Here is a 72,089-nt window from a genome sequence, read left to right on the forward strand (position 1 = left end):
TATTATGTTTCTTCTTGATATTACTGTTATTTACTTTATGCCGTTGTTCTAGAACCTACTGCCCCTTCAAAGTCTCACTTTCGAACTTCTCCATTGATCCTAAAGTTGTCCCAATTCTTTGTCTTTAGAAGATTCCACTTCCAAGTTTCCTTTATGTTCTTGGAGAATGCAATAAATAAAGAATTTCAACACTTACCAAAAAATCATGTTGACGGTGACAAATTAAATAAGGAATTAAGCATGTATGGTAATTTCAATAATCCTTATTACTAGGAGTGGATTTTTCTATTGGAACTGCTTTCGAGAGTGGCATTTCTCAGCTCATATGAACCATGGAATTTATTTGAGAGAAGCCAGATTGTGGTTAGCGTTGATGGGTGTGCGTGTATATAGATAAATAGATATTTGCGGATACTGCAGCCTACATGCTGAAAGGTGACATCATTTGGAAAGTCAACAGCCTGTGAACCAAGTCAGAGACTCTTATGCTGTTTCCAAACTGTTTAAACATTAGGATAAGAACTTTGAGGTTTCTTGCTTTGTGAAAGTGTAATATTTGCCCAGCGTGAGTTGAAAGCTGTCTAAGCATGATAGCTACTATGAGTGCTTGCTGCTAACTTTTTACTTATGGTAATTTCCTAATAACCAATTGATTTCTGTTGCTAATATGGCAATTTGTTAAAGCTCTCGAGACAAGAAAAGATTAAAAGAAGAGGGACGAGCCCATGTGGCTATCCGAAGATCACATTTATGAACAGTGGGGTGGCCAGCAGAAGAATTTTCTGAAGTGCAGAAACGATGCTTCACTTTCAAGCCAAGGATTGTGGACATGCCACAGAGTACTAACAACTGTCTGAGGGCATCAGGGCTTTTCATTAAGCAGAATTGATGTGCTTAATTTTAAAACCAGCACTTCTGTCATTCATGCACAGTGAGCTCCATTTACACGTAGAAGATTATTAAGGGCAGCTACTCATACTTAGCATCCATAAATTGGCATCCATTTTCAACACCCGATTAAAACAAACCAACAAACAACTAATGGCCTGATGCTAAGAGGAGTTGTCTGAGGCCTGGTCTACACACACCAGAATGAGGTGTTTGCATGCTGTGGTGTTAGAAGGGACTGCTTCCCTCACTGAGGGTGAGTGAGGAGAGGGCGAGGAGAGGAAATCACAGTGTTAATGTTTTCCTGTGTAAAAACTTCATGCAAGTAAAATAAATCTCTAGAAAATAAAAAGTAGCAGGGAAAGGACTGGTATAGAGGCCTGGTATATAGTTGTCTATTGTAGAAGATGCATTCTTTTTTTTAACATTAGGGGCATTCAAAAGTGGTATTCCTGCATTGCAATGTGATGCGGTACAGTCCTTTCCCAGTGCTATTTTTCGACAAAAGAGGTGCTGGAACTCACCCCGAACGCTTCCCTTGTTCTCTTATTATGGCAATGGCGCCCATCTGAGAGGTGCCAGAACTGAGTTCTGGTGAGTTCTGGTTGCAGAAAAGCCCTAGTCCTTTCTATCATGTCAGCATTCTACCTCTACCACTTTCATTTGCTGCCTGAAGCAGTGGCTGCGAGATTGTCAGTGAGGCAATTGATCCCACATTCTTGGCAGATACAGGTAGGTATCTTGGCAGAGTTTGAGTTCCAACAGATATCAAATCCCCACTCAGCCATTATGCTCACTGGCTGATCTTGGGCTAGTCACTATCTTATCCTATTTCACAGGGCAGTTGTTGAGATAAAATAGGGTGGGGAAGAACTAAATAGACCACTCTGAATGTATTGAAAGAATGACAAGATATACATGTAATAAGTAAGTAAGCCATTGCTTTCCCCAGTGCCTCTTCAGCCCACCCACAGGCTGTTTATACTACCAGGCTCTTACAAGAGGCAGTAACATAATCCATCCAACCACTGTGATAATGTTGTGATAACATCCCATATCAGTTTCACTCTGCGGTTTTAGAAGATCTGCAAGCAGCCAAAAAGAAAAGAAGAAAACCCTGTTGCCATAATGACCTCTTTCCTTTCAGTTCAGACTCCATTCTCTAAAGGGTTGAAGAAACCACAGTACTTCTTTCTTTCTTTCTTGTAGTGCACTGAAGGAAGTATTTACGACACAACCTCTCTCTCTTTTTTTCCTTTTCAGAACTCTGTGTGTGCAGAGGAGCACGTATTTGGGTGGCTGCACTGTGTCTTTAATTACTGTGATTAGACATGGTAACAGATCAATTGTGCATGCTGTGATTACGAGGCCAAACAGACCTCAACGTGCACAGAACCACTGCGGAATGAAAAACAGTGTGGCCCTAAAGCAAGTCACTAGGATGCTCGTGCAATATAAAAAGTAGAAAAAAGTCACAGCATTACTTTGACACTGAGCGCGGAAATACACAGTTATCAATCCAGCAGCTCACCCTCTCCTTCCCATGCTTTCTTTCTGGACTTTAGTAGGCTATTCTCCTTTACTTGCTTGCTTGCTCTTGTCTACCCCTTGTTCTCACAAGGAGATCATAGAGAGATGGCGAAGGACCTCAGAAGTCATGTAGTCTAGCTCAATGCAGGTTGGCACGATGAAGGCCTCTGTGCAGGCAGGTCAGACTCTTCTTACCAGTCTGTTATTTTGTGGGTAACATACCTGCATTATGGTGCTGACCCATGTTTTCCAAATTAACAGAGTTGCTCATTATGCTGGGAGATCGGTGATTGATTGCCTGGCCTTTTCCTGACCTTTCCCAACAAACAAGCACACTCGAGACCAGACACAACATGCCATCACTAAGTAGGGCAATGCCTCTCGCCTAGGAGGTGGATCGGATCTGCCAACAAATCTCAATAGGGACTCAGTTGGAAGCGTGGGGAGCATTTTCATCAGTAACCCACCCGAACCATGAGAACAATGGCTGAAGGGCACGGATGGAGCAGGTTGATGGCCTGGTGAGAGGCTCCCTGGAGGGCATTTATGCACAGTGAATTCAAGGAGGGGTGGCAAACTGTTGTGGGCATGTATGCTCCTTATCTTCAGCTCCAAAAGAAGCTCCTCTCAGAAGTCATCACAGCTGAGGGGGTGCTGCTGGTGCTGGTAATCTGATCAAGGGAGTGGCAGCGATGTCTAGGATGCTGATCAGATGCTATCGCTTGTCCTTTACAAGCGCTTTTGCAGGAAGGGCACTTGCACAACACTGAGGGGGATGTCATTTGTGTGGAATCAGCAGCAGCCTCCCCGTAGCAGGCGTTCTGAGGGCAAAGGCAGAGAGATGTCCTACGTGGGGAGGAAGTGGTTTCAACACACGTTCTCTGTCCTGAAAACAAATGCCTCGGAATGTGGCGAGCTTGTGTTGAAACCACGTCCGCCACATTTCAGAATATATGCTTGTGTCGTTACACTGAGTGCCCTGGGAGCAGATTCAGCCATACCCAGATAGTAAAAAAAGAAAAGAAAAAAAGGTTTGAATGGGAAGGCAGCTGTGTCCTACTTGCCAGTCTCAGTCAGGATGCAGCTTGAGCTGTCGTGTGCATGCCGCTGTTCACACTCTTGAAGCTGAAGTGCAAGCTGCTACAGGAGGCTGAGACCATGGGGGATCTCGTTATGAGAAAGCTGGAGAATGTCCGTAATTCAAAGTAAATTAACACATGATGAAAAGTAGTCATCATTTAGGCTTGCTTTTAAGATGGGTTTTTTAAGGCACTGTTCAAAAATCAGCAGGCAATTAATATAAAACAGAAGGGATGCATGAACGTACATGCAAAGACTCAAATAGTCCTATTTAGGCTTGGGTCTTTGGAATTAAATAAACATGCAAAGGGGGTACTAGCTTTGCCTCACCATCACTGCCACTACTGCCCATGGATTGGAAGGCAACAGTCTGCAGCAGAGAATGTGCAGTAGCTCCCCCAAATGCAATGCAGAATTCTGAATTTTCACCGAGATAATATGTTGCAGGTACAGTTCTACTCTATCAGTTCTTGGTCTCATTTTTAAGAGTTCCAAAGTCTGAAAAAGCACCTATTTTTTTTAACAATGATACCTCAAAATTATAACCATCAGGCTTTAGCACCTGAAGTGGTCTTCGACTCCCATCACGCCATCCGTGACACTTATAAATAGAGGCTTTTATTGGTGAAATATGTATGTATCTCACAGCAGAGTGGCTGTATGGCATGCCGTATATCTATCAGTAGGATTTAGTGTTCAGTTTCTGAAACACTAGAGCACAATATGGAAGGAGGTGGGGGGTGTTGAAGAAAAGCATATTTAAAAATAAACCTAGATCTTAACACAATCAAATGTGATTTATAGCAAGTCTCTGTTTCTCTCTTTTCAAATTTAAGCACCGGCGCTGGGAGCTGTTCTTTAAGTTGCCACTATAAATCAAGGAGGACAGGCAAAACCCTTCCAAGACAAGGGAATACACTTATTGAATTTCACTTGCTCAGATTTCAAATTGACACTATTTACATACAAGACATGATTTATTCGTTGCAGATTTCCCCCATTTAATGTGTTGTTACTTTTCAAGCCTGGAACATATCACTGTAAATAAGAGCACTTGTACACTCAGGTGTTAGGAGATAGGCCTGCTGCATGCAACACTCGGGATAACAGAGCCCTGAAATGTGAGCAGGCCATAAAAGATACAGAATGTACTTGAGAGGAGTTAACAGTGTCAAAGGAAATCATCCCTCCAAATGCTTAAGTCATATGAACAAGATCATACACTAAGAACTGTGGAGAAAGCAAATTCTACTGCTGCACCACAGCGGAAACTGTGAAGTTAGAGGCAGGTCCTAGGTATGCCCTGAGACCTCCACCTTACTAAAACTAAGCAGGTTTTGGGTCTGGTCATTGCCTGAATGGGACCCCTCCCCCCTTGGAACCACATGTGTACCACCTTGTGTTTCAGGGTGGCAAGAAAGGAGGGATATAAATGTAATGAAATAAAATATACTTTGCTGTGGACCACACTACAATGACCCTCCAATGTGCCATGCTCTGCAGTTAACAACTACAGTGGTACCTTTGGTTACGAACTTAATTCGTTCCGGAGGTCTGTTCTTAAGCTGAAACGGTTCTTATCCTGAGGCGCGCTTTCGCTAATGGAGCCTCTTGCGCGCGATTTCCATTCGCCTCCTGGGGCAAAGTTCGCAACCAGGAGCAGCTACTTCCGGGTTAGTAGAGCTCGTAACCTGAAGCGTTCGTAACCAGAAGTGTTCGTAACCGGAGGTACCACTGTACAAACACAGGTGTGAAATTTGTTCCATACTAGCTACTAGTTTGCTCCAAAGGAAAGCAGTAATATATGCTGCTTAAAAAAAAAAAAAAAAGGTTGGTAAAAATTGGTGAGTTCTTGGCAGTCTTTTTATTTTGTTCGTTTTGCTTTGGACTTCTACAGTGACTGGCATTCCATAGAAGGGGATTAACCGCACTGTACTAGACACAGTTGAATTCAAGGCTTGTATCAGAGGCAGATTTAGGGCAGAGAAAGTGGCTCCCCCACCCCCGCACTCTGAACTGAAGAATGTGCTGCAGTGTATTGCAACTACTGTATGATGTAGTACACATGCAGAAAAGAAGGCGCACTGAATTTTGGCCTCACACAAAGTGCTGCTGAAATTTGAAAGACCCAAGCCTGCCCCTGCTTGTTTCCTAACACTATGGGGTTGGGGGTTTGCTTGTTTATTTGTTTGCTCTTGTACTGAGAGTTGTCAGATTTGTTTCCAGTGAAACAGAATTGCTGTCAAGAGCAATTGTTGCTGCTGGTCTAAGCTTGAAAGCATAGGAGCCAACTCCTAGGGTCTGAGGTCCCTTTGCCTCCCTCCCTCCCTCATAAAATATTTGAGGCGGCTGCTCCCCCCCCCCCAGTTGATTGGCATTGCCATTCAAATGGTGTGTGTGCTGCATCTTGTGATTGATTGTGCAGAGCGGGGCTTACCTGAGCCCCCTCAATATTTATTCAAGTTGGCACTCCTGCTGGAAAGCCAAGAAAAGTCCAGGAATATAATCAGGAGTACAGATGATGCTGTAAGGAAGAGAGTTCCTGTGCATGTGCAGAATGCAGTTCTATCTACTAGACTAGAAACACAATCAAGGTGAGCTCAGAGCCTCCAAGTGTCCCTATTTTCTAGGGACGGTCCTGGATTTACAGAAGGTGTCCTGGTTTGATCCTGGAATGCTCTGCATTTCCTTAGGACGCCTCTATTTCCATCGGGGAAATGTTGGCGGGTATGTCTTAGCCTGATAACAGTCGCGCACCTTTGTTTTGAGAACTTGTGAGCCAGCCACCTCTTTGCACTTGAGCCCCGCAGAGTCACAGAGAAGAACCTAACAACCACCAAACACTTTGTCCTTCTTAAGTCCTGCGTTTAAAGTGAACTGGGGCACTTTTTGTCCTAACAAACACACGTGGAACGATTCGTTGCAGCAGCAGTGGTGGTGACCCCATTATCTTGATTTCCAGAACGGGACAGGCCAGGACTGGAAAAGCGAAAATAAGTCAAAGCCCAGGTCCACCCAGGTGAATGAATGGAGCCAGCCGCGGCCAGCGTTTGCGAGCTTCCTTTGTGGCTCCCGCCCCTCGTTCCAAGCCGGAGAGAGGGCACGTAACAATCCCAGATCCCAGTCTCTCCCTGCACGTCCGGCACTGCCCGGGAGCTTTTTCGTGCGCTGCGTTGGATCCCGCGTGTTCCCAGCGCGTGTCCTCGAGGGATGGCTGGGGGAGGAGGCGGCGGCGAGAGAGAGGAAGCGAGGAGGGCGGGAAGGAGGGAGGCGCTGGGCGGGGGAGGAGGCGCCGCTCGCTCCCCGTGGTACGTGTGCACGCTCTCGAGCGGCATGTCCTCGCTCCTCGTATCCGGCGGTGGGTGGCGCGAGTATGGCATTTCCCGCGTGGAGCTTGGGCCCGGCCAGAAGCTGCATGCCGCCGCCGCCGCCGCCGCCGTGGTGAGGCGATGCCGCCCCTCCGCCCGGGAGCGGGACCTGGTCTTGTGCGCAAATCATGGCCTCCGGCGGGGAAGCGGCCGAGCAGCAGCCCCCGGCGGCCGCCCAGCTCCGCGGAGACTCAGTAGAAAGCATGAGGAGGATTTTCATCCGCCACCCGCCCGGGAGCCGCGAGGAGGGGGGCGGAGAGGAGCAGCCCGCCGGACCGGCGGCAGGCCCCCTCGGAGGCTTCCTGTGCCCCGCCGCGAGCTCGGCGGAGGCCCCGGGCGTCGAAGGCGCTTTGCCCTCCGCCGGCTCTCCGCCTCCCAGCAAAGCTCCTCTCCGGGAGCCCCGCAGAGATGCGCAGAGGCTAGTCTTACACTACGTGGTGCCTTGCATGAACGCCTATGGCTTGTGCATAGTCGACCACTTCCTGGGGCACAGGATGGCCGAGAAAATCTTCCAAGAGGTCCTGGCTTTGCACCTGAGTGACAAATTCCAGGACGGCGCCCTGGCGAGCCAGAAGGCAGGCGGCGGCAGCCGAGCCATTCGCGGGGACGAGATTTTGTGGGTTGAGGGTAGTGAGCCGGGCTGTGAAAATATAGGCTCCCTCCTGAAAAGAATGGATAAGCTCATCATGTACGCAGATGGCAAGCTGGGGCGCTACAAAATTAGAGGAAGACACAAGGTTAGTAGCTTGCAAGCATCGAGGACCCTCGGGGTCCGCCTCGACCGAATATATAACTCCGAGCTCCTCTGGAGTTTCTGATCTCCCTCTCTGCCATTTCTTGCACTCTTCCGAGTCTTAACCACGCAATTCCTGGCCGCTCTGCTACAAGCTGCAACTCGGACTTGGTATTTGGTCCCTCGAACCAGATCCTAACCGTAGTTCGATCGCTTTGTGAAACAATTTTTAAACCGGGTAGCCTTCACACCGTGGCAGCCCACGTGGGATTTCCTATATCCACGAACTGGAGAAGTAGTAGCGGGTGCGTGTGTGTGGCGGAGGGGGGGGGGGAAAGAGAGACACCTCACTACGCTTAAAGACACAATTTCCTTTTTTTTTGCTTTTCCCGCCTTCATCTAAAAGTTCCCGAGAGTTATTAACCAGGATTTGTGAGCTACAGTTTCAAGGAGAGCAAATTTTCTGAAACACTCGTGCGTGTATGTACATACAGTATATATAACCCCGAACATCTTACTTTAACGACTCTAACGTTTATATTGTTAATTGCTGAAACGATATCTTGGCAGGCTATGAAAGTGGGCATATTTTCCTAGCTTTTAGGAGAAAAGGAATGAGATTTAGAATCCAGGTGGTGACAAGTCAGTGAGTGCTTTTTAAACACATAATCTGTAACGAGAGGCTTTTGAAAGCAGGGAACTGGTACTCCGCACGCATGATTTTGTTTGCAAAGCGAATTCCAGCTCTCCAATATGTTTTGTCAGCAGATGATCAGGTGTGAAAAGTGGGGAGGATGTCTTGTGGGAGAGGGCGAGAAAGAAAAGATGGAGATAAGCATTTGTAAACTCGCTCCCCATCCCTATAGCATTAAGTTGCCAAGAGAAACTCAACTGGCATTTAACGCGCTTATACCCTCCCCCCCCCCTCCGTTTGTTTACATTGGCTTGTAGTATGTGACCGTAGTAAAAGCGTACATGCTAGGGGAGAATTCCTCAATGGCGGAGACCACACCCACTCCGAGTTGTAGGCGGCGCATGACAAACCATAAGCCGCGCCTCCTCCAAACACGCGGCTTTTCCTCTCCGCCCTCTTCCCCCCACGCCTTGATTCAAGCCGTGAACCCTACGCGGGTTGGACGCTCCCCGCGAAGCCCCGCCTCGTCTCCCTCTTGATTGGCTGCCCTCACGTTCCACAGGGCTGCGGGTAGGCGCGGGGAGAGATTGTCCCCGGGACGGGGCTCCACCCACGTGGCGCTCGCCGCAGAAGTAGGAACACATTCTGCACGTAGCAGACGTATTAATCAGAGAGGGGCCATCTGCTGCCTCGGTGAAATAAATTGAAAGGAGTTTGCAGGACTCGGCACCCAATTTTTTTTAAAAAAAAAATTAGGGGGAGTGATCACAACAGCAATTGCGGGGGGGTTCACACACTGGTCTCCCGGCCTTAAAGCTGGTAGAAAAGAGCTTCATCAGCTTCATTTTTCAGCAACTGCCTATCTGCCAAGGTGCTGCTCCCCCCCACCCCGGTATTGGGTGGAGGTCAGTTCGCGGAAGGCGTGCGGCCACCGTCCGTTCACTTCATTAGCAGGCTTTGTGTCGCCCAGGGGTTGGGAGAACCCGAGAAGGTGACTGCTGACTGCGCTGAAGACAAAAGTACGACTTTAGCCAAACTTTTGGGCACGCCGGTTTCTCTGACTAGCCGGACCCTGATTTGCTCTGCTCGCTTCTTTCTCCCAAGAGTTAGGCAGTTGTGTTAGAATCGCTGATAGAAACCAGGTCTCCTGGCGCTCTCTCCGCTGCTTGGCTTGCGGCTCTTGACTTTCTACTACAAAGGGGCGAAATCAGTCGGGTTCATTAAAATGCCACTGGGACATATCATGAGATTAGACCTAGAGAGAATTGCCTTGGACTACATAGTGCCTTGTTTGCATGACATTGGTTTTTGCTACCTGGACAATTTTTTGGGCGACTTGGTAGGAGACTGTGTCCTGGAACGTGTGAAGCAGATGCATTATAGCGGGGAGCTGCAGGATGGCCAGCTAGCCGGCAAGCGCAAAGGCATCTCCAAAAGACACTTGAGGGGAGACCAGATAAAGTGGATCGCAGGCACTGAGGAGGGATGCGAGGCCATCAACTTTCTCTTGTCACTGATAGACAGACTGGTTATGTACTGTGGAAGTAGACTTGGCAAATACTATGTGAAAGAGAGGTCCAAGGTAAGAAATTCAAATGGGGAAAATAGCTACTAACACTTTTAATGTAATGGGGACTTTTAATTAGGGAACCATTCTTGAATGTTTGGGTTATAAAGGGGTCAATATCCTTATTTGCTTTCATACTGATGCTGAGTTTAATCTTTCCATCATGAACTGCAAAACACAGGTAACCGATGCCAGGGATGGTTTTTATGATCCAACACCCCAAGTTAAAATCCTAAAAAAGTTTATTGTGAATATGCTGCTTTGGAATCAACTGGATTTACTAACTGGTTTAATAATTTTTCATTTTTTCAGTGCAGCATGTGAATGACTATACCGGTAATTCACACTGGGGCAGCCAACTTGGTTTAAGTGAGATTATAACAGTGTAATTGGCCCTCTTGTCTCCTAGAAGTGGAAATGCAGGGTGCTGAATTTGTAAGGAATTTGTTTTTTAAAAAAATATTGCTTATAAGAATTGCAATATAGCATTGATTATATATCTGTAGAAGAGTTTCCTAGAACTATACTGGCAATTCAAAATGATTTTGAATGGTGCCAAAAGTTTGTATAAATCCATTGCCTAATTAGATTATCCTTGCTTTCCTGTCACTTTCCACTAAGCTCCAGGTTGGGTTCTTGTGGTGGTCATATGCTGAGTGCTTGTCAGGCTCCTGAGCAGCTTACCGGTAGCTTGTCTTTAAAAGGTAAAGGGACCCCTGACCATCAGGTCCAGTCGTGTCCGACTCTGGGGTTGCGGCGCTAATCTCGCTCTATAGGCCAAGGGAGCCGGCGTTTGTCCACAGACAGCTTCCGGGTCATGTGGCCAGCATGACAAAGCCGCTTCTGGCGAACCAGAGCAGCGCACGGAAACACCGTTTACCTTCCCGCTGGAGCGGTCCCTATTTATCTACTTGCACTTTGATGTGCTAGTTAATCCCTAATTTATGCACATGTGTACCAGCAGAGGACACTGCACAGCTGAGTAAATAAACAAAATCCACAGCAATTAATAAATTAATTTATGCTGAAAAGTGACCGAAGTGTGGGCCCATGCATAAACTCCTTTAGGTTTGCATTGATCAAACTGATTGCACAGCTTCAACATTCTGTTAGCAATCAGTTTCATACAATTTAAGCCTTTGCATGTCAGAAGTAAATCCTATTGAGCTCAGTGGAATTTCAACTTACTCCCTGGTTAATGGAGTTAGGATTGCAGCTGTGGAATGAGAAACAACAAAAATCCTGATTAAATGGCCATGAGAAGACATTCTGTAACAGTAGTTAGATTGGTTTCCTTCTTCCTTAGTTTCAGACTTCATTGGAAGCACCAGGTAAATTATTTCATTGCTTTTGCTTCCTTCCCTACCACTCAAGAGGTAAAGAAGTAAAATAATGTCATGCATATGTTCAGTTGAACAAAAGCAGTTTTGACAAAAGGCAGCACATTAGCTAGTTTTTTTAAAAGTTATTTGGGACTTTCTTCCTCACTTCTGTGTTGTTTATTATTCCAGCATCCTTCATACTAATGAATGAAGTTTTACCAGAACTCAACTTTAGATAGTGACTAAGCCTACAGAATAGTCTTAATTATTTACAGTGCAATCCTATGCCTGTCAGAAGTAAGTCTCATTGATTCAAATGAGGCATACTCCCAGGTAAGTGGGTATGGGATTAAAGTCTTTGGGTTGTGTGCAACTAACTTTGAATCAGAGTAGACCCAGTGATCTGTTGCTGTTAACATCAGTGGGTCTACTCCGAGTCAAAGTTAGTTGACTACAACCCCATCATTCACAAATAGGACTTGCAACAAAATACTGCAGTGTGGACTGGGTCTATTCAGAGTTCCAGACAACAATGGCCTTTTGCAAGACACTCCATTCCTCCTGGTTTTGTCTTCCCAGCCAGCCCATTGTACTGTGGCCACCGAGCATGCTCAGTGAGCTATTTGGGGTTTTTCCCTCTTACTTTTTTGGGGGGGATATTTTACGTTTTTGTGTTTCAGCAAACCTTGGGACTCTGCTGAACCTCTTATGTATTGATGCATTTTGGCTACAGTCTAATGAGTTTGCTATTAGCATATAGAATTCTTAGTTTTGCTTATGTTTATCACAGAAGTAGAAGTTAAACTGAGTTTAAAGCAGGGATCGGCAAGCTTACCGAACGATGGGCCAGTCCAGGCTCCATCCGTCAGAAGATGGGCCGGAGCGTGTGTGCATGCACGCTCTTCCAGGTCAGAGGAGTCCCCATGCGCGTGCGCACATGCTATTTCCGGCGCTCCTCCAACCCAGATGTGTGCCAGAAATAGTGTGTGTCTCCATCCCGCACATGTGCACACACGCTATTTCTGGCGCACATCCGGGTCGGAGGAGCGCTCGTGCGCATGCGCACAGGTGCCATCAACCCGGAAGTCGGTCCCTGTGCCGTGTTGCGCCGGTAAGAGCAGGCGGCAGGGGTCACCATGGGCAGGATAGACAAGCCCATGGGCCTTAGGTTGCCGATCCCTGTTTTAAAGATATCAACCATCACTCTGACTGCTTGTAAGACTAGCCACAATATACGTAAAGCTGTCTTAAGGTGGTGATTGTAAGCATGCTTACTAGGGAATAAATCCCAGCTGAATTAATTGGGACATGTAAGCAAAGATGCTTAGAACAATGGAGCACGGGAGATGGAACATCATGGGGGAATGAATATGGAAGAGAAATCATAACATACATTGCAGCCATGGGAAGTTATATACAGTGGTACCTCTGGTTGTGAACGGGATCTGTTCCAGAGCCCTGTTCGCAACCTGAAAGGTCTGCAACCTGAAATGCCGTGTCTGCGCATGTGTGTGACGCAATTTGGCGCTTCTGTGCATGCGCGTGATGTCATTTTGCGCTTCTGTGCATGTACAAATTGCCGAACCCGGAAGTAACCCGTTCCAGTACTTCTGGGTTTGGCGCGTGCAACCTGAAGCAATCGTAACCAGAGGTACGACTGTTAGAAGCTGATTTAAGCCTCAGTCTTGAAAATAATCTATAGCCACAATGATTTACACACTTACCTGGAGCCAAGTCCCATTTAACTCAGTTGGACCACTTCTGAGAAGATATGCATAGGATTGCACTGTAAGTTTATTTACTTAATTGTATTTATATTCCACCACCTTCTCCAAGGAGCTCATGTTGACACACATGGTCCAACCCTTCCTCCTCTAATCCTTGTCAGATCCATGTGAGGTGGGTTAGGCTGAGAGGCAGTGACTGGCCCAAGGTCACCCAGTGAGCTTCATGGCTGAGTGGGAATTTGAACCCTGGTCTCCTGGGTCTTAGCATGACACTCTAACCACTATAACACACAGGCTCTCAGTTTAAGATTGTTGCTTTAGGCTGTAAGCTGATAACAATGTAAGTCCCATTGAACTCAAATGAAGAAGGGCTATAGCTGTACCTAGGGGTTGATGAAACTCCTACAGGGTCACAAGCCCCTGTGTGTGCGTGTGTGTGTGTGTACATACAGTATTCAACTGTCTGGTGTTTGAGTCCTAGCACACCACCTGGAGTGCCCCTCCCCAGCTCAGCACCTGCTTTTCCTGAAGGAGGAATCTGCTAGGATCTCCAGCATAAAAAGCTGCTGCTGCAGGAGGGACAGAATAATGCTAATATAGTCTTTGTTGCCTTGCCGAAGTTTTCTCACGTCAACTTGGTTTATAAAGTCTGGACTGACTCTGCTTCTGGATAGGGAGCAGTGCAAGCCTAGTCGTGCCTACTCTGAAGTATGTCCCACTTGGAATATAGGAAGTGGCCTTATACCTCAGCCCATCTAGCTCACTATTATCTGAATAACAACAGCGCTCCAAGATTTCAGGCAGGAGTCTCTCCCAGCACTACCTGGAGACATAGCTGTCAGCTTTCCCTTTTTTGCGGGGAAATTCCTTTATTCCAGCGTCATTTACCACTGCAAAAACAGGGAAGGTTGACAGCTACGGCTGTTTCCCACTGCAAAAAAAGGGAAGGTTGACAGCTATGCCTGGAGATGCAGACATGCATTAGTTTTCAGTAAGCTTGATGTAAACTTTCCCAGTTACATTATGTGTCCGCGTTTTGCATGTCACACAAAGTCTTAGCAGAAGTAGAAGTGAAGAGGAAATCCCAGTCCAGGTTGAAGGGAAGTCCTCTTGGCTGCTTGAAATCTTGACAAATCAAAGTGAGGTGTTTATATAAAACTAGGACTAGCAACTAATCCTTATGGTACCGTAAATGTCTGCTACTCCCAAGTATTCAGGCCAAAGAAATACTTGCATGCAGGCATCATTTCAATCAGCAATTACATATGAAAGGCAGACAGCTCAAAACATTGTGCTGCTGAAAGTAAACACTACTGTAGTTCAGGGCTGCAGCTAAAATGCACAGTAGCTCACAAGGTGATGATTTCCACAAGCAAACTATCTAAAGTAAAATTTAGCACGACCGCAAATGTTTAATCTCCTGTTCTCACCAGTGACACAGTGGTCCTGCCTCCCAACGTGTGCTCCATGCTATCTATATCACAGTTAGGTTTTCATTCCCACCCCCTCCCGGGCACTACCATGCAATTTGTCATTGTTACTTTAAAGTTTCAAAAACTCTGGACAATAATCCAAACCAGGCTTGGGTATTCCTCCCTGTCTCTCCCATTTCCTTCTCATGCTTTCTTTCTTTCTTTCTTTCTTTCTTTCTTTCTTTCTTTTCTATACCACTCTTCATCCAGGGAACTCTGGGCACTTTACAATATAAAAACAAAAATACATAACATAGTAACAAAAAACAATAACACACACACACGTTTAAAGGGTCATAGATGGTTTAATTCAGGCATAGGCAAATTCGGCCCTCAATATATTTTGGGACTACAACTCCCATCATCCCTAGCTAACAGGACCAGTGGTTAGGGATGGTGGGAATTGTAGTCCCAAAACAGCTGGAGGGCCGAGTTTGCCTATGCCTGGTTTAATTATATGAAGAAGGGCTTCAGATGAGGATTGCAGGGTCTGGGTCAGTTCATATCGGTTACTCTAACCATAGTTTGTCATGATATTCATATTGGAGAAATGATGGTTTATGTATTGTTTTATTTATTTATGACAGAGTCTGATCTTTGCCAAATGGCCCCTGGGTAAGAATATATATCATTAAAACACAATACAACAATAAAAAATAATCCACAGCTACTGCAAAAATATTTGCTTGTCATTGGAGTGTTAATAGTATTGGTGTCGATGCTAAGCACCCAATTATGATTTGAAGTCATGGTTTGCAAACCATGGTTTGTCGGTTGATGCAATAGCTAAACATACTTGTCATGGCTCAATGGTGGAGCATCTGCTTTGCATGCACAAGGTCCCAGGTTCGGTCTCTGGTTAAAGGATTTCAGGTTGCAGGGCTGGGGAAGATTTTGAAGAGCTGCTGCCAGGCATAGTAAACAATATTGAATTTGATGAGCCAGTGTTCCAAAACAGTACATGTCTCTTTTATGTGTTATGTGTCCATTATCCCATCATTGCCATCAGTTTCAGTGGAGCTGCTTTGGAAAACTAGTTGGTTGATTCATAGTGGTTTATGTTCATGTCCACAAGTGTGTCTAAGGCTTGACCTGATAAGAAAACAATATTATTCAAGACTGTAGCTTACTCCTTATCATTGTTGAGTATAGCTTGGTGAGCTATATCTGTGCCTTTTCTAATTCCTAAGGCTTACTAACCCATTTTATAAACCTTTGCATTGCTCTTTTGGCATATTACAGAAGGAAAAACCTCACTGCGCCTGTGGTACTGCAACGGTCTTTGACACTGTACTGTGCAGCTGTTGCAGTACCCCAGCACATGTGTGTAGGTCCAAAGCTTGTCTCCAGTGATGTTTCTCCATTGATAGAAGGCACTTTGATCCAGCAGAGGCTTCCCTCAGCCGTAGGAGAAGGCTGGTGATTTTCTCCAATTCCCCTAATCCCTGCATCTGTTCCAAAAACATGGGATGCTTCAGAACAGCGTGGGAGGTGGTGCTAGGGATTGCAGGGGAGCAGGGAATCGGCAAAAGTCACCTCCTTCTCTTTTCCACAGACGGAAGTCTTCACTGAATGCATACCCTGGAAATAGGCACTTAAGCACTGGTTGGTGTTACTTGTTTATTGCAAGTTTTTGTTTTCTTGGTTTTTTTTTTTTTGGTACTGCCTTTCAAGTCCTAGAGCTAAATGATCAGTGCATATTTCTGTGGACATAAAGATATTTTGTTCAAAATCCGAGGTCAAAGCTTCCTGTAAATGGAAAGCGCTTCCACCAAAATGAGATAATGAGGATATAAAAAGGTAGAAAGTTTCCACCTCAGAGAATTTTGAGCAGCAATTTGTCTTCACACAAAAAAAGCCACAGATTTTTTTACTCAAAAACGGATTGAGTTTGTTGGCACGGAGTGGTGCCTTTGTGTGAGTGACAAAAAAAAAAGTGAGTGGGCTGCCATGACTGAAAACCAGGGTGTAAACTGTTGCCAAAGTGCCATATCACTTTGTATGTCTTGTGCTCATTTTTAATCTAGGTATTTTTACCTTAGGACAGAATTGTTAAGTTGTTCATTGGGCCTCTTCATGTGACTTTACAATTTTTGTATACATTTTTAATCTGTTTATTTCTATCATTTTGTTCCCTGCTTGGGGATCGAACATATTCAACGAAGAGCAGGCTATGAATACTGTCCAGTAAATAAATAAAGGTGATTCTCTCAAACAAGCAATCCTTCAGTGCATATCTGAAGGGGTACTGGCTGCTTCAAATGCCCTGCCGAACATTTGAATGAATTCTCAAGTGGCATCTGTGTTACAAAGGCCTGCTTTGTTGGCAGCGCAGATGGACTTGAGGTGAGCATGATGCACACATTCTTGTTCAGATCTGTATCGGCATGTACCTGAAATGACTCTTGCATGTGAGAAACACCTAATGCTGCGTTAAGTCCTGAAAGATCCCATAGCCTCTTTGTGGTAGGCCACTTCTGGTACTGCTCTTAATATTGTCTTAAAATGGTTCCTCTGCTATCAAGGCACAGGGCTGGATCTGAGAAACCTGGCTGCCTAGCATGGCGTGATGAAGCAGCACAGCCTCTGCCGCTTGTACAGCCAAGGTGAAAGGTTGGAGGGGAGGCAAAACCTTGCTCCACACTACGCTGCAGTAATTTTGTCTGCCTGCACTTCCAGCTGGTAGAGTAGGAAGGTCCACAGTGGAGAAGTGATGCTGGCATAAATCCATAGAGGTGATTTAAGTTAAGTCAGAGGAGGATCTTCCCCCATCACATTGTGGGTGTGGACTGCTGTTAGTTGCACTTGGGTCCCATTGAAATCAGTGGGACTTCACTTGCACATGACTACCTTTTCATGTTTGATAGTATCTAAGTGCGACTAAAGTGCATCTAAAGCTATGGTTTTCCCAGTAGTGATGTATGGAAGTGATGTATGGAGGTGAGAGCTGGACCATAAAGAAGGCTGATCGCCGAAGAATTGATGCTTTTGAATTATGGTGCTGGAGGAGACTCTTGAGAGTCCCATGCACTGCAAGAAGATCAAACCTATCCATTCTTAAGGAATTCAGCCCTGAGTGCTCACTGGAAGGACAGATACTGAAGTTGAGGCTCCAGTACTTTGGCCACCTCATGAGAAGAGAAGACTCCCTGGAAAAGACCCTAATGTTGGGAAAGACTGAGGGCACAAGGAGAAGGGGACGACAGAGGACGAGATGGTTGGACAGTGTTCTCGAAGCTACTAATTTGAGTCTGACTAAACTGCGGGAGGCAGTGGAAGACAGGAGTGCCTGGTGTGCTCTGGTCCATGGGGTCATGAAGAGTCGGACATGACTAAACGACTAAACAACAACAACAAGTGCGACTAGCTTAGCCTGGTTCCAATACATAATGACTCTGTCTCACCGTTGCAGCTGTATTTATCTCAGTTCAGGAAGTCAGGAACTACTATTACTATACATGAAGTCACATAAAAAACATGAGTTCCAGAAGTGCAAACTTATTCCTGTTCTGGGCCTGAAGCATAAGAAGCAGCATGATTTATTACTGGGTTGTTGAAGAGCACCGCCTTTGGAACTATAATTGTTTATTATAGGTTACAAAGGATTTTGATGATACTTGCATAGCAGCATGCTTTGCAATTAGTTTACAATGGAACGTCTGATGAAGACTGCCATCCTGGAGAAATATGCATAATTTGTCTTTTTTTTCTAATGAAATGCACATGTTCCTGCATAATGGCTGGGCTCAAATCTGTTCTCCTGGCTAACTGCCAGGATGCCCAGTGTTCATCAGACTGGGTCGAGAGCCACTGGAATTGTAAATACAACAGACAAGTCATTTTATGATATCGGACAGAGGAATTTAGCTTTGGCAGAGATCCTGGAGCAGTTGCCATAGCTGTGTGTCAGAGCTGATATTTAGATCTATGTTTATCAAGCAAGATTAGTTAGCCTGGTTGATTAAATACAGGAATAGGGTTTTTGTCTTCTTCTTCTTCTTCTTCCTCCTCCTCCTCCTCCTCCAAATAGTTGAGGCATTAAAACTCTCTGCGCTTTGATACACCTTTATTTTTTCTCACTCCAACTGCATTCTCAGTTCTTTTATGCAACAGCATTCCTTTTATGCAACTTGTATTCCACATACGGCTTTCCAAAGTAGGTCTTGGGTTTCTATAAGATGATTTAGAAGGCAGGGCTGGCCTTACCATTAGGGGCAGATGCTGATGAGTGGTGCTGGAGGACTGGGTTGTATGTGCCACATGGCCTGCCTTGTCCTCCTAAGCTAGCCTGTTGCCTTCGGGTGCGGTGGAGGATGCTGTCCCATTGCCAATGCCGTAGTAAGATTCTGCTGGTCCCATTGGTTTCTATACATAGTGTGGGAGGAAGGCACCTTTGGAAAGCAAAATGCCTTTAGCCAGTTTTGAAAGACTGTTGGATTTGGATACAGGAGACCTATATTCAGAATTTTGAACTGCTATGAAGTTGTGTTCAGCACAGTGCCAGTATGCATGGTATCTAATGTACATTGCATAAGCAGGTTTCCTGCTCCATAGGCTTAATTTGGACAGATAAAAAGAAAATGGGAAGAGAAGGCAGGACAGTGAGAATAGCTCAGTTGGTAGAGCATGAGACACTTGTGGGTTTGAGCCCCACATTGGCAAGAGATTCCTGCATTGCAGGGGGTTGGGCTAGATGACCCTTGTGGCCCCTTCCAATTCTACAATTCTACGACTCTAAGGGTAGCAGAAAAATAAATGCAAATCCACTTAGATGTACCCAGGCTTGGGGCTAAAAGGACTAAGCCACAGGTTTCACAGAAAAGACGAGTTTTGAATAGAAAGAGAGAGGTTGATTCTATATTAATGACCTGGGAGTGAATTTCCATCATAAGAATGAGTCTTGGACAAATGTGCTCCTCTCAGCTTGGCCTTTCTCACAGGTTATTGTGGAAGATGTATTCAGTTACAATTGTACAAGGATCTGTACATTTGCAATAGAAATTATGAATAGATATAATCCACATACGTAGTCTGTATACTAATTTTAAGGATAATTTGTTCTCTTTAAATTTTGTTCCATGGGCACACAACTACTTGGAGGGCACACAATGAAGTTATTGTTGTTATTTTTTATTGAATTTAATTAGTATCCATACAATCAGATTTGGTTAATGAAGAATTCTGTTCCAGAAACATTCGTGTGAACCATGATGGTACATGACCTTGTCACCCACTTATGTGAATGAATGAGGGCAGTGGTGTAGAAGAATCTACATTGCCCAAATATAACCATCTAATTTCAGGGTGTGGCCTCCCCAACTTGCTCCATGCCCACCAGAATGTTACTTGAGGATAACTAAGTCACCAACTGTCCCAGCATTCTTGGTGCCTACATCCACCAAAGCACGCACAGACCTTTTGTTACCATTCCAACTTATTCTACTTGAAAACCTATCCCCCCCCTCTGATCTAGGATATGGAGCAGTTTCTTTCTTTCTGTTCTTATTGGGTCCAAGCTATAGGTTGCCTAGGTTGCTTTAGCTGAAGCATGAAGTCACTGGACTATTTCTATCTGCTTCACTGCTTTGTTTTAAAATCAGGTTGTTAATCAGGGCCCCTAATCGGTCACATTGTCATTGACGTTGCCAATTCTTCTTTTCTGCTTCCTGCGAAAAGGTATTGTGTAAATTGCTTAAACTCTATGTGACCTTTTCCTGTGAACTGAACAGAGAATATGCCTTTTGCTCTTAGTCATCATGGACTCTTGAATACTTGTAGGAACTGAATTTTCATATGCCCAGGAGAACTTAATTATGAAAATATAATGACAGTATGCTTCTAAATCCACAAGGAAATGCAAATGCAAGCGGGTAGATGTGCAAGGCAGAATTTTCAGGGCCTGAAATTTCTCCCTTCCATCCCTTTCCCCAAGCCATTCTCTTAGCCACGGTCTTGGTAGTCTTGTTTCTAGTTTTGGAGCTCAGCTGGTGGGGGGCTAGTTCTTCCAAGATCTGTGTTTGATACACCACACAGCCCTTACCAACTGTCATTGGTGGAAGGAGGTTGTGGACTCTCCTTCATTGGAGGTTTTCAAGTAGAAGAAGAAGATATCCCGCTTTTCACTACCTGAAGGAGTCTCAAAGCGGCTAACATTCTCCTTTCCCTTCCTCCCCCACAACAAACACTCTGTGAGGTGAGTGGGGCTGAGAGACTTCAAAGAAGTGTGACTAGCCCAAGGTCACCCAGCAGCTGCATGTGGAGGAGCGGAGACACAAACCTGGCCCCCCAGATTACGAGTCTACCACTCTTAACCACTACACCAGTTGGATGGCAATCTGTCCTGGATGCTTTACTTGAGATTCCTACTTTGCAGGGGGTTGGACTAGATGACAATTTGAGTCCCTTCCGACTCTACAATTCTGTGAAGGGCTATCAAGTATTTATTTGCATGCAAACTGTCCCAGGTACTCAGCCTTGGCAACTCCAGGTAGACCTGGGAGAAATTCACTGTCTGAAACCTTGGACAGTTTCCAAGTGTACAGAGTAGCACAACTTACATGTTAGTAGAATATTATTGTCATGCACTTTTAGCCTCAACCATGACATTGCCCCTATCTGTGTCACTCACTGTGTCTGTAAAGAAACCCTGATGTGTGTGAGCTGCTTGTCAGTTGAGGCTCCACACCATTGGGGCATCTGCACAATCAGGTGCTCTGATTATGTGGAGCCCCCTACTCCTAAGGAGCTCATATGTTGGTTTTTGGTTGATGCAGGAAGCAGGGTCGATGTCAGGGGTGTGGCTAAAATGTGGCTCTGCTCCAAGTCAACATGCCATTGCAATCCACACAAGCAATGTGTGGATAGGTGTAATATTGAGCTAGATGGACTAGTGGCTTGATTTGGTATAAGGCAACTCCCTATCTCTGTGTTCCAAAACCAGTATAATTTGCTTATATGTTTTAATGCCATTATTTTCACCCCCAGAAATGTGTGGGTTTTTAAAAAATGAATAATGCATTTAAAATGTCCCTAATGAATGGAAAGGCATGGATGTTCATTACACTGATTGATGAAGGCAAGTGCGTCTGCTGAAAGGCAAACCTGTTTGTTTGCAGAAGGAATTCCAGGTGTCTAATTGAGTTAACAATTTACTTTGGTATCTTTATTTCCTTCTAGAATCAGCTGCTTCAAAAGCTTATGGGCAAGAGGGAATGAAAATGCAGGTCTTGCTAGGGGCTCCAGTTTATGCATAGATCTTCCATCTTGGGTCAGACAGAGAATTAATCGTATGTTAGCAGGAAGTTAAATTAATGAATAGTTCTGCTATTACAGGTTCTGATTTTGCAGTCTGTGTTAAAGGTATGGATACTGTCGGCAGCTTGAATGGAAAGCTGTGCCAACCCTGCTTGCATTGCTTTGCATTGATGTTCCTGGGCCTATTGCCTGTATTTTGCTTCCTAAGCTCTCTGTCCTTGATCAGCAACCCACAGCCTCTTCTTGTTCAGGAACCCCTGCACAAAACACCCATTCCCTGTCTGAGACCCTGGAGAGCTTAGTGTCAGCAGTACAGTAGGACCTTGGTTCTCAAACTTAATCCATTCCGGAAGCCCGTTCCAAAGCCAAAATGTTCCAAAACCAAGGCACGCTTTCCCATAGAAAGTAATGCAAAAGGGATCAATCCATTCCAGACTTTTAAAAACAACCCCTAAAACAGCAATTTAACGTGAATTTTACTATCTAACAAGACCATTGATCCATAAAATGAAAGCAATAATCAATGTACTGCAGCCGCACAGTCAATCAGTCATTGGCTGAACTGGGTTCCACACAGTCATAAAAACAAAAACAAAAGAGCCGCAAAAACAAAAACGCAAAATAAATAGCAAAACCAGACAGAAGTGTGCATGCACACGAAAGCTCATACCAAGAACAAATTTAGTTGGTCTCTAAGGTGCTACTGGAAGGAATTTTTTATTTTATTTTGTTTTGACTCAAAACGGAAGTGTGGCACTCAAATTGGAAGCGTGACACTCAAAAAATAAGAGAACAAAACATGTGAGAAAGAAGGTAAAGCGAGGGAGTGATGAAAAATTAGAAAACCAGAGAAGGAAAGGAAGGAAGTCAAAAACTCGGCGGAGTTTGTGTAATATTGTAAAACCTTATATGATGATTATGTCTGTATTTTGTTTGTTGATGCAAAATAAAAAGATGTTTGCAAAAAAAAAGAGGAAGCGTGACATTCAAAATGGAGCACGTTCGGCTTCTGCAAAAAGTTCGCAAACCGGACCACTTACTTCTGGGTTCCAAGTTGTTTGAGTACAAAAGCATTTGAGAACCAAGGTACCACTGTACTGAACTAAATGGACTATTAGTCTGACTTAGCTTCTTAATGACAGCATTTTTTGGGGGGCAACGAAAATTATAATTCTTCAGTTTCGTTTATTAAAATTAGATATTATACAAACTAGTATTGAACATGCATGCGTTTAAATTTGCATAACTGGATGTAGGCACACCCTTAGCTCACCGACTTTGATCCAGAGAAGTGAGCTATTTGGTTCCCCATTACTTTTGCCTTTGTTTTTCAAACAGCGATATCTTATGGGCGGCGCTGCTGCTGCTGCTGTTTGGAAAACAAAATCTGCACCCCCTTCCCATTTGGGCCAACTCTTCTTCTTGCTCTCACGGACGTGCTGGAACACAGGCATTATTTCGTAACAGGTTTCGTTGAAACTGCTGCGACTTCCTCCCATGTAAATGGGACTTAATTCCACTTAATACGTGCTGGATCAAGGTCTGATGCAAGCACACATTTGTAGCAGGGAAAGCAATTTTTTTGCTATAAAAAGCCGATTAATGCCAGCTAATATTTTCATCAAAATAATCGCTTCGCTGATTGCAGTGTTTAGTTATGACTGTGTGCTTGGCGGCATTCGACTTAAGACTAGAGTCTGCTTTATTGCCTGAGATACATATAGGTAATGCTGCTAATTGTATTTGCAATAGCGCCCGGATTGTAGTATAGATGAGGGACTGCATTGTATGAAGCACTTCAGAAAGAGATTGGGAGATAGATAGGCAAGCCGGCATGCTTTGTGCTCACGGTATGATTCTGTAAGCATTTAAACAATTGTCAGACACTTAAGTATGAAGCAAGGTCTTGATGTGATAAGCTCTACCTGGCCTGGGGGGGAACTTCTGCTTGTTGAGACCTTGGCTGATAGCAGAGCTTCTTGGAAGTTCCTGTAGGCCTTCAGGGGACTCTCCTGTGAAGTGTGGGCTTACGTGTCCCATGGAAACAAAAGATGAATGTCGTAAGTAGGAGCTTCATTCCTTCTTGTCCACATAGTGTAGTCTCGTCCATTTTGAAGGTTCAGTTTGCTTGGTAGGATGAGGCATATTAGTCCTTTTGGTGCCATTGTGAAAACCCACCCCCAATTTACAGGCCAAGAAGCAGTGGTTCAGAAGAAGCAACAATGAGAACAGAGTGTGCTGTTCTAAAGCAGACTTAGTGCAGGCTCCAGAGTTCAATGAGCTATAATAACTGCTGGCAGTTTCTACCGTGCTTCTTGTACCAGCACCCAACTCGGCTATTTCAGAGCAATTGGCTTCTTTAAAAGAGGATTAGACAAAAGGATAAGGATATCAATGGCTGCTGGACACAAAGTTCAGCTTCCATTGTCAGAGGCAGGATGCTTCTTCTGAATGATAGTTCCTGGGAATCACAAGTGTGGAGAGCACTGTTGCAGGCAGCGTCCAAAATTCACCAGGTGCCAGGCACTTTTTGCACCTGGCTGCCGGCCACTTGTGACCAAGTGATGATGCCCGGACACCAGGATGGCACCATATGGAGGTCCATGCCTGGGGATCCTTGGATCTTGACTGTTTTCACAGACTAGCAACACCTCCTGTATAATTATATCTGCACAATCAGAATGAATTTCAGGAACCCAAAAGTCTTATAGAAGGAGGAGGAGGAGGAGTTTGGATTTGATATCCCGCTTTATCACTACCCGAAGGAGTCTCAAAGCGGCTAACATTTTCCTTTCCCTTCCTCCCCCACAACAAACACTCTGGGGCTGAGAGACTTCAAAGAAGTGTGACTAGCCCAAGGTCACCTAGCAGCTGCATGTGGAGAAGCGGCGACGTGAACCCGGTTCCCCAGACTATGAGTCTCCCGCTCTTAACCACTACACCACACTGGTTCTCTTACGACTTTTGAGCCATCAGGCTCAAAAATGGCAACTAGGCATTCCGTTTTGGCAATTGTAACCCTGGTTGGCTTTTTGCGAGAACAGGATACTGGAGTTAATGGGCCATTGGCCTGATTCAGCAGGCTCTTATGGTGTTTCTTCAGACTTGGCCCCCTTTGCATCCCATATCACTGGCCTTGGGCACTCATTTGAATTGCCACAGTTCCGTTTTCTTCCGAGCTCAAAGGGGAGAATGGGTGCCTTTTTCACTGGACTCACCTTATCATATTAGGAACGTTTGGGAGAGATGTTCTCCCCACCCAAAAGAAGAGCTGCTGGATCAGACCACTGGCCCCTCTGGGAAGTCTTGTGGATGCTTTGCTTGACTGCTGCTTGTTCTAATGTCATATCTCTCTTTTTAACCTGAGGTATGGCCTGTTCTCAAGTGCAGGTGTAGCATGAGCACATAAAACATAGTCGTCTTTGCTGTCAGATGGTGGCAGCATCTCTCCAGGGTCACTGTCCAAAGGACAAAATACATGTGTGTGTGTGTGTGTGTCCATGGGGGGGGGACTATGTTCCTTCTTGGGTTGAGAGATTAATCCTCTTGCTTTCTTCGTGTAGCAGTTTCCAGCATGATCGATGAACTAGGAAATAATCAGGATTCCTCCATGGTAGGTTATACATCTTAAGACATTTATTTCCCATTGATTACACAGGTAACACCAATGTGCCATTGATATAAATCTCATTGCATTAGCAACAGACTTGACCCCCTATTTAGTCTAGAGCTGGATTTTATAGCATGGCTTGAACACAATCACTTTGTAAGTGAGGTAGGAGAGGTTTATTATTAACAACAAGCAATATGCCCTTCATTATGACATGGAAAAAGGTCTTGTTTAGTTCACAGAGGTGACTTTCACCCATTTGCATTGTTTTCCCCCTTTATAGGGGAGAAAGTAAAGGGGTGCCCTTGAGGATGATACCAAGCCTGCTTCTAACTGCATAGCCACAAACATTCCTTTATCCTAGGTTCTGTTTTGTGGTCACACTAGACTCTATAATAAGCCTCATAATCAGAGACCAGCATCACACCGTAGAGCAGGCACCCCCAAACTCAGCTCTCCAGATGTTTTCGGACTACAACTCCCACCATCCCTAGATAACAGGACCAGTGGTCAGGGATGATGGGAATTGTAGTCCCAAAACATCTGGAGGGCTGAGTTTGGGGGTGCCTGATCTAGAGACTAGATGGTAATACTTGGGCTCTTGATAGTCATCTGTTAACCTAAGCTACCTCACAGGGTTGGTGTAAGATAAAATGGATTGGGGGGGGGGGAGAACCATGTATTCCTCCTTAAGTTCCTTGAAGGTGGAATATAAATGTAATTGATGAGGATGATAGGTGGCTTGTATATCATTTTTGTTATTTCTGACATTCGTGGAGCTGCAGAAATGTGCAGTGTGTGTCGTACAGAGATCAGATATTATTTGGGTCCTTCCCATGTAAAGATATAACTGGTAAAGTAAATCCCATTGAAATCGGTATGACGTATTTTCAAAAGAGGCTTATGGTTGGACCTTAAGAACATGGATGGAAAACAGGCAAATAATGATGTCAGGGCTAGAATATATCATGGCTGTGGAACCTGTGGTCTTTCAGGTAACTTTAGACCTCCCCCCAACTCTTATCAGCTCCAGCAACCATGTCCAATGGTAAGGGATGGTGGCAGGCAGTCCAACAATGTCTAGAAGGCTGAAGGTTCCCCATCTTGAGTGTTTGGAAGACTAGCAAGAATGCAGTGGCAGAAAGTACTAGATAGATCAATATGCGACTCTCAAAAACCAGGTGGGTTTTTGTGGAAGAAACTGAATTTTAAGGAAATAAACTTTTAAGGAAAGTGAGTTAAAGTTGATTAATGCTTGTTATGTAAACTCATGTACTTTTCGTACCTAAGCTTAGAAAGGAAAAAGCACACATGTACAATGAAACAGTCCGATTACTTTACACAGAGAAGGGAGGCCCAGTCCTTTCCCAGCAGCTTCTTCTGTAGTTAATTATGAGTGTGGCCATTCTCAGTTGCACAGATACATATATTTTGCCATTTAAAGCTCAGGAACTTGGATCCACCTTTAAAAATAAAATACAAATTAACTGTTAGCCATGTGCATCATGCAATTGTTGGATGGAGCATTTTCCTGGAATAATTGTGAAGGCTGTGCAAATATGAACTTCTGTAGTTTTGTGTGTGCACTTTACTATGTGCAGAATTTGGTGTCGGATTTTGGTATGTTCAGTAATCTTGGCCTCTGGCTAAAGTACTGTTTCAGGCATCATCCAATCTTGATTTGCTTTTGAACTCTTGCCACCAGCTTGTTGAAAAATCGCTTACTTTCCCTGGGTTCTCACCTCTGAAGTGATTAATGATAATCAATCACAAGAAGCCCTTGGGAATTACTTTGTACTTATATTGCTTCCTGAATCTGAATATTTCAAAGTCGAGCAATTGGATTGTCATTTTGTTCTTGCGGGTTTGTTTTCCCCCTTTGCATTTCTGTATTTTTCCTTCCGAGTTTCTGCTTTGCTGAATTAAGACTCTGTGCATGTTCCATGATCCTACACATCTGGAGAGTGTATGGCATGGGGTCAACAGAGACCTTATTTCCTCTCCTCCTTACCTGGCTGTTAACTGTGTGCCCTGAGCCTTCTAGTGATTCACTTCCATGGCATCCACAGGTAAATCAGGCATGACATCATTTCTTAAAACAAAACATAAGAAATCATTGATAATTTGTATTAACTGGGGAATATTCAGTAACAAAAAACATCGCCATCATTTAGGCACATTCAGATCAATTGTCCCCACCCCACCCATATATTAATCTGGGAGCATCTGTCTCATATGGAGAACTACCTGGTGGAGTTCTCCTTGGAAAATGACCTAATGGAAGATACTCTAGTGATGTTTCAATGACATCTGGTCATTGGCCCCTTCTAGGCCTGCAGTTCTACTCAGAAGCAGATTGAAGCATGGAAATCTGCTTGCAATGGCTATCCGCTTCCTTCTAAGTAGAAATACTGCCAGGGAATGGACCAGACATCACGAAGCATCTTCCTCCTCCTCCTCCTCCTGGATTCATCTGCTGGGAATGGACCCAGCTACAGTCTGCCAGTGGAGCTATACCTCTGACCTACCAGCAGATCGACTTGCAAGGAAGCACTGTTGCTATAGTATCCCCAGGTAGGGCTGGGAGAGAGTCCTGTCTGGCTATAGCAGCAGCTCTCCAGGATTCCAGCATAGGCTACACTGATGAGCCATTGATCTGACTCAGTATAAGGTAGATTCTTAGGTTCCTGTGACTGGAGCTGCAAATGTAATAATTGGCTGGGACCCTCCCCAGGGTAGCACTTAAATGCAAACAATTCCTGTGCTGGGTTTTGGGGGTTTTTTTTGCATTTGTGGATTGCATAGATTCAAAGAGATGCAGGAAATCTTATGGGATCATTGGGGGGTGGCATGCTTACCCCTTTTGAAACCAGACTGAAAACTCTGATGCTTTAGTTTCAGTTTGATGATACTGCTGATAAAACATACTTCTACTTCTTGCGGACATATATGTGCCTTACAGTTTACAAAGAACAGGCAGAACAGGTCCTTGTCAAGTGGGACTTTTATCAATTAATTACTGTATTAATGTTATTAGAACCAGATCAGGGCCAGTGGTTTTTAAACATAGAACCTTACGTTGCCATCTCTAGGTATGCATATTTACTTTAAATGGCACTCCAGAAGGCATTAATTAATTGATACATCAGCTGTGCCAGTATTCTGTTGGGTGATTAATAAAACAGATACAGGTGGGTAGCTGTGTTGGTCTGCCATAGTCGAAACAAAATAGGAAATTCTTTCCAGTAGCACCTTAGAGACCAACTGAGTTTGTTCTTGGTATGAGCTTTCGTGTGCATGCACACTTCTTCAGATACTTCTTCAGGTATCTGAAGAAGTGTGCATGCACACGAAAGCTCATACCAAGAACAAACTCAGTTGGTCTCTAAGGTGCTACTGGAAAGAATTTAATAAAACAGAATTATAAAGTTCTAAATGCTTGCAGGGACTGCTGAAAAATTCAGCAACCACACATTTCCCTGCTGCTGTATAGATATAACATATACATATATAGCTATACCGGTACTTAAAATAACCTGAAGCAGATTCCTTTTAAGGTTATGACTCTATTCCGTGTTGAAACAGGGAGAAGATCACATACCTTTAAAGCATTCTTATACCACCTTCACAGCCACAGCTTCCCTCAGAGAATCCTGGGCAACATAATTTTTTAATGGTGCTGAGAGTTGTTAAGAGATGCCCTCACAGAGCTACTGTTCCCAGCACCCTTAAACTACAGCTCCCAGGATTCTTTGAGGGAAGCCGTGACTGTGGAGGATATAAGAATGCCTTTTAGATGTTTGGTGAGGATATGACGGTTGGAAGTGAGGAACTGGCAAACAGTCCTTGGAGAGACACCAACCCCCACTTAAATAGGCTGCTTCCTGGTATTAGGCAAAACAAAATCAAAAATTCTTTCCAGTAGCACCTTAGAGACCAACTGAGTTTGTTCCCGGTATGAGCTTTCGTGTGCATGCACACTTCTTCAGATACATGCTTCCTGGTATTAGGGAAAGTTTTCCTTACACGGGTTGGCTCAGGGGCAGGATAGAAGCACTATTCGTGAAAGACACCGTTCTCTCAACCACCCACCTATGGCGTTAGGAAAACGGCACTGGCCAACACCACAAGGTTGTTGTTAGCACTGCTGAGGTTAAGGGGTTCCACGGAGGATGCTTTATCTGAGGGCCCTCCAAATCTTGTTGCTGGATTTATCTCTTAAACCAGGACTGAGGAAACTGTCGAAACAAAATAAAAAATAAAAAATTCCTTCCAGTAGCACCTTAAAGACCAAATAAGTTTGTCCTTGGTATGAGCTTTTGTGTGCATGCACACTTCTTCAGATACACTGAAACAGAAGTCACCAGACCCTTATATATAGTGAGAGGGTGGGGAGGGGTATGACTCAGGAGGGTGGTGGGAATGGGTCATTGGCTGATAGGTGAGAAAAACCTGTTGACGACTATTAGCTACTGCAGTTGGCCTTGCAGGAAAAAGCAAGGAGTGAGATGGCTAAAAATAGTTTTGTCATGTATAATGAGATAAGAATCCAACCAGGATTCTTATCTCATACAGAATCAGACCAGGTCTCTCCATGGTTTTAAGTTTGGTGATAAGTTGCAATTCAGCAACTTCTCTTTCCTGTCTATTTCTGAAATTCATTTGTAATAAGACAGCTACTTTGAGATCTTGTATAGAATGTCCTGGGAGATTAAAGTGTTCTCCTACTGGTTTCTCTGTCTTGTGATTCCTGATGTCAGATTTGTGTCCATTTATCCTTTGGCGTAGGGTTTGGCCTGTTTGTCTAATATAGAGAGCTGAAGGGCACTGTTGGCATTTGATGGCATACACAGTGTTAGAAGAAGTGTGCATGCACACGAAAGCTCATACCAAGAACAAACTCAGTTGGTCTCTAAGGTGCTACTGGAAAGAATTTCCTATTTTGTTTCCTATTTTGTTTCGACTATGGCAGACCAACACGGCTACCCACCTGTAAGTGTTAGAAGATGAGCAATTAAATATTCCTGAGATGGTATGTTTGATGTTGTTGGGGCCAGTAATGGTGTTGTCTGGGTGTACTGTATGTGGCAGCAAAGTTGGAATCTGGGTTTATTGCAGGCTCTGGTACCAGTGTCCATGTTGAGTCCTGTTGTTGTATTATTGTGGGTGAGGAGTTGTTTAAGATTGGGTGGCTGTCTGTAGGCGATGAAAGGTCTTCCTCCCAGAGCTTGAGATAGAGAACTGTCATTTTCTAGGAGAGGTTGTAGATCTCTGATGATGCGTTGTACTGTTTTAACTTGGGAGCTGTATGTGATTACTAGTGGTGCTCTGTTATTTTCTTTTTTGGGTCTGTCTTGCAGCAAGTTCTCTCTGGGTATCAGGAAACTGTGGCACTTTAGCTCTTATTGGACTCTCATTTACCCCAGTTAACATGGGCACTGGTCAGAATTCTGCCCACTCTCTGGGCCACCCTTCCATGTGCTGTTCATGAGGTAGAAAGCTTTAAACACCTCCTGAAGACCCATCCATCTATTTATGCAGGCGTTTTCTGGCTCATAAGATTCTTCACACTGTTCTGTTTTATTATTTATTGACATTGAACTGAATGTTTTCTTGATGCCTTTTCTGGATTGATTGATTGATTGATTGAACTTATATACTGCCTTATACCTGGGGGTCTCAGGGCTGTTCACAGAGTAAAATCAAGATATGAAACCACAAAATACATAATAAAAATAAAAAACAATAACCCAATAGCCCCCCCCCAAAAAAACACATTTTAAAAGGGCATAGGATGTTTTTACCAATTCATTTCTTTGTATTTTGGGTTTTAAGTGTTGTGTATCCCTTTTTCTTTTTTGTTTAATTGTCTTACTGTGTTGTATGTTAACCGCCTAGTGATTTTGCATATTAAGTGGTATATAAATTAATAATAATAATAATAAACTATCAACTCACTGTAAGTATCCCCTTGTATTCAGCTCTGGAAGAATGCTAGAGGCAAGGGAATGAAAGGGTTTTTTGTGTGTATGTTCTTGTCAGGGGATAGTAGGGTGGGGAAGGGGGGAGCTTTCAGCAAGAATCAGAACTGAGAAGCGCTGTATGTTTTCTATGTGCTTTCCCTTCCCTCGACCGCTTCGCCGTGAAGTGTACTCTAGAGTGAAGTTTGTGTTTGATTGCTGATAGCCTCACGCTCTGCACGTACCACTGTCATTAAGCCATCATCTAGCTGGCAAGGAGCCAGATCGCGCACACAGCAGTTTGAGGAAGTCTTCCTGAACCGAAAGAGCTTTCTCTGATACATGTGTGTGTGTGTGTGTGTATAGACATACATATATATTATATATCTATACATTGATGCACCGGGAGTGTTTGCTCCTGCTAATTGGAGGCTGGCTCCTGACTCCCCCCCCCCCACCCTGCACAGGAAAATAATTAGTTTTCAACAGCCTCTTGCATTGTCAGCTTGTGATGGCATGGCTGCTTTCTGTGCCCAGTTGATCAGTTCTTAAATTATGGGCACTTCGGGTGGGTGGGGGGGTGGGAGGGAGCGGAAAATGGGGACATCTGCTGCACGCGATTTAAAAAGGGAAAACAAGAAGTTTAAATGTTCAGGAGGAACCCAGGAAGGAGCCTAATGAGAGGACAGGAGGAGTTAGGAGGCTTGCAGATAAATATCCATCACAATGTAAGTTGAAGGGTGGAGGGGCAGGAAGGGGCTAAAGAGTAAGACAACACCCTTCTCACAAAAAAAGATTAATTGTTTTGATAATTAGAGCAGACTGTGAGCAAAAATCGCAATTCTATGGCCTGAGCATTTCTCTCAGCCTTTATCTCTCCCCCCCCCCCCACAAGCCTTAAGACTTTTGCTCTGTGATGAAAATGCAAAGTGAGAACACACAGCCAGTTTGAGGGGGCAAACTTTTAATTTATTTATCCATTTATTTTGTTCATTTCTAACCACTGAAATTACACCCCACCCACCCCCAAGCTTGGGACATGATCCTGCCACCAGAGATGGAGAAGATCTCTGACCCCCACCCCCCACCCCTGTCCTCAAATTTACCTGGAAATGAGCCAACTTTTCTCAAGAAAGCAACTGAGAAAACAGGCCATTTCTCCAGTCAATCCTGGGGCCTAAAAAATGGGGGGGGGGCATTCTTCCAGTCCATCTTGGGTTAAACGAAAGCAAAAGGGGAAAGTGGAGAAGGTGCTTTGGGGGTTTTTTTGGTGGGGAGGGGGTCTTTCTCAGACACAGATGATCTTACATTGTTCCAGTAACTTTTGTGGTGTTCCATCAGCCTCAAAATGCGTCTTCTGAGGAACGGACGCTCTCGGAAAGTGATGGACCCTCCTTCATTGGAGGTTTTATAACAGAGGTTGGATGGCCCTTTGTCATGGATACATGAGATTCCTACATTGCAGAGGATTGGACTAGATGACCCTCTGGGTTCCTTCCAACTATAGAATTCTATGATTGTTTAAGCCAGGGGTCAGCAGGGGGCCAGTCCACTGTGGGGGACCGGACTATATATATATATATATATATATATATATATATATATATATATTTGGAGGGGGGAATCCAATTCCTATGCCCCACAAATAACCCAGAGATGCATTTTAAATAAAAGGACACATTCTACTCACGTAAAAACATGCTGATTCCCTGACCTTCTGAGGGCCGGATTTAGAAGGCGATTGGGCCAGATCTGGCCCCTGGGCCTTAGTTTGCCTACCCATGGTGTAAGCCTTCATCTAGGGGTTGGTGGAAAGTATATAATGCTTCAGCCCTTCTTCTCCACTCACATTATGCTGCCTGAGCTGTCACTTTTTACATAAGGAATTTTTGGGGTACATTATTCTAATAATCTATTCATATACATTTATATATTTAAATATATAGCCTACGTCTTGGTTTTGGATCAGAAAATAGTTATAGTTTCCTATTAAAGTCCCATTGCAAATGTTATGTATCAGTTTAATATGCATACGTGAGTTTCACTGCTACTTCTGTAACTACCTTTCCCGCTCTAGGGTGATTCAAACGGGTGCGGTGACAGTTGCTATTGGTTAACTTGTTCGCACAATTTGGATCCTTACTCTGATTGGGTCCCGCCAAAATCTACCGGTAAATGTATCCTTTCACCAACTCCTGTTCCTGAGAGTATAAAAGGAGCTCGCCCTTTCCCTCCAGTCAGTCAAGTTCCTACTGCAATAAAGGAGATTGTTCTTGTTAGACTTGACTCCTAGCATATCCTTGCTAGCATGCTGAATCACTACCCAGAGCTGATTACACGAAGAGCTGAAATCGTATAGGCACTGCACCCGCGACTTAACAGTAAATTCAAAAGGATTTTATTTATTTTTTAAACTCGGCATAATACGTGCAAAACCCCTATCCCTTAATGACGTAAATCCAAACTCCAGGAGCCATTTGGAATAGTGTCTTGCAACATTTCTTTAGCTGTGCTGATACAAACAATTGATTGATAATGTAGGGGTTTTCAGTGATTGCTCATGTGTAACCAGCCTGACGCCGAGGTTTCTAAAACTAGGTTTCTTTATTGTGCAGATATGTACAGTGCAGCAACAAAAGTACGTCTAGATCATTCTTCGGCAGAGTCCGGGAATGACTCTTTCCGGTTCTTTGCCCAGCATAAAAGCCGCGGGATGCGGAACCCGTGCCTCCTCCCTCTGCGTCCTCCCCCCCTGTACAAGTCGGGAGACAGAAGAGGCGCCTCACCTCCAGTCCCTGCTTGATGCGAGGGCTCTCCTTCCCTGTCAGAGCCCTGACTCCTACTTCCCCTTCCCGTCTCTCCCTCCCCACTAGAGGGACCACTGCCTCCCTCACTGGAGGAAGACGAATTGCTGAGCAGGTGGGGAGGGGGCTCACAATAGTGAGAAAGCCCTGGGCAACCCTTTGCTGTGAGGTGAGGGCAGCACCCTGACAGATAACTCCTAGTAAAAACAGGAAATGTGTGCTTCCGTCTTAAAATCTCAGGGTGGGATACATGCCCTCCAATTTTATTCTTGCAACAACCCTATGAGGTAAATTAAGCTGAAGAGATAGTGATTGGGCCAAAGTTACCTACTGAGCTTCATAAACTTCACCAATATATTTACAGCATAAGCTTTTGAATGCTAGAGTTTGTGTCTATGGCTTCGTAAGGTTTTGAACCCATGTCTCTCAAGGTCCTAGCCTGGCACTCTAACCACTACCCCACCTTGGCTCTGTGTGGTTTCCAGCTGTTCATCATTAGCTGGGCTGCATGTATTATTATTATTATTATTATTATTATTATTATTATTATTATTATTATTTTATTATTTTATTATTATTAATTTTTTAAAAGAGCCTGATCTCTTGAGAGCAAACAGCATACAAACCATGTTCCAGTAAGGCTAATCCATGCCTCCCAACAGACTCTCACGCATGTATTGCCTTCCTGATTGGCTCCTGCGCAGGGTTAAAAATGGTTCACACACTTCACGATGATCCTTGCATATTTGGATCTCAGTGTGCAATCTCCACACCAGCTGGTTCACTTTGAATGCACCTGTCATCTGTTCGGGGGAACTGAACTTGAGGCCCTCCTCCAATGCGTAATCAGCACAGCCAAGGTTTAGAGTGCCAAACATCTGTTCAGCTAGCAACCTATGCAGAAACATGTGAACTGGATTTATTATTAACCTATAATTGCTGGTGATTTTATCTTGCTTTTGATGAAAAGCAACATACTGGCTCTTCCATGTTGCAAAACGTCCAGTGTTTCTGTTTTTATGTATATGTATCTAGAACAAATAAAGCAAGGCATCCACTACCAATTACCGGTAATTGCCAATATTTTTTATCATTATTTTGCTTTGCTCTTTGTGTTGCAAGAGTTCTTTGATGAATTTCAACCAGAATTGGGGAGAGAGGCTTGTGTAACTAAACCACCAATTGAGTTTTTATGTGGCGGTGGGGACGAAAGGAAGGGTGGAAGAGATATTTTGCCTGCTGTTTCCTTTCTTGTATTCTAAATGCAAGGGTTTAGAATATGAATCCAATAATATCTCTGTGGGCAGGACGGTATGCAGTATCATTGAATGGACATGGCACTATGCCAAGATTGTTTCTTTTGTATAGCTGGTGGGCTGTATGCTGCCCTATATTGGCCCAAGATACCCAATGGTACATATATTAACTCACCAATCAGTACAAGCAGATGAAAACCACTGGGTAAGACAGCAGCTTACTGTTTTTAACCTGTTACCAAACTACTGGCAATCAAGTCCTCCTATCTACAAATCTATATTATCTAGTGAGAGAACATTTGTGGTAATGGTTTGGATGGAAATATTATGTGTTTGAAGAAGAGAGAGAATACATATCAAGTTGTCTTATGCCAGGTCAGGTTAATTGTATACTAGCTCAGTTTTATCTATCCTGAATGGCAGTGGCTCTTTAGAGGTGTTGGCAGAGGCCTTTCACATCACCTGCCACCTCAGTCTTCTAACTGAGGTGCAAGGGATATCACAGAATCATAGAGTTGGAAGGTGTCCCAAGGATCATTCAGCCCAACAATGCAGGAATTTCAACTAAAGCATCCATGACAGATGGCCATCCAACCTCTGCTTAGAAACCTCCAAGGAAGGAGATTCCACCACCTCTCATGGGAGTCTGTTCCACCGTCGAACAGCTCTTACTGTCAGAAAGCTCTTCCTGATGTTTAGTCCGAATCTTCTTTCTTGTAACTTGAAGCCATTAGTTCGAGTCCTACACTCCGTAGCAGGAGAAAACAAACTTGTTCCACCTTCCACATGGTAACTCTTAAGATATTTGAAGATGCCTATCCTGTCTCCCCTCAGTCCCCAGTTCCTTCAACCGTTCCTCATATGGCTAGGTTTCCAAACCCTTGATCATCTTGGTTGCCCTCCTCTGCACATATTCCAGCCTGTCAATGCCCTTCTTAAATGGTGGCACCCTGAACTGGACACAGTAGTCCAGGTGTGATCTGACTGAGGCAGAATAGAGCAGAACTATAGAACCTGGGAGCATCTTAATGCAGTGCATGCACTCTTCCACTGAGCTATGGTTACTCCCATTGCATCTTAATTCAAAGCTTCCTCACCAGGTTGTGGCACCACCTGCCCCCGACCCAGGGGCTTCCAGGTGAGCAGCAGTGCCCATTCCCCCACAGAGAGGTGAGGTGAGAATTTCCCCTTGTAACTATGGAGACCTGCCTCTCCAGATTAGGAAACTCTTGGCCTCCAGCAAGTGGTGGTAATTAAGATAATCAGGAATGACGGCCTCCAGCCTCTGATATTGTTCTAGTTGTAAAAGCAGACTGAATTAGTACGTGCCGCGAAGAACCACCTTTTCCTGCCCACCTGGAACGTAGCGTGCATTCTCCCTTGTTGTCCTCAGTTGTGCTTTATGGTTCCTGTGGGTATTTCAAATTTGTTGGTCTGGTAAAGTAAACAAAATGAGGACTAACGGGTGTAGTGCGAGCAGGCTCTTCCGAGGTGAACTAGGGGTTGCCCTGTATAAGTAAATTGGCATGTTGAGAATGTGGGCCTGTTCGTCATGCCTGGCTCTCCCCTTTAAGATACCCCCCCCCTCATTCTCCTTTAAGGGGCTAGCTAGAGTCAAACGGGGATTTACTTTAAGTGGCAACCTTGACACAGCTGGGAGGGAGAGTTAAAGATCAAACAGTGACCATCAATTGGGAAAACAGGGAGTAACCAGACAGGCGGGCTGTGAATTAACATCCGCACAGCTGGGTTAATTACTTAACAATCGTGAAGTACACCTGAGGTCCCTAGCCATTGGGGGATGTATATTCAAGATCTCCTGGGATAGGCTGGAACCACGGAACCCCCGTGGGTTAATTTTATATATCAATCCAGCGTTCCAGGATGCTAATTGTCAGACTCTTGTGGGCTTTTGCTATGTGTTCTAGCCGGAGGGCAGAACCAGGAACCACTTTCTTTTATTTTAGCTAAAGCCTTTTTCGTGAGTATGTTTAGTCAGTTATATTTTACAATGTATTTGTTTTCTGATTGTACTCTTTGCTAAGAAACGTGTAACCTTTGTTTTAACCTCTTTCTTTTTAATAAACTTTTGAACTATAGTTTTGTTGCCTTGTTTGCCTTTGGTTAAAGTGAAGCTGAGTCCAGCGGCTGACCAACTCGGACCCTACCAGGTTTTATGAGTGTTATTTGGCTACACGGTAAAGTGTGCCAAGGTGTGGAGTCTGGGTAATTAAGGTAGAAGTGGGACTCCCTGAAACTTCTATCGGGCTTCACAGAGAGGGAGTGGTGGCAGCTTATTGTGCGTTTGGACTTGCTAAGGGTTTCTGCAAACCTCCTCTGGATTGTTTAAAGCTCCACTGGGCTTAGAGGTGGATAATTGGCTGGAGGGGGGTTGCAGGAATACCACTACAAACGGTGTACTGAAAATATTCAGAACAAGAAGCATAATACAGTATGTTTTGGCCAGTTTTGCAGCTCAGCCTCAGACAGCAGACACATATACCATGTCGGCGCAGTCTAATAGATTTGGAAAGCTCAGCAAAAGAGCCGAGAGCGACCTCAGGCTGTGGAGTTTTGCTCCCTTCAAGGCATTTAAGATATAAAGCATCCTGAAAGAAGGAAAGTGTATCACTTGAGCACTTTAAAAGAAAATGAGAGTATATGAGAGAACAGTATGTGATTATGGTACCTGAAATAAGTTGCTATGGGGAAGCATTTATAAACGCTTCTTCGGATAAGGGACATAATGGCAAACTCGGGGGTAGATAATGAAAATGGAGATAATCTTTAGAGCATCACCATTACAGCCTGTTTCCCCACAAGAAAACATGGCCTGTTGTTACCCACACCTGGCCAACTCTCAGTCCTATACTCTGAAACCACACCCTGAAAGTTCTCAACTTGAAAGTTCTCCTTGGAAAGCCCCAGTAAAGTGAAAGTGAGCTATGCAAGTGCTTCTGCACACCTGCCATTCATTTCAATGGGATTTGCTCAGGAGAACTTCCTAGTGGATTGTGTCGTTCGAAAATCACTTGAATAACTTAGGGCTGAGAACTAGACATTACACAGAAATACATGTACTAAACCGTCTAGTTCCTGCTATCACCAATAAAAGCAGCTTTGGAGTAGTTTTTTTTTGGGGGGGGGGATAGAGCTCTTGGCAGTTATTAGCCTTGAGGGTTGCATTCTACCTCCACTGTGGAGGCAGCCTGCCTCTGAATTGCTGGGAATCTCAAGTGGGGAGATTACTGTTGGACATGGGTCCTGCTGTTGGGCTTCCTGTAGGCATCTAGTTAGCCACTGTGAGAACAGGAAGCTAGACCAGATTGATCCTTGGCCTGATCCAGCAGGACTCTTATTATGTTCTGATGTGAGCAAGAAAAACTGTATGCATGATAGGTTTCTGCTTCACACTGCCCCTTCATGCCACTTTCCTCCTCTTGGTCTGCTTCAGATGCATCACGATTTTGGCGGTGATGGAAAGGTAGTTGCCACTGTCAGTACAAGCATTTTCATGGAACGTCTAGTTTGTCCCCTTGAACCCTAGCATTGTAGCACCAAAATGGACTAGAAAGTGACCATACACCAACAACCTGCGCTTACATGGTGCTTGCTCAAATTTCGGGTGGGGTGGGTGTGCATGTGCAGACAGAACAACTTCATGCAGGATTGGGCCAACCATTCCTTACACTAATGCTGCAGAATTTTTAAAATGTATTTTTAAGTTCTCTGCCGGCACTTGATTGACTTTTCCTCAGTTTCACCTGCTTCTAATCTCCAGCTTAAAATTATTAACGAATCGGTTGAAATGAGAATGAGTTTCATATTCTTCATCCTGTAGCATTGCTTCTTAAGAGCATTGATTTTACAGGAGAATGGGGTGTGTGTGAATAATCTTGTTAGCACCTACAGAAATCAGTCTGTGATCAGTGGGTGAAAAGCTTGGCATTGTACTTTGGGTCATGGCAAAAAAGAGTAAATACAAAGTTTAAGAAAAAAGTGGAAACATTATTTGGGGGTTCTGTTTATTCATTTCAAAAAAAATCCGTACTTAATTCTGTTGGTGTCTGCAAATATTTTATCCATTTCTCTTCTACATTATCCCCTTATTGCCATTTTATCTCGTTCATATTGGTTTTCTCATCTCAGTTTGGTATCCTCTTAATTTCAGTTTGCGTTACGTGCTTTGCTTGCTTCTGTGTCAATTATCATTGATTCCCAAGGTGGGGGGTATGTTTCTCTCAACAGTTTTATGGTGAGCGTTCTATTGATGTTTGCTGTTTATGCATTTTAAGTATTTTCTTCAAAAAAACAAACGAACAATAAAACATCCATTAAGAAAAATCTAACCAGTGTTCATTCTCTTTGCATTTCATCACTTAGGCAATGGTAGCCTGCTACCCTGGAAATGGAACTGGCTATGTGCGTCATGTAGACAATCCTAATGGCGATGGGCGCTGTATCACTTGTATTTACTACCTGAACAAAAACTGGGATTCAAAGGTAGGAAGACGGTGATATTTTGAGATGCACTCAAAGCTTGCCTTCAGCATTGTACTGCTTTCTTACTCTTTAATACTGTATTGAACTGTGTAGAATGTCTTCAGCCAGGAGCAGCAGGTGAGATGCACAGTGCTGTGGACAGCATTTTTGTTGCCAGGTGGATTCTGTGGCGCAACTTAAGTGATCTGACATCGCTGACGCACTGCTCCACCCCACCCCAGAATGTGGCTGTGGCACCATTGCCATGAGGTGATGCCAGCTGTGATGCTTCCCCTGGCCATCCGCTCCTAGCCTAAGCCAGACTTCCCCAATCTAGCGCATCCAGATGTTTCAGATGACAACTTCTCTCAGCCTCATCTGGCACACCTAATGGGAGTTGTAGTCAAAAAGACCAGCAGGGCACTAGATTGGGAAGCAACTGAACCATAGCACCATTTTGTTACTGGATACATAACCACTGTTTACAGTGAGCACAGGGAAAACGTGAAGCTAAAATTCATTTCCTTGTTGCATTATTTTTATTTCCATTTCACACACAATTTTTGGAAGGCAAGTAGTTATTGGAGGTTCTGGGCTGAGGGTTTAAAGAGATGGATAATGAAGGTTTTAGCCTGATGAAAACAAAACAACACTGCAAAGAAACAAATGTGCTCTTGGCAGCTGAAGCAGATTACATAAAGAATGACAGGATAGTGTGTAGTCCTCTCATCCCTTGAACTATCCCTCCCTCCCATGAAACAACCTTTCAAGAATGCTAAAGGAACAATCGTGCTTATTAGGGATTTTTTTTGTCTTGCATTATGCAGAAGGAGGTTGTGCAAACTTGTATTTTTTCATTATCGGGTAAGCCTCGCCCTCCCATGCCTTATCCTAAACCTCATAAATAGCAGTGTATTTGCTAACATACCTGTTCAGGGCTTGGAAGCAGTTTGCCATGATGTACCTGAAGAGAAACAAGTTGGCACTGTGCCCTTAGGATCTGTCAAAAACATCAGTTTTCAAAGCCCTGAATCTGGGGGAAAATGTCTTCTATAGTCGACAGCAGTGCCCAGCCCTCATGACTGCCAAGGAAATATTGACAGAATGGCCCAGCTTGCACATCATGGTAAAACATTGCTCACTTCTATGCTCTTGTCCTCGGAAGAAGCAAAGCACATTCCCTGGCTTAGCTTTGCAGCTGAACTGGGGATTGTGGTTTGTTTGCTGCAGAACTTCAGCTCAGTAGTCCAAGAACAAACTCAACTACTGATTGTGGTTTCTTGGGATCAAAACAAGCTATGATCCCTGATTCGGACATAACACAAAACCAGGCATTTGTGGCTTCAAGGAGCGAAATAGACCATAAAGGTGCGATTGTGGTAAACCATTGATGTGCAAATCAAGCCAGTAAGATCCCAAACCCTCTGAGTAGGGAACAGAAGAACCCTGACTACATTTTCTTAGAACTCTTTTCTGCTTAGAGTTTTGTTTAAATATAAGTAGTACAGTGGTACCTCAGGTTAAGAACTTAATTCATTCTGGAGGTCCATTCTTAACCTGAAACAGTTCTTAACCTGAGGTACCACTTTAGCTAATGGGGCCTCCTGCTGCCGCCGCGCAGTTTCTGTTCTCATCCTGAAGCAAAATTCTTAACCCGAGGTACTATTTCTGGGTTAGCGGAGTCTGTAACTGAAGCGTCTGTAACCTGAAGCATCTGTAACCCGAGGTACCACTGTATATAAATTGCCCGAGCGAGTGAAATGAGTTGCTGCCTCCTGGAGGACTCATTATAACTTGCAAGCTGCCATATTACTAGGACCAATTCCCTAAAATGTTTTGTAAAAATATATAAAAAATACAGTGGTACCTCGGGTTACAGATGCTTCAGGTTACAGACTCCACTAACCCAGAAATAGTACCTCAGGTTAAGAACTTTGCTTCAGGATTAGAACAGAAATTGCGTGGTGGCAGCGGGAGGCCCCATTAGCTAAAGTGGTACCTCAGGTTAAGAACAGTTTCAGGTTAAGATCAAAATCCCGAGGCACCACTGTGTACACAAAAGTGTCTACAAGTGGCAAACACAAATCTCCTATGTGTAGCTCATCAGGAGCTATAATTGGCTACAATCCCCTATTGAAATGTGTCAACCTGGACTTATTCTGGGAGCTCATATGTGGCTGGAAAATGCTTCTAAACACCATGTGTTAAAATGCCTTAAGGCAGCACAGGTTGCTGCTGCCTCTCCTCTTGGTTGGCTGGCAGATTGTGGGACCAGAGACGGCTTTGAAGTCTGCGTGGTTAGACTCTTCATCCAAGTGTTGGCATTTCCCAGGAGGAAAATGTACCTGCCGTTTCTATTTATGCTTCCCACGCTCCTTGTGAAGTAAATCTCTCAACCAAAGTGACAGTCCTTTGGGTGTGTCTCATGGCTTACAGTTGGGCCGTTGTGTAAGTGCAAGTAACAAGCCTGAGAGCAATAAGCAAACAGAGAAGAATGGAGTAATAAAGCCCCCAGGTTTAGCGTACCAGAGACAAAACAGTGAGGAAACTCTTGCCCCATCTGTGCTATGCATTTAAAGCTGTGTCATATCACTTCAAACAGCCATGGCTCCCACCCGGAGAATCCTGGGAACTGTACTTTAAGGGTGCTGAGAGTTGTTAGGAGATGTTGCTTCCCCTCAGAGAGCTACAGTTATCAGAGTGTTTTTGCAACCAATCTCTCTTGCCAAGTTACAACGAACCCACCAGGAAGTAGCAACGTTTTTTAAAAAAAGAAAAGAAAACCAAACAACTACACAAATGATAAGACAAGTATTCTATAAAAAGAAAGAATAAGCTGTTTCTTTTCTATCATGTGCCTAAACAGAGGTATACTTCTGTATTTATCCTGTTGACAGTCAGTCATCATTCCTAGGCCCATTAACGGTGCTTCTCCTCCCAGTAATATTTTTCCTTTTACTTCACATTAAATCTCCCCTTCTGTTTCTCAAACACTTAAGAAAATTTAAGTATGTTTGTGAATCATAAGTTTAAAAATGAATGCTCTTCCTTTCTCTCTTTCTCTCTCAAGCTGCATGGGGGAATTCTACGAATATTCCCAGAGGGCAAGTCCTACGTAGCAGACGTTGAACCTCTGTTCGACAGATTACTTTTTTTCTGGTCAGATCGAAGGAACCCACATGAAGTGCAGCCTTCCTATGCAACAAGGTAAAGAAGATGTGAGGGTTTTTTTTTTTTTTGTTTTTTTAAAAACAACCATTGGATGATACCCAGTTGTGGCATTGTGAGTGGAATGGACTTCAATTCTGGCACCCAGGCTACCCTTGCCTCTCCCCGTTTCCTGTGTGCTCCCCAAATCTGCCCTAGAGGATTGAGGACCCTCCAGAGCAGATTTGGACACAATGTGGAAGAGGAGGAATAGGAAGAGAACATTTGCTCATGTGACAGTGGATTTAATCCATAGATATTTTGCATTTTTATGTCCTTGCTCCCAAGATAGACAGCAACTGGTTGGTTTTAGTTGTTGGATGAGTGCTCTGTTGATAGTGAATTGGTTTTCCCACTGTGTTGATTTTATGACTGAATGGTGGTTCAGTGGGCTTTATTGGTTTTGTTTATTTTGAATATTGTTTTAATTGTGTAATCTTTTGCACGTCACCTAGAGAAACATTGTTATTCAAGTAATAAATAGTAAACAGGTTCATCTAATGAGTCATCAGATGAAGCCCTGCATAAGGACTTCTTCTTGCACAACAGGGCTTCCCCCCTTCTCTCTCTCTCTCTCTCTCTCTCTCCCCCCCCCCACCTGCAGATGAGTTCAGGCCAGGCAGAGAAGAGGAATCATTCCATCTGGCAAGCCAAAATGCTTGCCCTAACACAACAATGCCTAGTGCAACACTGAACTCCTCCCAATGGGTCCAGTGTGGTAGGCTACATACATTATTTACATGCATAAGACAATCTCCAGGGATATCTAGTTAAATGATGTAAAGTAGCAGATCTCAGAAGGACCTTTCTTGCACAGCATTAGACCTGGAGAGTTTCTTCCACTCAGGCTAGAAGAAACTGTGCTATATGTACCAATATTATGGCTTAGCCATTAAAGCTGAATTTAGCTGAAGAAGTTAGCAGGGACAAAAATCTGTATCATTTGCTTGCTTGTTTATTACTAAGAGCATTTGTATGTCACTCAACAATCCAAAATTCTATGGGTGGCATACAGTAAATAAGTGTACAAACAACTTAAATACAATGTAAAACATAAGACCATCAAATCAAAAGCAACATAAATTTTAAAAAAGAACAAAATCCAGCAGAATCCCAAAATTAAAGCAGATTTTTTAATTAAAAAAAAAACCCTGATAGGATTATAACTTTGAGTTATTAAAAAACCATCAAGAAACTGTCTTATGAACTATCAGAAACACAGTTTTGATTCATTATCTTTATTTTTCACCATAGCTTCTTCTAATGCCATATTTTATGTTTGTGAGGAAATGACTTATGATTTTTCACATTTAGAGTAAATAAAATCCCCGAATGACGGAGATTTGCATATGCATGGTTTTCTGTAAAGCACTATGCAAATTAATGTTGACCTCTTGGCTCAACATATGATTCCTATTGTGCTTCTGCATGCTGAACATGTTGTCCAACCCTGTTCAAAAAAGTACAACCAGCTGGCAGATTTTTCTAACCCACCTAGGGCTGGTGCATGTAAGCAAGCACTTCTTTCAAAACAGCCTCATAAACGTTGAGGTATATAGCAAACAGTTTGTTGACAGTGGTTTTCCATGTAAATCCTGGCTTGAAGGATTGAGATCTAAGTTTAATGAGCCAAAATAAGCACAAACTTCAGGCACCTGCATACACCCGTTTTGCTCCCCACTTAGCACAAGCAAGCAAGCAAGCAAACCAACCAACCAGGAGCCACAATTTGCTGTAGCTTCTGGTTCTGCCCAAACCAGGAAACTCTGGCTAATAGCTTTCATACAAGCCAGGATCTGGAAACCAACTTTAGACCATATGACTTCATATTCTAGCTTGTTTGGAAGCTATCAACCATAGTTTCCTGGTTCAGACATAAAAGGAAACTATGGCTAACTGTGGTCCCTGGCTCATTTCATCACTTGTGCAAAAGAAGGGGTGAAGTGGCTGCAGCTGGTTGTCTGAAGCTCCTGCCTATCTTGGCTTAATAGTTAATATTTCCCACATCCCTTTGCCACTGTTTATGCTGCCACCGCCATGAATGCTCTCACTCTGATCTGGGCATGTGTAAAATATTTTTGTTCATGTGGTTCTTTCTGATAGCATTTTTATGTTACCTGTTGTATGCTGTGTTACTCTCTAGATGTGTCTATAACCGGATGGAGATGAAGGCATAAAAAACAGCTATATTTGCCTGCCTATTTATATCTGTGTGCCTTGCATGCAAATGAACAGAGTTGTGATGTGCATGCCTAGACTGTCACCTACTGACCAATTTGACTGCTTATTAATATATTTCTACCATTGAAGTGAATCACTGTTTCTTTATTTTTATTATTATTATTAATATGAGAGAAAAGTGTAGTTTTCTCCTCTCTCAGGGTAGCATTTGGAGACTTAAATCAATTTCCTCTCCTTTACAGGTATGCCATGACTGTGTGGTATTTTGATGCTGAAGAAAGAGCAGAAGCCAAAAAGAAATTCAGGAATCTAGTTGGTATGTTCATTTATTTACGACATCATCAAATCTGCCACCCATCATATTGTGATATTACAAGCTCCCTAGAATTAATTGCATGGAACTCACCTTAGGACTGATCCAAGAATTCAATTCATATGTGAAAATAGGTTTCTGTTGGAAGATATACTGTATAGTATGCAGCAGTCTGCATTCCACAATTTGGCAGTGCATTCAGAGTATTTATCCCCCATGCAGAAGCTTCTCTGAAACCTTTGCATCTTCAGAATGAGCAGTATGCTCACAATCTTCGACCGTGCCTGCCTTTCCCTTGATTGGCAACTGGACTTTAAAACACATAAAATCAGTTATTTATAAGGAGCTCCAAAATATGTAATGGCCCAGTTCACATGTCACACCAGTCCATAGTTTAGAACAAACTATGGTTTAGTGAGAGCAAGCAGTACCTGGCTCATGCCTTACTCCTGCTGCCACAGCTAGACCACACAGAGTTTGGCTTGTCATGTTGCCTGAACTGGGGGTTGTTGGTTTGTTTCCTCCAAACAAGCCATGAGTGCAAAGCCAAGAAACCTTGGTTGCCACTTGTGGTTTGTTTGGAGAAAACAACCCATGAGCCAAGTTCAGATGACATCAACCAAACTGGTTTGTTTCCTCTCTAGCAAGGCAGAAGCAGGAGTATGGGAAGGAATAACTCTGGTATGTTTGAGCAAGGTGCACCAGTATGCCACTCCTTCAATTTATAAACCATAGTTTGTTTTAAAATATGGCTTGATATGATGCGGGAAGCAGACCAAGATAAGGAAAGCGCAGCTGCTGCTGTTCTGGATGATGTGATTGCATTGTGCCAATGACATGGAGGGTGGGTGGGAAAATTTGAGTTAGACCACGAAAACCTGGGTTCAGATTCCTGCTACAGTACTACAAACCTGAACAGTAAGAATGTTGCCATTTTCTATTTGGTATGAGTACTGTGTAGGCCTGCCTGCAACATGTATTCTGTCATTTAATCATATATTTGATCTTTCATTGTAGATGCAGGGAAGACAGAAGCAGTTCTCAATGAAGACTGAACAGAGGGATACCCAACATAATTCCTTTTAATGATGATTTTGGGACTGTTTTGCAAGCAATAAGATCCAAAGATGTGGTCTGTTTCTGGTGATTACTGGACTCTCTTCTTGCAGAAATGCACTAATTTGTGGGCACTGTCTAGCATTTGCATATTACAGCGATGGTACTCCTGGCAGCTTCCTACCACATCCATTTGGCACAAAGCACCCCTGTTTTCTACCTGCCTTTTAAGTGAAGAATGCCACCAGGTTGTTTTTTTTTAAGAAAATGAAGAATATCGCCAAGCCTCCTGCTAATGACAAGACCAAGTTAGCAATACTGGTAATAAAGATCCTAAGCATTCGAAACTGTTGGGGAAACCTGAGTCTTGATTTGCACTTTATGTACGTTTTTCTAGTTCAAAGGGAAGGATCCCTCTCTGGCAGACTGCAGATGGGCAGCAACAGAAACAATCAGGGATGCAAAACAGAACTACAGTACACGTCTGTCAGGAGCCAACTTCATCATGTTTAACGTGGGGCCTTTGATGGGCCATCTTGTCACTTTGCTGCACAGGCTATTGGCTTCACCAGCCTATATTGTTTATTCCCCCCCTAAAAGGATATGCCTCCCACTTCCTATAAAATTGCCTGGATTTTATTCATGTTGCTAAAGCCAAGCAGCAGCAGCAGCAGCGTTCCATTGCTCTGCCTTTTAGAGCCCCAGGACAGAGGTGGAAGCAGTTGAGCAGCTGTCCACTGTTTCCTTTTTTCATCTTCTTTTCTGAAGTATGAATGATCTATCTATTCACATTTTACGAAGCAGCCAGCTCCACCTCCTACCCAAATTTGTAAACCATTTTTAAATTAAAAAAATTGATGATAAACTGAATGCATATATGCCAAGAATACACCTAGCCAAGCTTTATTTTTATTCTTTTAAAACTGATCTTCCACCTGCCACAATTTGAATGATGGAAATGTAACTCTGTTTCTTTTGACCTGGCAATTGCATGGCAGGATAGCTGTGGTCAGTTACAGAATGCCATCCTGAGTCACTTTACATCTCTGATTTAATTTCTCCTCTGACATTAATGGAGCTCGGATTGTACAACTGAATCTCAAACCTCATCTCTGTTGTTTGTGAGTCTATGAGGAAGTGTGTTCAATACTTCAACCTTTACAGCTCAATCCTAAAACTTGTTGTGCCAGCAAAAAGTGTCAGGTGGGACGTACAATACTGTGTGTACCTATGCAATATCATAGCACATTACCTTGCAGGCAGACATGCTATAAAAACGTTTTGGACTAAGGTTCATAGTCTCTGTGGTGCCAAGTCATATCCCCACTGCAGGTCAGATGTTTGTGTGTTTTTATTTCAGGGTATGTGTGATTTGTGTGGGGAGAAATTACTTGGTCCCAGGTTTTACATTACTGCAGGAAAATATTTCCTTCCTGCATTTGAGCCACGAATTGTGCTGAGGCAGGATTAGTAATTACCAAGCACAAGTTTTCTTACCCTAGTTTCACTTCTTTAAAGGAGAGAGAAAAGAAAACTTTTTTATTTTCAGTAGCAGAAACCTAGACATTCAGCACTTACCATAGATCATGCTTAGGATGGGAGCAATACAATGGTTATTTCCCTCAAAACAGTATTGTTTTCACCAAAGTATGTAACACAAACAACATATGAGTATAAATTCACTTGTTTCATTGATACCTATAGCAATGATGTGAACCTTGCTTTGTTCTTCCATATGTATATATTTTCTTCCATGTTCCGTATATTTCCACAAACTTAATTGACACAGACAGTTTGCTTTTTTCTTGTTCGTACAAACCAACATTTTCTTCAGTGGTTTCATTTTGTGCTATTTCTCTTTATACATTTAAATAAGGAATGACCATTATCATATTCCAAGACAAGCACAATGCTCTCCCAGCCCATGAACAAGACTAATATTTAAGCATTGCTTAGTCTTAGCACATACCTGTGTGTGTGCGATAAATATTAAGCCATTTAGCAACACAGCATGTAGAGGCAATATATTTCATAGCAAATTAACAGTTGTTTCTTTAAGGGGAAAAAAGGACTCTCTTGCTGCCATATTTGAACTCTGAATTTTAAGATGCTTCTGAACGAGTCCATGTCCTCAGGTTCCTGTGTGGTCAAGATGGTTTTACGCATTTTGGTGGGATTGCTGTGTGACTTCAACACAAAGAGCCTGCTTAATTTCAGAAAGAATTGATCAGCTCAAATTATACTTCAATAGTTAAAGCATAGAAGCTGATTCATCCCATCTGTGCTAGTGAGTGATGAAATCTCCCCCCTCACAGATAACATAAATAGCTCATATCAGTTGAAAAGGAACTACGGTATATTACCACACTCTTTTATAAAGCTGTCCTTACCACTCACAGATAAGTAACAGCCTGCGTGCTCATCTTTCTTAACTCCTAGGCATCTAAAAACTTGAAAATGCAGGAATACTCAGAACTATGGTTGTAAGTGTGGTAAAGTATTTGAATGTTTTAGTGACGTTATATTTATGCAAAATTTTGGATACCTTTCAGATTATTACAAAAATGGGTGAACTGTTTCGAATGGTTCTGAATTCTGTATCAGCAAACAGTCAGTAAGTGGTCTATTAAGAAATGGTGGCAGCATATCAATGAAATAATTGGATCAAGCTAAAAAGTATTGATTGTTGAGTTTTATATGAGTGAAATATTCACTGCTGGTATCACAACCAAATGGCGCCAATTGGACACAGGAACTGGAAGGGGTGTGAAATAATTCCAGTGCCTTTAGTAATAATGAAGTGTGATTACTAGACATTTGAGTTTCACCTCAGATGCTCTTACCTGAGGCCAAATTCAGCATTGCGTGGAGTGACAGCATAATACTCCCTATATGAAAACATGGTGTGTACCATTAAGAGTACAGGATTTCAGCCTTCATTGATTAGTCTAATGGTTGACTCAATTAAAAGCATGCAGCCCAATAATTACCTTTCCAAATCTGTTTCCTTTGCACATCAAACACACCAGGCAAAATTGCTGTTCAAAGCAATTGTGTTTGTTGTGGAATAAACATTGGGCAAAAATGCCAACTGTCTTTAAAAAAAAAAAGCGATTCCTATGAATGGGCTATTTGTCTTTTTAAATCTGGATGCCCATTTGTAGACTTCCTGTGCCGAAAGGCTTGTGGTAATCTCATATTCCTCCAGTGTTTCCTTTGCTCCTACGAGGCAGCAACTTCAGGGGAGTGGGGTGGAGAGTCCAGAAATTGTAGTCTTGAATTTGCATCTCATACCAATGCTTTGTTTCATACCCACTGATTAGGTAATTTTGGTATTTTCATAATAATTGATTTCTAATTTTGCTTGCATGAAAATTGTATCCATTTGCTGGCAAATCTCTCTCTCTCTCTCTCTCGTTTTCGCTTTTACACCTGTGACTCACTCCCCAACAATCTCTGGGAGTGCATTTTGGACATACCTTTTGCCAGGCCACATGCTGGTCATCGTTGCTGGCAGGTGGGCCGAATACTGAAACATTCTGTGGTATTTTGCTGTTCTCCCCACATTTTGTGTTCATGTTAATTTAAAAAAGAAAAATGTGGAAAAAAGTGTTTCAGGAGTCAATAAACACTGGGTCATACCATCATACTCTGTACTGACTCAATAATTCATTTCCATATATTCCTGTTTTCTACTGAAAAGCTGGGAGCATACCTTGGTTTATAATGCTGCAGATTTTATCAGCGTTTGAAGTCTATCATGAATTGTTGTGGCTGGACTTGGGTGCTGAGTGAATAGGGGGCTGCAACAATGATGTAGAATGGAAGGCGAGAGGCTGGAGTGTGTGTGTGTGCCAGTTTTTAACTGTAATTTGAGACCCCAAGGTCTGCCACTGGTCCCATCATGCTATTATTAATTCTCTCCAACACATTATCAGGCTCTGGCTCCTTCCATTCTGCATTCAACTACACGTCTCTTTCCTCCGTTCAAAAATTAAAATACAAACCCCACTTCACAGAATCACAGACTTGTAGGATTGGAGGAAACCATGAGGATCATTCTAGTCCAGGCTTTCTCACCCTCAACCCTCCAGATGTTTTTGGCCCACAACTCCCATGATCCCTAGCTAGCAGGACCAGTGGTCAGGGATGGTGGGAATTGTAGTCGAGGGTCGAGGTTGAGGAAGCCTGTTCTAGTCCAACCGCCAGCAATGCAGGAATCTTTCACCCAACATGAGGCTCAAACCCATGACCCTTGGATTAAGAGTCTCATGCTCTACTGACTGAGCTATCCCTTGAACCATTGATTTATGGGCAGTACAATCCAAAAGGGTAGATGAGGCAGTGGAACTACTAAATCTAAAGCCTTGCCTCACTCGCCCCAGTAGAGAAGATGAGGAAAAGGTTTTCCTTCCAAATGGTCTGTTGGAAAAGTAAATATGCATGTCAGCAATAAGGCCAGCACATTCCTCCCCGCCTTCTGGTTACATGTTGGAGGCATAGGAGGACTTTGGAGCTAGCAGACTCAAAGCCTTTTGCAATTTGTCCACAGAATGCCAGCTTTTTGTCATTCACTGTCAAAGCACTGAGGGTAGAGGCACAGTGCAATGAGGAAATCTCCACAGACGGATCTGCTCTGCCCACAAAGAGAGAGATCTACAAAAATCCAGGGCCCCTGAGATCTCCCTAGGACAATAGGCTTGCACCCTCACAACAACATGAACAAATGCTCCTTGGATGCACTCCTGCTGTTGCTGCAATTTCTGTAATCACAGTGTGCAAATTGGGGGTGTGCCTACACTTTTCTGTGCATCTCCTGTATTTAGCAATGATTGCAAGAGATCGACTGGAGCCTGTTCTGAAGCAAAACACTCCCCACTGTAAATATTTGCACTTCGTCAGTATTAAGTGCCGGATTAAGAAGTTCTGAATATGCTCAGGGAAGAAGTCCTCTTGGCATTGGGGAAATCTTTGCTTTTCAATATTGATTGCCATTTTCCATACACTTAAGTTTTAGACCAGGTTGGGCATTTTCCATGTAAGCATCTGAGCTTTGGGGCAGCTCCACACCTTAAATTGCTTTTAGGTGGTCTTGTCTTGCCTGTTTGTATGACAAAAATTACAGTAGTAAACTGGCTTCATACCTCTCATCTGGTGCTTGCCCCTAAATATTCTCACACTGAAAGTTTGTGTCATACCTAGCATAGGGTGAGAGAAAAACCTCAACACTTACTGAATTCTAGTAAGGCAAGTATTTTCTCATATATTTAAAAGTCTACGGGATTTCTTCCCCTTTGTATTCAACTGCACCCCAACCCCATGCTCTGTCCCTCTCAATTTTATACTGCCCTGAGGAATTTCAAATGCCCATTATTTGTAGCCCTTTCCTGTCCGTTTCCAGATATGTGTGAAGCCCACCCAAATTGATAAAAAATGAAGGTGAGGGTGGAAATATTTCTGTGTCACTCACAACCTTGTATTTAGAGGCACACAGTAAGGTTGGCAACCTATTGCAATCAATATCCTTGCTGGACTTCCAACTTGTATCCTATTTTCTCACTATAGGAATTTCAGACACAGATAAGACAGGAACATAGCGAAGGAGAGCAATTTAAGGGAAAATAATTGAGGAACTAAGGACATTTAGAACAACCTGTGAAGGGGCAGAGAAGATATGGGGAGAATGCTATGGGTTGCACGAATAAAAGGGGACAACCATGATGTATAGACAGAGCTGGCCCAATACATATTTTGCAACCAAAGGTGAACTAGAAAATGGGGTCCCCTCTGCCAGGGAAGAAGGGGTGGGTGAAGATCTACATGGGGCGGGGAGGAGACTAGTAGTGCCTCCTGTTCACCAAGAGTCTACTGTAGAAATGGCATTGGGAGAGGCTGCCGAGAAGACAACAGAACTGGCCTCCAATGAGTGGCGGCAGCAGTAGGCAATGTATTTCTTGGAGGCCAGATCTTCTGCCCCTGCGGATCCTGCTGCCCAAGGTGGTTACCTCACATTGCCTCATGGGCTGGCCGGCTCTGTCTATAGAGGAACCACTGGCATAGGAAGGGCGGGGCGTAGGGGGCGGGGCGCCCCGAGCAGCGGGATCCCGATAGGGTTCCCATCTCGGCATGCCCCACCCCCAGAATGCATGCCACACCCCCAGAATGCACGCTACGCCCATGCGGGCAACGCACCCCGCCCCCAGAATGAGCCAGCCCTGCCCCCGCCTGCTTCCCACCCACCCACCCCGTGCCGGAGCATGAAGCTCTGCCACTGAGAGGAACATAGTACTCTGCCTTATACTGCTTCAGCTGATTGGTCCATCTAGTTCAGTGTTGGCTATGGCAGGCAATAGCAGGTCTCCAGGTTTCAGATGGAGCACTTTGGATAGCTAAAAAAAAAGGTTACATTCATGCCATACATTTAAAGCACTATGATACCACTTAAAATAGTCACACCTTCCCCCAAAGAATCCTAGGAGTTGTAGTTTGTTAAGGATACTAAACAGAGCTATGTTTTCCAGATTGGTTTAACAGGGGACAGGGAACTCTGGAAACTGAGTATTTAAAGCTGTATCATAGAGCTGTGAATGTAGCCAGAGAGAGGCTACTCCCTGGTGCAGGGAAAGAAAGAGAAGTTGGAACTGGAGAGAAAGAACTGAGTCTGTGCTGTGGGGTTCAGAGAGAGGAGGCAGTGTTATGGAGTGCAGGCAGAAAATGAGAAGGATTTTTTTTGGGGGGTGGGGGTAAGGGAGGTGCCAGATGGCAGCCTGTGGTGCTGCATTGTGAAGGAAGGGTATATTCTGCCCCTGGATCACAAAAAGGGAAAAGAGTCAACAAAGAATAGACTGAAAAGAGCACACTGAGTGACAGAAAAGCTCTTCTGTTGTTGATTTAGAATTATGGTCCTGCTGAGTTAGTTTAAAATGTATATAAAAGTGGTCATCTGCCTGACTTGAGTTGCACACTCCTGGAGGAAAGAGTGCCTTTCACTGCTCTCTTGTAGAAAGACTCTGTGAAAAGACAGAACATGACTTCTTTTAAAAGGTAGGCACTATATTAAAAAAATGTTATAGAGCCGAACTAAGGATCTCAGTGTAGCAATTCTCTCATGCTGACAACCCTGGTTAATGCCAACATCTTATTCAATTCCTCTGCTGGACTCCCACAGCGGTAAATCCTCCCACTACAGCTGAAAGATAAGAGAGTTTGGTCCTTGATCTCAGCCAAGGGGCCTTTACACAGTGGAATCTGATTTCTCTGGAGGGGAATGAGAAATAAGAGAGCGAATGGTTTGTCTCAGAGCTGCTGTGGTGGCAAGAAGTTGCATCTGGAACGATCGAAGTGTGGCTCACGATTAAGGATGGAGATCCTCAGCCTGTGGAGAGGATTAGCCCAGGCTGAAGCAGCATTTCAACAAACACTGAAATATTGCTCTTGTGGTCTGGTGCTAGGCCACATACATACCGTACCATCCATTTAAAGCACTGTTATACCACTTTAGCAGTCATGGCTTTCCCCGAATAATTATGGGAACTATTCTTTGTTAAGGGTGCTGAGACCTCTATTCCCCTTGCAGAGATGCAATTCCCAGCTTTCCCTCGGAAAAGGGGTTTATCGGCAAACCACTCTATTCTTGAGATCTTCAGCTCTGAAAATTCCTGGGGGATGTGGGGCTAGCCCTCCAGCTACAACGCCTCACCCACATGTCCGGTGCACATGAAATGGGACCCTGCACATGTACCAATTCAAGGGGGGTCTTGATAAGACCAGGAATTCCCCTCAAATGAAGGAGATCTGTACACCTACATTGGCAGGCCCATGGAGCCCCTTCTGTTGCGTGTTAAATGCAGGAGAGCTAGCCTGTGCAATCTCAGGAGTGAGTGAGCTATCTTTTTGTTCTCTTCGCAATGCACCCAATGCAGCAATTGCCAAATGGGGGGTGTAACGGATCTGCCCTTAGGGGGGTATGGTCAGGAGCCCCAGCGTGTTAGGAGTTAACATACACACTATGTGACTGGCGGCTCGCTCGCAGGAGGCGGGACTTTTCACCCTTTAAAAGGGGGGAATGGCAGTTGGTCAGGAGGGTTAGAGAGAGAAAATGAGAGGTTAGGCTTTGGGGAATGGGAGGAAAGGTCATTACCATTGCTAAAGGTATGCAGGAAATATTATAACTAAGCTGAATTACATGAGAAGAAGATTTGTACCAGTAATAACCCGAGACATCCATGTTTTCAAGTTACCTAATAAAGTTAAATGTGTTTAAACGTTCGTTGACTGTGGCAGTGTATCAGTACCTTAAGAGGTGTGACTAAGAGGAGAGAACAAAGTTTTCCTGTGGAAGAGGAAACGGTTTGCTTATTCTCCTGTCATACAGAGGGCTGGACAGTGAAGCCAAGTGTGCCACTTATTTGCCTAAAGGGGAGGCAAACTGAAGTAGTTGGGAACCCTGGGAGGGAGATCCCATAGGTGGCAAGAGGTTTTCAAATATAGAGCCCTGAGGTACCCCAGAGACAACTCCCATATGAACACTGAAGGTTTCATCCTACTTGTCAGTGAAACTTAGGGAGAGTCACTGTTGGGGAAGTATTGAAGGGGAGGGAATAGGACCCCTCACAGGGGGCATGGTGAGGGGAAGGGGTATTAAAAAGGCTGCCTACCCACTAGCTTAGGATAGCCACATGGCTGAGAAACAAACCCAACTAACAGCGAAAGTCCCATCTTTTTATGACCCCGCAGTGCCCCTGATGTATCCTGGCTATGTTGGGAACAAGTGCTGCATTAACAAATAGCTTGCTCACTGAAGTCACCTCTGAGCTCTCTTGCTGCTGCCGCTTGTTACACCCTGTTTCCAAGTAAGTTGAGCAGGACCCACTTACATGGGGATGGGGCACTGAGCCCAGAGTCCCCTCTGACCTGGAACCGGCCCAATAGCTCTGTGGGAAATTGGTTTCACCTATGAAGTTGAGCAAGAAACTGCACTGCCTCTGTTTAGGAATTGCTGCCAGGCAGTACTGAGATAAAAGGGCCCAAGGATGTGACAGCATCAGAAGGTTCTCTCCCCACCCCCACCCCCCCAATGTCTGTGAGGGAGTTTCACAGTGTAGCAAGAGGGAAGAATGCTCTCCTGTGGGAATTCATTTCAGAAAGATGAACTCCCCTTCCTCTGTTTTCGGAGAGGAATGCTAATGGTAAAAAAACGCTGCCACCACAAAAGCTATTTTCTCTCACAACAACCATGTTTTCTAGGCAGGGCTGAGATGGCTACAATAGTACGGAACATAAAGGCTTTCTCTAGGCATGGTCTTTTTGCATGCTGAATATTCAGTGCTAAGAATGAATCCTGTGCTGATCTTCCAAATACATTCATTCATTGCGTTTATATCCCACCTTTTGCCAATGGAGCTCAAGACCGCAATTCCCAGTTTATCTTCCATTCAGACACTAACCAGACCCAGACCTAAGCAAGGTTGCTGCATCCTATGCCATCAGACCATGAGAAAACACACACCCCCAACCCGAACTTTTTGACCTCCTCCACCACCTTGTCCACGTTAAGGTAGGAGGATTTGTTGCATTTATATCCCAGCTTTTTCCCCAAGGAGCTCAAGCTGGTGTGCACAGTTGTGCTGTTCCTCATTTAATCCCCACAACAACCCTTTGAGGTAGGTTAGTCTGAGAGGAAGTAACCAGCCCAGGGGCAGCCAATGAGCTTCATGGCCAAAGGGGGACTTCAACCCTGGTCTCCCAGGTCCTAGTCCAACCACTAACACCATACTGGAAAATTAGTTTTGAACACTCGTCTCTGGAGGCACCCTGAGCATTAATTATCATTGAACAATCATCCTGATTTGCTTGCACAAAGCTGATGCTGAGATTAGGCTATATGCCATCTTTATTGAGCATTTGCTCTGATTTCTTTGCAGGGAGCTGATACACCAATGAGCATCCATCCTGATTTGCATGTGCCATGTTTACAACTCTTACCATTAATCATTTTGTTCTTCCCACACTTTTCAGTGCATTTTCCCATCACTTTCCTAACTGCAAAAAGTCCAGGTGTTGTTTTTTTAAATGGATTCGTGGTGCCAAGGCTTTAATCCACTTTAATTGCACAAACGTAAAGATGTGGTATGCAACTGAATCCCTCCAGCAAGATATTGACAGACAAGCCACCTCTGATTTATTTCATCATCATCATTGTCATTATCATTGTTCTTTTGCCACGTCCTTCCCTGCCTTTCAAGTTCACAAGGAACAGTGAAATCCTGCACAAGTTGCTTCTGGGGAGCATTGACATGCGTGCATAGCACAGCAAAGGAAGAAAGCAGAAAATAGATAATAATGCATGCAAGGCATAAACAATTACTTCTTTATGTAATCAGCCTTGAAACGTGATATCTACAGACTTGCCCATTCCACCTGATGCCGTTTTTCCATGGCAATAGCATTATGTTATAGTGTGTCACTGGATAGAGATTAAGAAGTAAATTGCTCACATTTCAGAGGCACCAGCAGCTTCTATCATAATTTTTTAAAAGACAGTTCAAAAGCTGTCTAATTGGCAAAGGGAAAGGCTTAACTGACTTAAGCTCCTCAGTCTTTAGAGAGTTTTCCAAAGCTCACTGCAAACACTTCTGCTTCAAAGCTTATGCTGCTTTATCTATGAGAAGCTAAACATTGGATAATTCTTTAATTAGTTCCCAACAAGATGCTTTCTCTGCAGCACAGGCTTGCAACAGGGTAATTATGTCCTTAGTTTTAAAACAAGTGTCAATACAAATGGTTTTCTGGCTTTCTTGTCTCTCCTCGCCTACTTCCCACCCAACATCTTATTTCTACCGTTTGATTTAACTATTGCACTGCCAGCCAGGAAACTGCAGCAGCGCCTTAGGGCTTGATACCACCTTACAGGCAAGTGTGCGTGCAAAGGTAACAAACACGACATGGCTCCCCCCTGGAAAGCATTTGTGTGTGCACTGGGAAACCTGCAGGCAGGAAGGTGAATATCAGAGGGAAAATTGCAGGGGTGGAGAGAATGCCACTTCTCCATGGCAAACCACCATGTCCCAATGTGCTGAGAAGCTTTCATTATGCACATCAGCACAACACATGCGGCTAGATGCTTAGGCTCAGTTCCTATATAATGGGGAAACATTGTTTTCCACTACAAGTGAGCCTCAGATCCACACACACTCTTTGTGCCTATGAGGTGGAAATTTAAAGCTTCTCTTTTTGCTTTAAAACTAACAGTAGTTGTCTGATGTCAGAACCTGGGAAACTGTGGTTTGTTTAATCCAGGGATGAAGCATTAGATCTGGCTGGAGAGTGGTTTGCTTAAACCATAAGTGGGGAATTAAATGCTTATCTCCCCACACACCTGTGGGGCAAATTTGACAGGAGGCCAGGCCTGCCTACCTGTCAGCCACCTGACTATCAATCAATATAAGTTTATTGTTCTAGCCAAGTGCCGTGACAAACCTGCACCAACAGTACCAGTTAAACAACACAGATCACGTACCCATAATGAGCCAACATTCATGATGTAACAGAAAGGTTATCAGAGACATCAGCAAGCTCAAAACTAGCTTGATTTCAAATTAAACCTTTGAATCAACACAACAATTTATAGTGATTTTATCTAACTCCTTTTTCTTGATTTTTTTTTTTTTTAAGCCAGTGCATAGAGGGCCAATCTGGGTGTTACGAAGCTATTATTGCCACTCAAAAGAAACCAGACCATTTCTGCTGGGATGTACCTGCTTGCTTGTGTGAACAAAGGTTTCAGAAAACAATCTTATATAAAGGGGCAGGATAACATATCATGTCTTCCACCTCAAGTTGACCACCAATACAAAGTCTGTCTATGTATGGGACCTTGTTGCAGCAGCCATCCAAGACTGCAATGGGCATCACTTGGAAATGCAGCTCAATTAAGGCATTTCTTAAGGAAGCTGGTGAGAGTTTGGTTGGATAGGTAAAGGTAAAGGTACCCCTGCCCATTAGGTCCAGTCGCGGATGACTCCGGGGTTGCAGTGCTCATCTCGCTCTATAGGCCTAGGGAGCCGGCATTTGTCCGCAGACAGCTTCCAGGTCATGTGGCCAGCATGACTAGGCCACTTCTGGCGAACCAGAGCAGTGCACGGAAACACCGTTTACCTTCCCGCTGGAGTGGTACATTTTTATCTACTTGCACTTTGATGTGCTTTTGAACTGCTAGGTGGGCAGGAGCTGGGACCGAACAATGGGAGCTCACCCCGTCGTGGGGATTCGAACCTCCGACCTTCCGATTGGCAAGCCCTAGGCTCTGTGGTTTAGACCACAGCGCCACCCGCATCCCATTTGGTCGGATAGCTAGGTATAAAATGTTCTCTTCACAAGAGTGGATTCCAAGGGGAAAATTTGGAGTTTCTGATTAGTTGCAGGTCCCTTAGTTGACACTTACTCAAGGTCAGAGCAGAGCTCAGTTCTTGAAAATAATAATATTGACAAACTACTTTCCAGAGTTGGTTGTCATTCAGTTCCATATAGCACAGAGGAGGAAAACACTCAATCTTTCCTCCCAGAAGTCCACCCATTGGCATTTCTAAGTCGTGTACATAACAACAAACCATGCAGAAAATGAAATGCTAAAACAATAAAGTATCTAACATGAAACCAAACACCACCTTAAAATCTGTGCTAAAGGAGGGCAGTTTTAGTCACAGCCTGTGGTTCAGCAAGGAAGGTGCTTATCTAATCTCAATTGGGAGGGAGTTCCACAGACTTAGCCCCACTACACCATATGCATGGCATCTACTATGTAATTTGATGCAGTCTTTCACAAATGAAGCCATCAGCAATGCTAAAACATGACCTAAATTAGGAGCACAAGTTATGCTGCTGTTGATGGCAAAGAGAATAGAGATCAATATTAGCTTAGGAGGAGAGACACAGAGGAGCAAAGCCGCTTTAGAGAAATGCTCCTGCTCAAACTTGTGACTGAATATGTAGGAAATACAACTAAAGGTGTTGTACAGTAGTCCTTCCAACACATTGCTTTGCGAACAATTCCATGCAAAGTTTGCAGCGTTTGAAAATCTAGATCATGTATTAAGTTATTCAGCAATTTTACTTTGTTGCAGTGTGTGTCCTGAGAAAGAAATTAAATTCACTGAAAATATTTTCGGAATCCTATTTATGATGAGATGACAGCCTAACAAGCCTTTTAATGATGCTTCTGTGGCATGTAAAAATTCTTATTAAAATACTCCAGGCAGCATAGCATTATAACACATTATTTATTGCTCTTGGTGAATGGGGGGTGGGTAAGCCTTATGGTTCAAGGCGGGGGGGGGATGGGGACTGGTGGTGGTGATGGGATTGATATCTGCTATAATTAGTTGTACAGTATTCCGGTCTAGGGACCACACTTATTTTTTCAATTATCAGAACAGCAGCAATACTGACAAGATTCAATAAATCAAATATGGAAGTGTTGCCACCAAGTGGTGCAAGATGGGTTAGTCGCTTTTAATTTAGTGATTAAAAACACCTATGGGGAGAAAAAAACACACACACCACAATTCCTTTAGTTGCTAGACAGACATTTCTTTGTACATCTTGCTTTATGCTGGTACCAGTGCCAGTATCTACATATTCAAACGCTGCCAATTTTAAAGTGCTCTTTCAGCTGCAAAGAAAGGCAGAAATAGTGCGTTCCACCCCCGAAATGTCTATGGCAGCACCCAAATGGGTGTGTAGGACGGAAGAAATAGTTTGTTTTCTGTTGATGTGATATGGATGGTGGGAAGAAAGGGAGAAGCTATCCTTTCCCTGCTTTCTGCAGCCACTGATGAGGAGGATGAAGCTGCTGAGTTAGTCATACCATTCTGCAGGGTCTATGTCAACACTGGTTCTGTGTCAATTGTGTGCATGACTAAGATAAAGACCATCTCATATCGTCTATGTGTGAATTTTAAAAAAGGAAACCCACAAAATCCGGTTGTTTTTCTTAAATTTACTTAAATTTTACTATACAATTGTATAGTCTTTTTGGCAGAAGGTAACTGAAACCATCAAAAGAAATGTATGGAACAAACTTACATTTGCAGAGCAAAATATCCTCTTGAATTATATACCCAGCAGCACATGGAACCTTACAAAAGGACAATATGGGTGGATACTCCGTGCCCTTACCACAGCAAAAAGACTGATACCGATGAATTGGAAAAATAAAAATGTGGCTCCCTTCTACGATTGGATTGAAGACTTATACAAACTCACAACATATGAACAACTTGCATATAAACACAGACTTGCCATGGACAAATTCAACAATATTTGGAATTCATTCTTACAAATACTGTAATAGGTTAAGATCTGGTGAAGTACAATAACAACCTTGTAAAGTATACAGTTTTGGGTCTTTCCCCTTCTCCCCTTTGTTTTCCCTTCTGCACATGTTCTGTTTTTCTTTTTCTTTTTCTCTTTTTTGTTTGCGTCTCACCATGTTTGGTGCACATATAATATGTACTTTTGAACTTTTAATAAAGATGTTTATTTTTTAAAAAATTACTTAATTTTTACAAGGTGGTTCTGAGGGGGTGACTTTCAACCTTAACCCCCATCCCAACCCCAACCCCCCAAAAACCAGACTCTAGTCACGTGGAAAATGACACAACTGTCACACTTTGCAAATCAGTCTACAGAAGCCCCTGTAAAGATGGAATTGGATGACATTCCATTCCTCCCTCAAACTTTGCACAGAAAAAAAAATGCTGCCCCTTGTACCCATTTGAGATAGCCGTCTTTTTCACCATACAGTAGATGCCTGCATTTTTATAACTCTCCTTGGAGGTGTGACTATGGACTTGGCCGTGAGTGACTGAGGTATCTCCTTCGAGGGATGACCTCCTGCACCTCAACAAGTTCCACTGGCTTGGAGAGGCTTCACACATAGGCCTGCTGGGACTGTGAGAGCCTAATTAGGCACAACCTGTGCACAGGTAAGGGGGAGGTGGCAAAAGACAGCCCTCAAAGTCATTTTGCTGTTCCTTCTTCTTCCTCATCATGCCTCCCCCTGCCCCATCATTTTTGCTAGCCATGTTAAAACTGCACTGGTTTCCCTTTAAATTCCTCAGGTGGTTCAGTCACAGAACCACCTGCATATTCAGTTAATAGGTGTGCTGGTAGTTCTCCGGACTGGGCATATATTCTTTTTAATGCCACAGTTACAATATTTTTGTGCACATGCTGTTTTTAAACTAAGAAAATGCCAAAGGGAAGTTTATACTGAAATTTTCACCGCACATCTGGTCCAGAAAGTTAAAATAAAAGTCTTAAAATTCAGATAATCAAGCAAAACAGTTAATCTACTCTCAACCATGAATTTGAAAATAGTTAATATAGATTAAAGGATTGTGAAACAAATATCATGATTAAAATTACATGGAATGAACGTTAAGTATAAATACTTGCTGCACCTCTCCTCTCTTTGTGCACCTGGAGTGAGCCGTTCTCATCTTAAGCACTCGTTATTCATGCCTTTGGACTCTCATGTCAAGACCAGTACGCCACACATCACAAAGCTTGATGACCATTTGAAAGCTGCAGAATTCAACCACATTACACCAGGTCATGGTTGGCATCTAGCGTTCAAACCCTAACTAATTACACCTCCAAAAGCCTCATACTGCTACCAAATTTGCTTGTCTATAATTATATCATAGCATCATTCTATTTAAATTGTGTTTTGGGGGGAGTGAGAGGTGAGCATGTCACTTACTTTGAAAGATGAGGCAGCAGTGCAGACGAACTGGGCTGGGACCTAAGAGGTTTGGACACAGAGCAGACCCTCCCCGTTGTGCACGATGTTGCCAAGCAGCTCGTTAAGAGTGTGTAAATGAGAACCCAAAGTAGATTGCTGCTTCTCTCTTTCCTTGGCCAGGTGATGGAAGGAGCAATGAGTGAAAAGGTAGGGAAAGATTTGAGAGGGGTTTTTTTGTTTTTGTTTTTTTAAAGGAAGAGGGAATCCGGGACTCTGCAGGACAAAGTGAGAAGCTGTGATGGCTTAAGGTTTTTCATGATGGTCCTGGCATTTTGTGGGCAGTTGGAGACTATGGAGTACAACAGTATATGGTTCCCTGACCCTTCTTTATGGAGTATTGGGCCTCTACTCCAGGATGCAGTCTCCCTAACATAGCATAACTTTTGTGTTCCTGATACAGAAGATTTGCCTGCTGAAATTTCTTGCCATAGATTGCAATTGCTGAATTTGGATGTGCTTATCCTGGACACATATTCTGTATTGCTCCTTATATAAAAGTTTGCTGCAGTGCATGGATACATGCATGAACTATTCCACTAGGTGAAACATTCTGACATCCTGACTAATTTTTATCAAAGAACATAGAATGTCACTGAGTATTCCAGAAATTCTTTGTAAGGTGCTCCCTGAGATAACACACTGTAGCTTTTGCCCGAGAGATTACTCCTATATTGACAAGTATAAAATTATGTGATTCCTGCTTTTCATTTGCACTAATCAATTTCCTTGTTCTCTCTTTGCCCCAGAATTTCCTCTTTGGGAGGAGGGGGGGGGAGAGAGAGAGACACGCACATCATTAGCTGAGATGTTTAAAGTCTTACTACCAGAGATTCTATTTTTCCTTTCCTCCAGTAATGTAGCAGTATATTTGAAATGTCTTCAGGGTTTAGTACTAATCAGCTTTGCAGATGATCTGGCTAACTGCATCACAAGGCTGCTTCTTGTAAGACGAATCGCTATGAGCACTAACTGACCTTGGCTGGAAGTCTTTCAGAGGCAGCACCCCCCTAATGTTATACAAGGAGGCGGGGGGATGATGAACAAATCTAACCACAAATTCAATGACCTCTCAATTCAGATTAAAGTGGAGAGACAAGCCTTAAGACACTTACATGATCTTCAAAAAATATGTAATACTTCCTCACCATTTGCAAGTCACATAATCCATCCCTGGGGACAAAAGTGGGCACCTAGTTTCTTAGCTAATGCCGTACCAGGATGGCTAGGGGGTATTCCCAATTAAATTTCTCCTTGATACTTCGGAGCATTTTGCATAATATGTATTAAGTTGGAATACTGTGAAACAACGTAAAAGAGGCCCCCCAAAATGTATCCTCCTATCTCTGTTAAAACTATAAAATAAAAGGTGAGTAATGTCTCCCTGCTTATTTAACTTATATGCAGAATTCATCATGCGAAAGGCTGGACTGGATGAATCCCAAGCCAGAATTAAGATTGCCGGAAGAAATATCAACAACCTCAGATATGCTGATGGCCTTTTAGAGAGTTGCCTTTCTCTGAAGATCTGATGTGGGGCAAATCTATCTCTCAGTCTGGAAAAACTGTGGCGTGGTGACAAATCTCATGCACATAAATAGTGAGAGTTGTGTATGCTGCTTGTCTGCATCAGTATATGAACTGATGAGAAAGACCAACACTTGAGAGAAGTTTTTATTCCACAGAAAGAAAGACACAGGTGAAGCACATGATTTATTCCACTAGGTGGCTGAAGCAGAGGGTCACATGACCCCATCCCAAGCGAACACTCCTCTCAGCTTTGCTGAGGGGTTCATCTGCCATTCTAATTGCCAACTACAATGAGGAGACACGGCTTACACAAGAGGGGAAAGAGGGAGCCCCGAGAGGTGTGGACAGGATGAAGTCACTTAGTGCATAACTAAGTTGAAGGAAAACAAAATAAAAAAATAAAAAATCCTTCCAGTAGCACCTTAGAGACCAACTAAGTTTGTTCTTGGTATGAGCTTTCGTGTGCATGCACATTTCTTTAGACAAACTTAGTTGGTCTCTAAGGTGCTACAGGAAGGATTTTTTTTTATTTTTTTATTTTGTTTTGACTATGGCAGACCAACACGGCTATCTACCTGTAAGTTGTGGAAGTTGGGTATGCTTAGCCTGGAAAAGAGGAGACTGAAAGCAGGTATGATAGCCATATTCAATGTCTAAAGATGGAGCAAGCCTGTTTTGTCCTGCTCTGGAGGGTGGAACTTGAACCAAATGAACAATTGAAACACAATAAAATTAAGTTTAAGTTAACAATCAATATAACAATAAACAATACAGTTATGACAGCAGTTAAAATATGGTTTAGGTCTTAATCTCTACAATATTATCTATAACTTACTTCTAAGACATTAGTCTTTATAATAGCACAGCTTGTTACCTAAGTTTTATGGCAACAGTGTAAAATTTGGCCACCTTTAACACAATCTCTGGATCCTAGTCCTCTATCAGAGATTTTAAACATTGAAGTTCGGGCCCGCTTGGAATTTTCTGTATAACAGGGGTGATAAAAACCGAACATATATCCCTATAAAAATGACATCGTAGCAGGACATGAGAAACGGTGTCCACCTCGATCAAGCCTCAGGGGCAGACTCGTTCCACATACGGTTTACCTGCGTACAGTTTACCCTAGTATTCAAGTTACAAGAAATGAGATTCTGACTGAACATCAGGAAGAATATACTGATGGTAAGCACTGTTCGACAGTGCAACGGACTCCCTTGGAAGGTGGTGGACTCTTCTTCCTTGGAGGCTTTTAAGCAGAGGTTGGATGGCCATCTGTCATGGATGCTTTAGTTGAGATTCCTGCATTGCAGGGGGTTGGACTAGATGACCATTGGGCTCCTTTCGAACTCTACAGTTCTATGATTCTGTAGCAAATTTAAATACGTACATACTGTATGTAACCTTGGAAAATGGGGTTGGGGATCACTGTTGGGCCTGCTTTCTAGATGATTTGTTATTTGGACACAATGATGGGTTAGAAATGTAAGTAGTCAAGCAAGCAGATGCACCTTGGCTGGACTAACACATCTGGTTGCAGAAGAAAAAAAAAATGGTGCCTCTCCCCATTTCCATGTACAAATGCCAGCCAGGCTGGAAATGATGCAGCATCCCCCGTGGTGCCTGAAGGCAGCAGCATACTCTCCAACATTCCTCTGATAAAAATTGGGACGTAATTGGGGGAGGCTGCTATCTATCAAACTCGGCACCTCCCATCTGTCAAGTCCAAAGCCCTGCCCTTTTCCCTTCTTAGGCAGTTGCCTGGATACCACCTCCCACCACTCTATGATGTTTTGCTGTAAATAGAGAGGCCCTCTTGCATGGCACTCTAGCACCACCACTTTCTATGATATTTTATTTCTCTCCCCCCGCCTGCTTTGGCATTTGGCACAGACGCCCAGCAGGCAGGGGCACTTGGCACTGCACAGCTGCCTCCTTCTCCTCAGAAGTTTTGTGAGAAGAGGAGGGTGCGAAGCCGAATGCCGCCACTGCAGAGCTAAGGCTGTCTCACAGGCCTCTGTTGCTTCAGGGAAATGGGGGGGGGAGGCTGTGCCACAGCTACAGTCCTTGCTGGCCACCATCCACCATGAGGTTGAAGCTGAGCGGCAGAGCCTCTCACAAGGCTTCATTTTCCTCCTTTACCTGAGGTGATGGAGCGGCAAGACCATAGGTCATGGGGGTCCCCTCAGTCTCCTCTTTCTCCAGTCTGGCTGGCTGCCTTCCTCTTCCTGGTGGGTGAGGGGGCAGAGAAGTGACCCCTGAGGAGGGAGGAGGGAGGAGTTTGGCACCAAAAGATGCACGAGTCAGCCAACTCATGCGGCATCTGCAAACACTGGCTCATCCCCCAAGCTCGGTGGCAGCATTGAAGGAGGAAAATGGGAATCCTGGGATCAAATTGAGGCACCAAAAAATCAGAAACTGGGATGGCTTCTGCGATTCAGGGATGTCCTGCAAAATGGGGACAGTTAGAAGGTATGCAACAGGCTATCAGAGGGTGAGCTACATGCCACACACCTGCCGCCTGATGTGGCTGCCTCACTCTGCCTAACGACAGGGCCTTCCCCGCAGCCAAGGGCTGCCAAATCATTGTCTCCCACTTTTTCTCTAGGAAAAACAACAACTTTCTCCTTCAACCCTCTCAAGCCCCATGTGTTCCGTAAAGTTAAGAGCCAGAGAAGGGAAGAATGTGTGTTTGTGTGTGTACAAGGGGCAGGGGAGCAATGAGAAGTAACACAGAGGACTCAAGTCATTTGTACATTCAAATTTGAAGATGACTTAGATTTCAAGATACCGTCTGTTGCAAGGATTATGCTGCTAATCATCTAAATTTGACTCGCCTTTCCCCCTCCCTCCCTCCCAGACACTACCTGCAAAGCCTCTCTCAAAATTATCTGGTAAGCCCTTCTCATGAAAGGCTTTCCTGCGAGGTTTCTTTTGGAAGGCTCCGGAAAAGGTAAATAAAAACGAATTAATACAGCATTTCCCTTTTGTAGGGAAAATATGCAAATAGCGGCTTGACAGAGCTTTAGCAGCATTAAAGGCTTTCCTGTGGTATCCTCAGAGGCTTTGCTCCCAGAATCAGAAGCCTTTAGGCAACCTTTAGCTTCATTTATGTGTAATACACCCTCTCTGGCTAATGTCCTTCTGGCCCAATTCCCCACAGCACTGTTTCCTCTCTCTTTTGGCTTCACACTTCATGAATTTTATTTGCAATCAATAAATAAGCCCATTAACATCATGGTTTTGTATTTTCATCATATATCATAATTTCTCATAAACTCTTTCACTGTACAGGTCAGGTTCACTGAGCATGTCCCACTCATCTTTATTTCTTGGCAGATAACAGAGAAACACACAGGAAATATGCACAGGAGAAATTATGCACAGGAGATGAAAGTCCTTACTACACAACAAAATTCCTCACCTTAATATTTTGTTTTCTTTGGCGGGCCTGTGAAAATGATGCCAACACTGCATTTGGTTTACACAAGCTCTTTGCAATTTCCCAAACCAGATTGGGAAAAATCCTTTTGATACCCAAAGGGCAGGTGGCCGGGGGGGGGGGGGCTATTCTGAAAAATAAAAGAGAGGGGATACTAAGAAGTATCCTCCACAAAATTAATGGTCTTATAGGAAAATGGAACTTTTAGTCAATAAATTAGGTCTGCCTTTTTCCTCAACGTGTTTGAGCAAGGACAAATTAGCAGTCTGTATAAAATAGTTCCTTTTTATTAAAAAAAAAAGTGAATGGAAGGTATAATTTGTTAACAGTTGATCCTCTTTGTGCCTCTAATTAGGAAGCGGTAAGCTGATTTTTAATGTGCTTGCTGAGTTTATGTGTTCATCCCAAGCCAAAGATTCTGTCTATCTCTCATCCCTTTTCTCACATTAGCTACATTGAAAAATAATACATGACTGAGGAGGGGGTAGGCATCTTGCTGCCCCTCCTGAAAAGCTGGTTGTACTTCTGTAGGCATTGGGATCTTTAATAACACAGGACTCCTGAGTGCATGGAGAAGCCTCCACAAGCATGTGTGTGCATGTGCGCACGCGTACACACACACACACAGTGGTACCTCGATTTAAGAACAGTCCTGTTTAAGAACGATTCGGTTTACGAACTCCGCAAAACTGGAAATAGTGTACCCTTTTGTGAACTTTACCTCGGTCTAAGAACGGAATCCGAATGGTGGAAGGGCACTGGTGGCTGGAGGCCTCATTAGGGAAAGTGTGCCTTGGTTTAAGAACGGTTTTGGTTTAAGAACGGACTTCCAGAATGGATTAAGTTCATAAACCAAGGTACCACTGTACACACACAAACTTACACACTTGTTGTTTATACATTTTCCAATAGAAACGTTGCTTGCATTTTCGAATTATAAACAGCCTTACAATACTTCCCAACCTACCCTTTCCTGACTTCCTAGATCTTTTCTTTATTAGCTGCATCTCCATTGTCTGTCCACCCTATTTTCATCCTAGCTTGTCTACCGCTGGTCATAAATTCATCCCTGCTTGAAAGCTGACCTCAACACCACCTCCCTTCAAGTACTGTTCTAAACAGTCCCACTCACTTCTTTGTTTTTATGTTTTTTGTCTCAGTTTCTTATTTTAGCTGTCATACTTGCCAATTCTACAAATTCTATTAATTTGTGTAACCATTCTTCTTTTGTTGGAGTTGTTTTTCTCTTTCCAATACTTTGCACACACTATTATTGTAGCGGTTATTGCATACAAGAATACAGTTCGATTTTTCCTAGGTATCTCTTCTCCTATAATTGTTAATAAGAAAGCTTCTGGTTTCTTTGGAAAGTTAAGCTTAAATGTTTTTTGAGTTCATTATACACCATCCCCCCACTTTGGTGTATTTACAGAACCACCACATATGAATTAGTGAACCTTCTGTTTCTGAACACTTCCAACAAAGATTGGATCTTTTCTTGTACATACTGGCAATTTTACTGGGCATCAGATACCATTTGTAGGTCATTTTTTGGATTACCTAGCTCCCCCTACATTATCATTTTGGCTATGAGTTCTGGAATACCTGTTCTCTGTCTTGCAGGCCTTTTTTCACCGGGCCTGGGAGGGTGGAGCTTGGACTGACTCCAGCTACAAAAGCTGAGGTAGGCCAAAGACCATCTTGGCTGCGAGTTCTGGGGGACCTGTATGATGCCTTACAGGGCTTGTGTCCAGGGTGGTTGTCTACCAGCTCCATCTGGTGCACCAGCTGAAACCTTACCTGCTTGCACATGTTGGAGATTCATTCCCCATGTGCAGTCATGGGATTGTTGTCTATCACATGACGGTGTGTGTTTTGATTCCACAGGAATGGGATGTGACGAAGACAGGATGTTTTTCTTACTGTGTTCCCTGAAGTGGGACTTTTGTCATTTGTTCTTTCTCTTTGCTGTCTGATGCTAGAGAGAGAGGGAGCCATGTTGAAGTGCTCTGTGTGTATTTATATGTAAATAAAGTAGACTAGCCTAAATGCTGAGTTGCTGAGTTCTGTTATGCAACTGTGCAAACCTCTGCGGATCCCTAAGTGTGTTGATGTCTTCTGGCATCAGTTGCTGTGATATTCAGGCTGAGGAATGCTTTTGAAGCTCCTCAACGATCACCCAGGAGGGAGGGAAGATGCCAGTTGGCCATGTGTCTCTGCCAAGCTCCTACTCGTGTGTAGGACATCCTGACAGCACATTGTCTCACCAGAGTGGTACATACTCTGGTATCTCCCACTTGGACTACTGCAATGCACTCTACATGGGGCTACCTTTGAAGGTGATTCTGAAACTTAAAATTCCATCATTGTGAGAAGTGAAGTTACAAGGGACCAGGCAGAGGGCCTTCTTGGTAGTGGTGCCCACCCTGTGGAATGCCCTCTCAACACAAAGTGAGAACAAATTATGCAACCTTCCATAGAAATCTGAAGGCAGCCTTGTATCGGGATGCTTTTAATGTGTTATGTTCTGTTGTTGTTGTTGTTGTTGTTGTTGTTGTTGTTGTTGTTGTTGCTGCTGCTGCTGCTGCTGCTGCTGCTGCTGCTATTGTATACCCTGTAGGAAACCACCCAGAGTGCCTGGGGAATTATTATTATTATTATTATTATTATTATTATTATTATTCCACCAGACATGGGAGGGCCAGGCTCTGACTGGCTCCAGCTACAAAAGCAGAGACTTCTGAAGAGGTCAGGCGCCATCTCTTAGTGCAGACCGAGGTCACTGAGTCTGAGTTTCCACAGCCACCACCTACCATCAACCACCATTGGCAGCAATAACAACAACAATGGCAGATAAGTTCTATGCTTACAATAATATTTTATCCTCTTGCTTCTGCTATTTTAAACATGCATTTGACTTCCTTTAGTAATGTTTTATTTTGAAATGGTTAAGGTAATTTTGGTTAACTTTGCTGTGCTAAATGTGCATTCTGTAGCTGACCTTTGTAATGTTTTATTTTGATATCTTTATGATAATACTTTGCTGTTAAGTACATTGCTTTGAATGTATACTTTATACTTGACTTTCTTCAGTAATGGTCAGTAATATTCCGGATGGTTTGATGTTTTAATGTGTTGCAAACTGCTTTGAGATTCCCCCCCCCTAAAAATATAAAGCAGTATAGAAATGAAATTAATAACAACAATAATATGTAGGCTGCCCCAGTTATTTCAATGGAAGGACCCAACCTGTCTGTACACTCCTTTGCTCCTAGAATCCATTTGTTGAAATTAGCAAGAAGATCTGGTGGGTTGGAGAGCTCTCTGTATGTACACCAGGGACTGTGTGCCACTAACTAATTGTGGAAGGGAAGATTATGTTCAGAAACTTCATATCAAAACTGATTCAAGCCATGTGGCAGCTCCATCAGTGGGAACCCCTATAGATTAAATAACTGGATGAATTACATGAACCGGATCTGCCCATGTTCCTGGTTATACATGATTGCTGTGTTTCTATTTCCTCCAAAATGTTTTGCTGCAGTTGTGTGCTGCTGGGTACAAAGACACTTCTCGGCTTCACATTCAACTTCTTTTCTTAGCCAGATGTCAGACATCACAAAATTGACAACACATTCTAAGTGGACGTGAAACCATTTTATTCTTACTAAATGGGAATTGTCATCTTGCTGAGTACTGAGCAGACCTCCTATTGTGGTTTCTCAAGGAATGTTTTTAAACATTACAGATTTAGTCCAACTTGTTGTTTAGTCATTTAGTTGTGTCTGACTCTTTGTGACCCCATGGACCAGAGCACGCCAGGCACTACTGTCTTCCACAGCCTCCCGCTGTTTGGTCAGACTCACGTTGGTAGCTTCGAGAACACTGTCCAACCATCTCATCCTTTGTCGTCCCCTTCTCCTTGTGCCCTCCATCTTTCCCAACATCAGGGTCTTTTCCAGGGAGTCTTCTCTTCTCATGAGGTGACCGGAGTATTGGAGCCTCAGCTTCAAGATCTGTCCTTCCAGTGAGCACTCAGGGCTGATTTCCTTAAGAATGGATAAGTTTGATCTTTTTGCAGTCCATGGGACTCTCAAGAGTCTCCTCCCGCACCATAATTCAAAAGCATCAATTCTTTGGTGGTCAGCCTTCTTTATGGTCCAGCTCTCACTTCCATACATCACTACTGGGAAAACCATAGCTTTAACTATACGGACCTTTGTTGGCAAGGTCGACACAGTCAGATGCTTTTGCATAGTCAATGAAGCAGAAGTAGATTTTTTTCTGGAACTCTCTAGCTTTCTCCATATTCCAGCATGTTTGCATTTTGGTCTCTGGTTCCTCTGCCCCTTTGAAATCCAGCTTGCACTTCTGGGAGTTCTCAGTCCACATACTGCTTAAGCCTGCCTCGTAGAATTTTAAGCATAACCTTGCTAGCGTGTGAAATGAGTGCAATTGTGCCCTTCATACCTAGCTGATCCATGAAGGAGAGTCCAACTAGGAGAGCCCATAATTTTCCTTATGACTGTTCACAGAAATGGATATATGTTCTTGACAATGGTGTTGAAGGCAACAGTGTAAGAAGTTTCGTATCAGTGTATGTTACATATTCCTTTAATGGTCTCTCTCAGTGGGTCTGTGCTTTTTTCTGATTCATTGGTTTTCTTTGCGTAATTGATTAATGCATCCATGTTAGGCTAACCAAACCTCCACATCTCCATTTCATTATTTAAAAAAGATACTGAGATCAATACACAATAAGGCAGGCTTATGGGTTTTTGTAATCCTTATTCAACTTAAATTATGCATTTGTAGACTCATCTATTGTTTTTCATTTTATTTTCTGGGCACATAATTGCTGCTCGTCAAAA

General features: G+C 43.5%; 1 protein-coding gene across 2 annotated transcripts; it reads left to right on the forward strand.

Moving 5' to 3' along the window:
• The first annotated feature begins 6,968 nt into the window (after nucleotides 1-6,968).
• Nucleotides 6,969-50,098, forward strand: EGLN3 (egl-9 family hypoxia inducible factor 3). Of its 2 annotated transcripts, none has more exons than XM_033143745.1 (5): nucleotides 6,969-7,603; nucleotides 39,589-39,708; nucleotides 42,758-42,894; nucleotides 45,318-45,391; nucleotides 46,406-50,098. In XM_033143745.1, exons 1-5 carry the CDS (start codon nucleotides 6,995-6,997, stop codon nucleotides 46,441-46,443), a joined length of 978 nt encoding a protein of 325 aa, XP_032999636.1. In that variant the 5' UTR covers nucleotides 6,969-6,994; the 3' UTR covers nucleotides 46,444-50,098. The 2 variants fall into 2 exon arrangements, with proteins under 2 accessions (XP_032999636.1, XP_032999645.1); XM_033143754.1 differs by lacking the exon at nucleotides 6,969-7,603 and adding an exon at nucleotides 9,154-9,815.
• Nucleotides 50,099-72,089: the final 21,991 nt, after the last annotated feature.

The sequence above is a fragment of the Lacerta agilis genome, chromosome 1, assembly GCF_009819535.1.
Source record: "Lacerta agilis isolate rLacAgi1 chromosome 1, rLacAgi1.pri, whole genome shotgun sequence".
NCBI classification, from domain to species: Eukaryota; Metazoa; Chordata; class Lepidosauria; order Squamata; family Lacertidae; genus Lacerta; species Lacerta agilis.

Excerpts from the sequence above, each read along its gene's own strand:
- EGLN3 (XM_033143745.1), top strand. The coding sequence starts at position 6,995 with ATGGCCTCCGGCGGGGAAGCGGCCGAGCAGCAGCCCCCGGCGGCCGCC. Across the intron at positions 42,895-45,317 it reads CAGCCTTCCTATGCAACAAG|GTATGCCATGACTGTGTGGT; the intron begins GTAAAGAAGATG and ends TCTCCTTTACAG. Across the intron at positions 45,392-46,405 it reads GAAATTCAGGAATCTAGTTG|ATGCAGGGAAGACAGAAGCA; the intron begins GTATGTTCATTT and ends CTTTCATTGTAG.